General features: G+C 47.0%; 1 protein-coding gene across 1 annotated transcript; it reads left to right on the top strand.

Annotated features, from left to right (window-relative positions):
* Nucleotides 1-23,652: 23,652 nt before the first annotated feature.
* Nucleotides 23,653-48,238, top strand: RMP24 (ribonuclease MRP subunit p24). The gene is made up of 5 exons (XM_073676633.1): nt 23,653-23,865; nt 27,223-27,245; nt 28,229-28,428; nt 45,013-45,218; nt 46,385-48,238. The coding sequence occupies exons 1-5, from the start codon at nt 23,792-23,794 to the stop codon at nt 46,539-46,541; spliced, it is 660 nt and encodes a 219-aa protein (XP_073532734.1). The 5' UTR covers nt 23,653-23,791; the 3' UTR covers nt 46,542-48,238.
* Nucleotides 48,239-60,948: the final 12,710 nt, after the last annotated feature.

The raw sequence follows: 60,948 nt of genomic DNA on the forward strand, positions 1-60,948 counted from the left end.
GTTCGATGGGCCTGATGATCTTCTGCCTGGGGGTTGGCCTTCTGCCCCAGGTTGTGCCCGTTTAAATGACAGTACCTTGCCATATGTCCGGGTTGATTGCAGCGGCGGCAGATGGGTTGTCCATCCTCGTTGTATCTGTCGCTGGGTCTTACTCTGGGCGATGGGATCCTCCTCTGTCGGTGCCACGGGACGTCCTCCGGACTGGTGGCCAGCTTGATCCTCCTGGAGGAGAGACCTGTAAAGACTGCACAGTTCGGGTTAGCGCGGCTACGCTTTTAGTTAGCTCTTGGACCTGATGGTGCAGGTCTGTAGCCGGGTTGTTGTCCAAAGCCTGCGCACCAGCTCCTATAGGCTCTGCAGACAAGGGCGCCGCCTCCTGGTGATAGGTAATAGCAGGGCGCCGGTGGGTTACAGCGCTACCCGGTGCCGGTTCTCTGAGCACCCGGATGGCCCTGTCTTTGAACTTTGCAAAGTCTAAACCAGGGTTCTGCAAGGCCATTGCACGTAAGTGGGTTCGGTGGGCGTTGGACAGCAGACCCTCAATGAATTGCTCAGTTAACAGTTCATCTGTATTCCGCACACTGTCAGGGTCTGCCTGTTTAATGGCTCCCAGGGCCTCTTGCAAACTCAAAGCATAGTCTCTTATACTGTCTTGGGCCCACTGCTTGCACCCATAAAATCTCATTTTGATCTCGGCTGAGGTGCGGGTATCAAAAGTGTCATTCAGACGGGCCAAGATTTCCTTTACGGTCTCCTTGTCCCGGACTGACCAGGACTTTACTTCACGCTGGGCTGCGCCGGTTAGCTGGCCTATCAATATGCTCACTTTGTAGCCCTCCGTCAGGGGGTATACCTTAAATAGGCTGTACAGTCTCTCTTTAAAGTCGCTTAGGGTATGCGACTCCCCTGAGTATTGGGGCAGCCAGGCCGCTCCGGGGATGTAAGGCATTGCAAATGGCATTACTGCGGCAGCGGCCGCGCTGGTTGTAGAGGGTCCCTCCATGTCCGTCATCTTCCTCCCCCCTAGTTAAGTGTGGCCTACCTTCCGACGATCCTCTTCTGTAGGCCTCGGCTCCGCTGGTGCTGCTCCGGACGAGGACCTTGCGTCGCGTCCTGGTGACGTCAGCGTTGCTATCTCTCCCTTCCAGGACCTTGCGCAGCGTCGGTGCGTGGGGCAGAGCTTCGGGTCTCGCGCGCTTTCGGCGTCCACGCCCCTCTTCTTCCAGCGCGGCGTCCCGAAGATGGCGTGAAAACGACTGCGGATGCCGGGAAAACAGCTGCGGATGGCGGGAAACTTCTGAAGATGGCGGGAAATGGCTCCGGATGGCGGGAACCTTCACCACGGCAGGTATGACAGTCTTTTGAAGGTACGCAGTACCCGGTGGTTGCGGGCACGAAATCCTGCCGACTACGCCAAAGTTGACGCGCCCCCTGGACCTAGTGTGGACGCGTGTGGAATACCCGGAGCCGGGTCTCTGGGGGTTGTAGTCTCCGTGGCGGCGACCCGGTCCCGTGGCTCAGGGTGGTCAAACCAGTGGCAGTCTTTTAGGGGTTGTAGGTTAATTGTCCGACTACGCCACCCGTGGATTGCGGTCAGGGTGTACCGCCGCTGCGAGGCAGTCCGCTGAGGCTGGTGTGGTGTGCGCAGCAAAAGATGGGATAACTCCCCATGGGAAGAGTATGGCCTCAGGGCAGGGAATGTGGATGATGGGAGTGATGGTGCGCGGGCGTCCCAGTACTAATAGTGCTGTATGCGGTGAGAAAGCATGAACGACTCAGAGTCTTTGCAGTGCAGTTCAGGGTCTTTACTGATGATATTAAGGCAGACCCTCCAGGGAGTACTGGCTAGCATAAGGGGCCTGGTCAGTCTGCGAGCAAGCAGGAGTTCCCCTGGCCAGGTGGAGTTGTAGGCCTCCCCATCTATCTGCACTCTTCCTGGCTACCTTGCTGTAAGCGAGTGGAAGTAGCCTACGTCCCTGAGTATACCGTGTGGTGCTCACCCGTATGGCTGGTGACTTGGGGCCTTCTGATAGCCTCCGCTCCTCGATGGCGGTGCTGGTCCCTTACTTGTGACTGAGCCTCCGGGCTTCTATGGCCAGAGGACCTGGAATCCCCTGCCGGCTGGGTTCTGCTGCTGGGTGAATATACGTCCCCACAGCCTCGGACTCCGGTGTCCGGTACTTGGATTCTTCTGCCAGGGTGAGCTCTGCTCAGCTCCAGCCCCTGGTCTTCAGCTCCTGGTCCTACAGAGCTCCTAGCTGTAACTCTCCCTGTGTCTGGAACTGTCTCCAGGCTCTGACTCCACTAATCCCGCCCCAGACCCAGTTTATAAGGGCAGATTCCTCCCCTCCCATGTCTGGGCAGGAAGTGTTGCATGCTTAAGGGCTCCTGACCAGAGAAACCTCCCACTTGCTCTCAGACGTAATATTTCTATTACTGTGGCAACCAGACCCCTGGGGTGCCACAAACTTACCCGCAGAACATGGTAGATGAGATTCCCATGTATGTGTTTGTGGGCGATGAGGATGAGGCAACATCCCCTGAGGCCAATATCCCTGAGCTGGAGGTGTCCGAGGGAAACTTTGGAACTGCACAACTCAGGGATTTAACTCTGAAAGGGGCCTTTGAAAATGTTACTGCGTTAAATGGGGTGCCTCAGGAACCAGGGGCTGACACTTGATTCCCTCATTTTGCTTTGAATGGGGTGGCTGCCGGACATGTATGTGACCACAAAGTGCCAGGATTCGATGATGTAGGACCCGGAGAAGCAGGCTCCAGCACACATGGTGCTGAGAGGAATTTAATGGGCCCGGATTACAAGGCCGGGTTTTACAAGCAGCTGAAAGAGCTGGGGGAGGAACAGCTGCTCACTTACCTCCAGTCCAGGTCTTGGAAGGCTGATTTAAGACAGCTGCACCTGTCTCAGTCTGTCTGTGTGTGTTGGGCAAGGTGAGCAGACCTTGCATGTGCTGCTCAGACTCTGCTGGAGGCAGAGGAATGCACTTTGTTTAAACGGCTGAGGCCGTGCTGCATGGACTTGTTATTCTGAGCTTTGTTCTGTAATTCCTTTTTGTGCCAGGAAAAGGCTGTTACTTTTGTTTCCTCACTGGTGTATGGACACTAAATAAACCACCAGTTTGTTTGAACCCGCGGACTGCATCACTGTGTGAACCTGTGCCTACCTCCAACGCGGCTCAGTGAGTACAAATCCCTACAATGCCCAGAACTATTTTGGGCCAGGCTGGAATGACCTGAATTAGATGTGGGGCATCACTATCTGTGTGATCAGTGGTAGGGATGAGTGAACCCGAACGGTAAAGTTCGGGGTTCGTTCCGGACACCTAAACAGAAGTCTGTGTTACTGTTCGGATTCGCCAGCCAAATAAAGCTTGTTGAAAGGCTGCAGCCAATCAACAAGAGTTAGGGCTTTGGGCCCTCCCGGCCCCATCATAGCCATGCCAAGTATTGGCTTGGTTGTGATTGGCCAGTGAACAACATGATCTGGCCTGTATAAGGGCCGGATCACGTGTTGCGTTGTCTTTTTGACTTTAAAGCCTGGTGCCCTAACAGCCTGTTGTAGAGGGCCATAACAGCCTGATGCAGCGTGTCAAAAAACCATACTTGTTTAGCGTGCCCTAACAGCCTGGTGAAGCGTGCCCGTATTGGAGCCTGGTGCAGCGTGTTCATAATACAGCCTTGTGCAGCTTGCCCGTAATAAAGGCTGGTGCAGCGTGACCGTAATACAGCCTGGTGCAGCGTGCCCGTAATAAAGGCTGATGCAGAGTGTCCATAATACAGCCTGGTGCAGCGTGCCCATAATATAGGCTGGTGCAGTGTGCCTGTAATACAGTCTGGTGCAGTGTGCCTGTAATACAGTCTGGTGCAGCGTGCCTGTAATACAGCCTGGTACAGCGTGCTCGTAATACAGCTTGGTGCAGCGTGCCTGTAATGCAGCCTAGTGCAGTGTGCCCATAATGCAGTCTGATGTAGCATGCCCATAATACAGTCTGGTTAAGCATGCCTGTAATACAGCCTGGTGCAGCATGCCTGTAATACAGCCTGCTGCAGAGTGTCCTAATCCAGCCTCTTCTCTACTGGGATTTTTTTTAGGGGGAAAAACATGAGGAGAGCATCAAATAGGGGATGTGGTCGTGGTGCTGCTAGTGGTGGTGCAGCTGCTGCAGGGAGAGGACGTGGTCGATCTGTGCCTGTTACGTGTCCAAGTGCAACACCTTCCTCAGGTACACATAGGTGACAGGACATTCTCCGTCATTTCGTAGGCCCGAGTACTGCTGGTCAAATGATGAGGCCAGAACAGGCGATGTTAGATTGGATGGCTGAGAGAGACTCCAGTTACTTCGCATTGTCTTCCCATTGTCCCCTGCAAAAAGCGCAGAGTAGGCATCTGAGGATCATGCGCATCTTTCTTCCACCTCACCCCCTGGCAAATCAGCCAAGCAGTCTGAGCCCAAAGTCATGCAACAGTCTCTTCTGCTTTTTGAAGACTCCGCTGGCTGTGGTTCCTTAACCCATCCACCAGGTCCTGAAGTGGAAGAGACTGAGTGCACTGATGACCAACCACTTGTTAGGTTGGAAGATGAGTATGTGGGAGGGCTAGTGCACACGGTCAGTGACCCACCACAGCACATTTCAGAGGATGACGAAACACAGGTGCCAACTGCTGCGTTTTTCTGCAGCGTGCAGATTGGCAAAAAAGGCAGGGGTGAGGAGTGGGTGAAAGATGATGGGGGGGATGATGAGGTCCTAGAGCCCGCATGGAGCGAATGCCATTGTGGTGATGAGCGCAGTTCAGAGGAGGTGATCACACTGCCCCAGCACCACAGCAAAAGAGGGAGAAGGGTGCAAAAGCACAGCAGGCGTCCCCTAGCCAGCACGTCGGCTGCTGCTGCCCACCACGACGAGGAAATGAGCAGCCCAAATCCAACTCAAAGGAGCTCCCTGGTGTGGCATTTCTTCAGGCAATGTGCTGACAACAAGACACGGGTGGCTTGCATCTGGTGCTGTCAGAGCCTGAAGTGAGGCATAAATCTTCTGAAACTGAGCACCACTTGCATGACGAGGTCTGAATTCCAAGCACGAGGCGCAGTGGAGTACACATCTTAAAAATATGACAGATCTGAGCCTCCTCCTGCTCCCTCTTCTGCTGCTGTCTCGGCCTCTTCCTCCCACTCACGGTCAACAGGGTCAACTGCTTCCCTGCAAAGAAAGGATGTGACAGCACTACCACCGTCATCGAGCATCTCCACACTGTCCCATGGAAGTGTTCAGCTCTCTATCCTCCATACCCTCGAAAAAGAGGAAATACCCCCTGTGACAAAGTCACTGGCAGAATATCGGAGGCTGGTAGCTTCAGTGATGTGAAACGTGGAAGTCTTCTCCTGCATAGTAGGTTCAGAGAGGGTTAATCAGCCATTTAAAAGGGTAAATTTTATAGGTGAATGACCAGAGTGCGGGCGGGAGGTCATTCACCATATCTCCACCCCATAGTGTGGTTTGGGCGTTAAAAAGCCAGCCTTTTCACTCAGGTGTTGTTCAGTGTGGGAAAGCTAGCTCCTGAGAGAGAGGAGCTTTTGTTTTTGTACTCAACTGGATCGCGTGCTATTTCTAACCCTGAGTGGCCGGACCTCGGCAGAAGTAAGGACTGTTCTGTACCTTTTTACATTTTGTTTCCTGTTATGCCAGAAAGGTCATGTTTATGTTATGCACTTGGCCGTGGTTTATGCTGCTTCTTATAATAAACCACCAAGTCATTTAAAGAGACAGTGTCCTGTATCTACTTCCGAATGAGGCAAAGCGAGCTACTCTACCTCAGATGTTGATAGAATTGCAGGCAGCATTCCCAGCGAACATGTGTGACTGTTACAAGAGGTGCTGCATGTCCTGGGTGAAGTCTGCCATAAGCCAGCAAGTGACGACAGAACAAAATGGAAGATCTAATTAAGCATCTGGTGCAAGCACAGCAGGCATGGCACCAGCAGCAGCACAGGAAGCATCAGCAGCAACATCAGATGCTACAACAGGAGACCACTAAGCTGCTTATGCAGCAGCTCCAGCAGTAGCTGCAACAGGACCAGTGCCGTCAACAGCAGCAGCAGCAGAACGATTTGCACACTGAGGCGACTCGTGGCATGGCGACAGCCCCAGCTCTAAGGTCAGTGGACGACTTTTCTATCTGGAAGGCGGTAAGTGGAGCTCCGCAGAAAATGACCCCGGGTGATGAGGTAGAGGCCTTTCTGACAGTATTTGAGAGGGTCGCCGAGAGGGCGAAGCTTCCGCCAGAGTAATGGGCAGAGGTCCTGGTGCCATACTTGACAGGGGAGCCTTAGAAGGCTAACTATGACTTAGCCTTGCAAGACACCAAGGAATATGGAAAACTAAAAATTGAAATTCTGGCGCGCTTGGGGGTGACAATGACTGTCAGAAAAAAAGGGGGTTTGGTACCGTGTTAGCCAGTTGAAAAAAAAGATTGCTCTCAGTGGGAAAAACAAAATAATCTTGTAGTTATGATACCTTTTAATGGCTAACAAAAATAAAATAAATGATGTTATAAGGCAAGCTTTCGAGATAACTTAGGTCCCTTCCTCAGGCATGGTATAACAAGATTTATGAAGATACATAAATATATGCACATAAAAAAAAAAGAAAAAAAAAGGAAAAGAAAAGCAGATGCATGGTCTAATAAATTTACATTTAAATAAAGAAACAAACTAAGCTTAAAGAGTGAGTCCTAAATTGGATTACAGTAGATTAGTGGTGGTTTAAGTTGCCTTTTAATATGACAACTTTTATATTGTTGATGTTGTGTCCTGGACCACAGAAATGTTTGGTCACCGGCACGTTTTTTTTTTATCTGTAATCGTGTGGCAATGAGACCTCATCCTTGCTCTCAGTTTCTGTCCTGTTTCTCCCACATAGAGACCCCCAATAGGACATATAGTGCACAGGACATATAATGACTGTCAGATCGTAGTGGGTCCACCACTGGGTGTATTACCAGGACAAACTCCCTCGCTCCCAGATGTTTCACTTGTTGCACCTGGTCCAGAAATGGCTGCAGTCAGAGTCCTCTACCCCTGCGCAGATGGTAGAGCGAGTGGTTATGGACCGGTTTGTGCATTCCCTGCCAAGGCCAATACAGACTTGGGTTGCCCAGGGTGATCCACGGAACGCTGATGAACTGGTTGGTCTGGTCGAGAGGTATCAGGGGGCAGAGGGTTCCTTGGGAAAGCAGCCCACTCCATATTGGGGAACTCACCAGGGTGCGGAGGCCCAAACAGGGGTAGGGCATCCAAGGTCCAAAGTGGCGTGAGAGGTAATACCAAGGTCCCTGCGGGAGAGATTATATGTTGGAAGTATCACGGCCCAGGCCATATAGCTGCCCGCTGCCCCCTATCCTCCAAGCAAATGGAATGTAGCCTGGGACGCTGTTGTTCCTACTATTCCTACCCCGCCTGCAGTGTGGACTATCAGCCCAGTGAGGGGCCACAATCATGTCCCGTGACCATAAATGGAGTGTTGGTAGCAGGACCCTTGGATTCGGGTGTTTGGTGACTCTTATTAGGGCCACACTTCCCCACCAGTTGATCCCGGGGAAACCCGTGGGGGTAAGTTGTATTCACTGGGATGCCAAAGATTACCCTGTGGCCAGAGTGACCATACAAACTAACTGTGGGGTGAGTCCCATGAGGTCGGGGTGGTTAAAGACCTGCTACATCCAGTAATAATAGGGCGGACTTTAGCCTGTTCTGGGACTTATGGAAGAAAGCAGACTTACCATGTGACTCAGGAAGAAGTCGTGTCCACCATGATGAATTCCCTGTGTGTTCTTGCCGATGATGAGGACGAGACGGTGACCCAAGAGGCCGAGATTCCTGAATTGGGAATTTCGAGGGGGAATTTTGCCTTTGCTTTTCTTACCTTGAAGAATGCATTTGATAATGTCTCTGTAATAAATGGGGTTGCTCAAGAGCCGGGGACTGACTCCAGGTTCCCATATTTTACACTCAATGGGGAACTTCGGGTCACTAAGCCAAGAGGGGAAGTGATAGAGCAGTTGGTCGTGCTGGGTCCCTATAGGTGTGCGGTATTAGACGTGGCCCAGTTTCATATCTTGGGCGGGCATCTAGGGGTAGACAAAACTCGAGAGCGGGTCGTGCAGAGGTTCTACTGGCCTTGATGTCACCGCGAGATTGTGAATTACTGCCGGTCTGCCGCACATGTCAGCTAACAGCTCCCGTATCCCACTTCCGCAGCCCCCTAGTGACTGTAACGGGTCTGGGAGGCGGAACCTCTGAGCAACTATACAAGGGGGCGGTCCTTGTAAGGAAGCGGGTGGCTCCCGGGGAAGACGGGCAGGTAGTCACGGCAAGTGACAGGGACAGTCTCTGGGTAGAAGGGCAGGTAGTCACGGCAAGTGACAGGGACAGTCTCTGGGTAGAAGGGCAGGTAGCCACGGCAAGTGACAGGGACAGTCTCTGAGAAGAAGGACGGGTACTCACGGCAAGTGACAGGGACAGTCTCTGGGTAGAAGGACAGCAGGCAGGTGGCTGGTGAGCGCTCCCAGGTGAGCGGGCGAGAGTCTTTGGACAGGCAGGTGGTCACGGCAAGTGACGGCAGAGCCTCCAGGTAGGCTAGCAGGCAGGTAGCAGGTGAGCGCTCCCAGGTGAGCGAGCAAGAGTCTCTGGACGGGCAGGTGGTCACGGCAAGTGACGGCAGAGCCTCCAAGTAGGCTAGCAGACAGGTAGCAGGTGAGCGCTCCCAGGTGAGCAGGCAAGAGTCTCTGGACAGGCAGGTGGTCACGGCAAGTGACAGCAGAGCCTCCAGGTAGGCTAGCAGACAGGTAGCAGGTGAGCGCTCCCAGGTGAGCAGGCAAGAGTCTCTGGACAGGCAGGTGGTCACGGCAAGTGACGGCAGAGCCTCCAGGTAGGTTAGCAGGCAGGTAGCAGGTGAGCGCTCCCAGGTGAGCGGGCAAGAGTCTCTGGACGGGCAGGTGGTCACGGAAAGTGACAGTGGAGCCTCCAGGTAGGCTAGCAGGCAGGTAGCAGATGAGCACTCCCAGGTGAGCGGGCAGGCTGGTCCATAGACAGACTGACAGGTGTCGGAAGGCAGACCGTCGGACCGCAGGCTTGCAAGCAGGAAAATGGATATCAGGCAGGTATCAAGCAGGAATCTGGCAGGTGACTGGCAGGCAACTGGTAACGGGACCTGAGGGCTGAAGCAGAGTGAAGGCTTTGCAACAACATTGCTCGGGCACCTCCATTTTAGAGGAGGTGCCTTATATATGGTGAGGTCCTCCGGCCATTGGCCGGGGACTCCTTAGGACGGCGCGTGCGGCCCCTTTAAGAGAGGGGGTGCGCGCGCGCGCCCTAAGCACAGTGGCCGGGAAGCAGCGCGCGCTGCCAGCAGAGCGGGAGGAGGACGCCGGGCACGGAGTGGAGAGGTGAGGGGAACAGCGTCCCTGCCTAGCAGGAGGCAGGGACCCCGATGCTACAGTACCCCCCCCCTTTAGGCCCCCCCTTTTTTAGGCCAGACAGAAATTTATCAAGGATAAGAGGGGCATGGATGTTCTCCCGGGGCTCCCACGTTCTCTCCTCAGGACCAAACCCCTTCCAATCTACCAGAAAAAAAGTTTTTCCTCTTACCCTTTTGGTAGCCAGAATGTTCTCTACCTCAAACTCGTTTTCAGCGGAAACCGGAGCAGGAGGCGTACCTGTAGACTTGGAAAAAGAGTTAAGTACCACGGGTTTGAGGAGAGATACATGGAAGGAGTTAGGGATCCGCAAGTTGGCCGGGAGTTTCAATTTATAGGCCACTGGGTTGATTTGTTTGATAACTTCTAGTGGGCCGATGAACCGAGGCCCTAACTTGTAGGAAGGAATCTTGAGCCGGACATACTTGGACGAGAGCCAGACTTTATCTCCAGGATGGAATTGTGGAGGATCCAGGCGTTTTTTGTCAGCATGTTTTTTCATCCGCTCGGACGACTGAAGGAGTGCGGATCGGGTACTCTCCCAAATGGAGGAAAATTTGCTAACGAGAGATTCCGCAGCCGGATTGTCCACCGAGGTGAAGACGGGAAATGGGATCCGAGGATGCTGACCAAAGACTACAAAAACCGGGGATCTGGAGGAAGATTCGCTCTCGTGATTATTGTAAGAGAATTCGGCCCATGGCAGGAGATCCACCCAGTCTGAATGGTGGGCATTAACGAAGTGCCGGAGGTAACTGGTCAGGATCTGATTGATCCGCTCCACTTGACCATTGGACTGTGGGTGGTATGCGGAGGAGAAGTCCAGGGTGACGTCTAGCAGCTTACATGTGGCTCTCCAGAAGCGTGAGGTGAACTGAACCCCACGATCCGACACGATGTGGAGGGGCAGGCCATGGAGACGGAAGATGTGGCGGATAAAGTCTTTAGCCAGCTCGGGTGCAGACGAGAGGCCTGGCAGGGGAATGAAATGAGCCATTTTGGAAAAGCGGTCAGCGACCACCCAAATGACCGTACAACCGGCAGAGACAGGGAGATCTGTTATGAAGTCCATAGCTATATGCTGCCAGGGGGCAGCAGGTACTGGAAGAGGAAGGAGGCGACCGGCTGGCAGGTGTCTCGGAACCTTGTTGCGGGCGCAGGACACACAGGCAGAAACAAAGTCTATTACGTCCTTGTGCAGGGTAGGCCACCAGTAGTGCCGGGTGATAAGCTGGAGGGTCTTTTTCTGACCAGCATGGCCAGCAAGCTTAGACGAGTGACCCCAGTGTAGGATCTTCTCCCGATCAGGTACCGTTACGAACGTCTTACCGGGAGGGAGACGATTTAGACTCACGGGGGCCACCTGCATTACTATGGCGGGATCGATGATGTGTTTAGGTTCCTCCTCAAGATCAGACACCAGGAAGAATCGGGACAAGGCGTCAGCTTTGATGTTTTTGTCAGCCGGGCGAAAATGAAGAACAAAATCAAAGCGAGCAAAAAACAAGGACCACCGGGCTTGGCGCGGGTTAAGTCTCTGGGCACTCTGGAGGTAAGCCAAGTTCTTGTGGTCCGTGTAAATTATTACCGGGTGAAGAGCCCCCTCGAGCAGGTAACGCCACTCCTCCAATGCCAGCTTAATGGCCAATAATTCTCGGTCTCCTATAGAATAGTTGCGCTCGGTAGAGGAGAAGAGTTTGGAGAAGAAGCCGCAAGTTACCATTCTCCCGGAAGACGATTTTTGGGTAAGTACCGCTCCGGCTCCAGAGGAGGAGGCGTCAACTTCCAGGAAGAATTGCTTGTTGCCGTCCGGGCAATGCAGCACCGGGGCGGAAGAGAAAGCCTGTTTTAAGGAAAGAAAGGCTTCCTCAGCTTCGGACGGCCATTCTCTGGGATTAGTGCCCTTACGGGTGAGCGCAGAGATTGGGGCAGTCCGGGAAGAGAAGTGCGGTATGAAGAGGCGGTAGTAGTTGGCGAAGCCTAGGAACCGCTGAATAGCCTTCAACCCCTCTGGTCGAGGCCACTTCTCGATGGCAGACAGTTTCTCAGGATCCATTCGTAGGCCGGTCTGAGAAATTATGTAGCCCAAAAACGGAAGCGAGGTCTGCTCAAAGAGGCACTTCTCATATTTAGCGTAGAGGTGGTTCTGCCTGAGCCTGAGCAGAACCTGACGAACATCCCTCCGGTGTGTGGGGAGATCCGGAGAGAAGACCAAGATGTCGTCCAGGTACACCACTACGCAGGAGTAGAGAAGGTCCCGGAAGATGTCATTGACCAACTCTTGAAAGACGGCGGGAGCGTTACAGAGACCGAAGGGCATTACCAGGTATTCATAGTGGCCGTCCCGGGTGTTGAATGCCATCTTCCATTCATCCCCCTGACGGATACGGACCAGGTTATACGCCCCACGGAGGTCCAGCTTGGTGAAGATTCTAGCCCCCCTCAGATGGTCAAATAATTCCGGAATGAGCGGAAGGGGGTATTTATTCTTCACCGTGATCTGGTTAAGGCCTCTATAGTCTATACAGGGACGGAGTGAGCCATCCTTCTTTTTGACGAAGAAGAAGCCTGCTCCCGCCGGGGAAGTAGATTTCGGGATGAATCCCCGGGCCAGATTCTCCTCAATATATTCTGACATGGATCGGGTCTCAGCAGCGGACAAAGGGTAAATGCGCCCACGGGGAGGAGTAGCGCCGGGCATCAGGTCGATTGGGCAGTCGTATGGTCTATGAGGGGGTAATGTCTCTGGCCACCTTTTTATTAAAGACGTCCGCATACGACCAATAAGGAGCCGGAAGACCAGGTAGATTGGCTGGAGTAGGAGAAGGACGAACAGGATGGATGGGAACTAAACAAGTCTTATGGCAGTCCTGTCCCCAGCGAAGGACTTCTCCGGTCTGCTAATCAAGCACGGGTGCATGTTTCTGAAGCCAAGGTAGGCCTAGCAATAGGGCGTGAGAGAGTCCAGGCAGAACATGAAAGAAGATGCTCTCAGAGTGCAGCATTCCCACCTGCAGGGTTATGGATTCGGTGATGAGTTGGATGGGATGTGGTAAGAGGCCCCCATCCACGGCAGCGACAGATAAGGGTACAGCTAGAGGTTTGGTGGGAATGCGGTATTTCTCTACCAGAGACTGAGAAATGAGATTTCCGGCAGCTCCAGACTCAAGTTGGGCTAGTACAAAATAATGGTTCTCCCCGCAGATGATAGAGACCGACAGCAACAGAGATGGAGAGGGTTTACTCTTGTCTAGGACGACCTCTCTGAGCGATCCTAGACACAGGCGTTTCCCGACCACTCCGGGCAGGAACGGATCCGGTGCTCCTTACTGCCACAGTAGAAGCAGCTCCCCTCGGCACGGCGTAACTCTTGACAGGTTTTGACCATCTTGGTCTGGTCGACCTGCATAGGCTCGGGTGAGTGCGCCTGGGGAGTAGCGGGAGAAGGGGCAGGTTTCTGAAAGGTAGGGGCTAGACGTGGAAACTTCCTCTCACGGGTTACCTCTTTGGCGCGTTCCTGGAACCGGATGTCAATCTGGGTGGCAAGAGTTATTAAGTCGTCGAGAGTGGTAGGTATGTCCCGACCGGCGAGTTCATCTTTAATACGGCCGGACAGACCCTCCCAAAAGACAGACACCAGGGCGTCATTATCCCAGGCCAGCTCCGAAGCAAGGGTACGGAACCGTATGGCATATTGGCCCACGGTGAGATTTCCTTGATGGAGGCGTAGCAGAGATGATGCGGATGAGGTCTTCCGTCCGGGTTCGTCGAAGACTTTCCGGAAAGCCGTGAGAAAGGCTGGCAGGTTGGACACCAGGGGGTCTCCTCTCTCCCATAGAGGATTTAGCCAAGCCAGTGCCTCCCCCGTGAGATGGGACATGATGAAGGCTACTCTGGCCCGGTCGGAGATAAACTGGTAGGACAGGAGTTCAAAGTGCAGGGTGCACTGGTTTATGAAGCCCCGAGCTTGAGCGGGGTCGCCTCCGAAGCGAGGAGGTGCAGAAAGCCGGGGTCCGGAGCAGGATGCCATGGTATTGGTGGGCAGCGGCGCTGCCGGGCTGCGAGTCATGACACTAGCGGTGGTTGCTGGTGGAGCAGTCAGAGTGTCCAGGCGAGAGTTGACATTCCGCAGATGACTCAGGATGGACTCCTGTTGGGACCTCTGACGGGACAGTTCATGACATAGGACTGAGAGCGAGGGAGCTTGGGTGCCACTGGGTTCCATGGCCCGAGCAAACTGTAACGGGTCTGGGAGGCGGAACCTCTGAGCAACTATACAAGGGGGCGGTCCTTGTAAGGAAGCGGGTGGCTCCCGGGGAAGACGGGCAGGTAGTCACGGCAAGTGACAGGGACAGTCTCTGGGTAGAAGGGCAGGTAGTCACGGCAAGTGACAGGGACAGTCTCTGGGTAGAAGGGCAGGTAGTCACGGCAAGTGACAGGGACAGTCTCTGAGTAGAAGGACGGGTACTCACGGCAAGTGACAGGGACAGTCTCTGGGTAGAAGGACAGCAGGCAGGTGGCTGGTGAGCGCTTCCAGGTGAGCGGGCGAGAGTCTTTGGACAGGCAGGTGGTCACGGCAAGTGACGTCAGAGCCTCCAGGTAGGCTAGCAGGCAGGTAGCAGGTGAGCGCTCCCAGGTGAGCGAGCAAGAGTCTCTGGACGGGCAGGTGGTCACGGCAAGTGACGGCAGAGCCTCCAGGTAGGCTAGCAGACAGGTAGCAGGTGAGCGCTCCCAGGTGAGCAGGCAAGAGTCTCTGGACAGGCAGGTGGTCACGGCAAGTGACAGCAGAGCCTCCAGGTAGGCTAGCAGACAGGTAGCAGGTGAGCGCTCCCAGGTGAGCAGGCAAGAGTCTCTGGACAGGCAGGTGGTCACGGCAAGTGACGGCAGAGCCTCCAGGTAGGCTAGCAGGCAGGTAGCAGGTGAGCGCTCCCAGGTGAGCGGGCAAGAGTCTCTGGACGGGCAGGTGGTCACGGCAAGTGACAGCGGAGCCTCCAGGTTGGCTAGCAGGCAGGTAGCAGATGAGCGCTCCCAGGTGAGCGGGCAGGCTGGTCCATAGACAGACTGACAGGTGTCGGAAGGCAGACCGTCGGACCGCAGGCTTGCAAGCAGGAAAACGGATATCAGGCAGGTATCAAGCAGGAATCTGGCAGGTGACTGGCAGGCAACTGGTAACGGGACCTGAGGGCTGAAGCAGAGTGAAGGCTTTGCAACAACATTGCTCGGGCACCTCCATTTTGGAGGAGGTGCCTTATATATGGTGAGGTCCTCCGGCCATTGGCCGGGGACTCCTTAGGACGGCGCGCGCGGCCCCTTTAAGAGAGGGGGAGCGCGCGCGCGCCCTAAGCACAGTGGCCGGGAAGCAGCGCGCGCTGCCAGCAGAGTGGGAGGAGGACGCCGGGCACGGAGTGGAGAGGTGAGGGGAACAGTGACGTTGCCTATTATAGAGGTCCCATTTGACCGGATTGCCATGGACCTTGTCTGGCCCCTGGTCAAGTCCGCCAGGGGGCACCAGTGCATCCTGGTAATGTTGGACTATGCAACACGGTATCCGGAGGCGGTACCATTGAGAAACTCCTCCTCCAGGAGTATCGCCAGAGAGCTTGTGCGTTTTTTCTCCCGGATGGGCCTGCCAAATGAGATCCTGATTGACCAGGGAACTCCTTTTATGTCTAAGGTGATGAGAGAGTTGTGTAAGACTCTTCAGATTACAGAACTCCAGACGTCTGTATACCATCTGCAGACGAACGGCCTGGTGGAGAGATTCAACAAGACCTTGAAGTCGATGCTGAAGAAGGTCATGGAGAAGGATGGGCGAGACTGGGATTGCCTATTGCCATACCTGCTGTTCTCCATTAAGGAAGTTCCCCAGAGCTCTACGGGATTTTCACTGCTTGAGCAGCTATACGGACGGCACCATCGGGGACTTCTGGACATAGCGAAGGAGACCTGGGAAGCAGAGATTACACTCCACCAGAACACCATCGAGCATGTGGCCCAAATGCAGAACGGGATCGCGAGGGTGATGCCAATTGTGAAGGAGAGCCTCCTACAGGCACAAGAAGCCCAGGCGAGGGTCTACAATCGGGCTGCAAGGCTGAGGCAATTCAGCCCTGGAGACAAGATATTAGTATTAGTACCCACGGTCGAAAGTAAATTTCTGGCCAAGTGGCAAGGGCCGTAAGAGGTGGACGAGAAGTTGAGTGAAGTCAATTATAAAATATACCATCCAGGAAGAAGAAAGCTGCACCAAATCTACCACATCACCTTGCTTAAGCCGTGACGAGACAGGGACCGGTGGAAGCTACATGTCTGGGGGCCAATCTTGAAGCCAGGGTCGAGGATGTCACAGTGGCAGAGACACTATCACCGGCTCAAAAACAGCAGTCCCGAGAACTGCTGCAGAGAAACTGAGACCTGTTCTCAGAGTTGCCCAGATGCACGCAGGTTGTGGAGCATGAGATCTTGATGGAACCGCATGTACGGGTGAACCAGAGGCCATATCGAATCCCCGAAGCCCGCCACGAGGTGATCTCCAAGGAGGTGCGGAGAATGTTGAGCCTGGGCGTCATCGAGGAATCAAAGAGTGGCTGGTCCAGCCCCATTGTTCTTGCACTGAAGCTGGACGGAGAATGGCGCTTCTGTAACAATTACAGAAAACTAAATGAAGTGTCTAAGTTTGACGCCTATCCGATGCCCCGGGTCGATAATCTTAATGAAAGGCTGGGACCTGCCAGGTACATCACTACCCTGGACCTAATAAAGGGGTACGGGCAAATTCTGTTGTCCCCAGGTGCCAAGGAGAAGATAGCCTTCTCTACACCCGACGGGTCTTTTCAGTACACCAGGATGCCATTCGGTCTGCAGTGAACCCCGGCTACCCTAGCCTCGCACAAGAAGTATGCCGCCGCTTACCTGGACGACATAGTGATCTTCAGCCCAGATTGGGGAAGTCACCTGCAGAAGGTCCAGGCGGTACTGGGGGCACTGAGAAAGGCCAGTGTTTATCCTAAACCCCAAAAAATGCGCCATAGGAAAAGAAGAGACAAAATACTTGGGCTACGTCGTTGGAAGGGGCAAAAAAAAGCCGCAAGTGACCCCAAGGTGGAAGCAATCCAGAATTGCCCGCAACCGGCCTCCAAGAAACAGGTTCAGGCGTTTCTGGGAATCGTGGGATACTATCGGCGATTTATCCCGAATTTTGCCATGATAGCAGCACCCCTGAATGACCTGCTTAAAGGTATGATGACGGTGATGGCCAAGTGGTCTTCTGAGGCAGAGGTGGCCTTCCAGAATTGAAGCTCGCCCTGTGTAAGCAGCTGGTATTGATAGCGTCTGACTTCAATAAAGAGTTTGTGATCCAGACGGACGCCTAAGAGGTCAGCATTATCCCAAGAAGTAAATGGGGAGGAACATCCCATTCTTTATCTAAGTTGAAAACTCTCAGCCAGCGAAAAGAACTATGCTATTGTGGAAAAAGAGTGCCTGGCCATCAAGTGGGTAATTGACACCCTGAGATACTACTTATTAGGCCGGAAGTTCAGGCTAGTGTCAGATCATGCTCCCCTGAGATGGATGAGGTAAAGGATGGGGAAAAATGCCCGGTTGACTAGGTAGTTTCTGGCACTCCATGACTTTAGTTTTTCGGTGGCGCACAGGCCCTGAAAACTACATGGTAACGCAGATGCTCTGTCCAGACTTCCATGTTTAGCAAGTAAAGTTGCCAAAACCCCCGGTTTTGGGCAGAGGGGGGGATATGTGGCAAAGTCACCGGCAGAATACTGGAGGGGAGATATGTTTCACTGAGGATGGTAGCTTCAGTGATGTGAAACATGGAAGTCATCTCATGCATAGTAGGTTCAGAGAGGGTTAATCGGCCATTTAAAAGGGCATGTTTTATAGGTGAATGACCAGAGGGCGGGTGGGAGGTCATTCACCATATCTCCACCCCTGGGTGAGGTTTGGGCTTTAAATAGCCAGTCTTTTCACTCAGGTGTTGTTCGGTGTGGGGAAGCTAGCTTATGAGAGAGAGGAGCTTGTGTTTGTGTGCTCAACTGGATCGCGTGCTATTTCTAACCCTGAGTGGCTGGACCTCGGCCGAAGTAAGGACTGTTCAGTACCTTTTTACATTTTGCTTTCTGTTATGCCAGAAAGGGCATGTTTCTGTTATGCACTTGTCCGTGGTTTATGCTGCTTCTTACAATAAACCACCAAGTCATTTAAAGAGACAGTGTCCTGTATCTACTTCTGAATGTAGCAGAGCGAGCTACTCTACCACACCCCCTACCCATCCACAAGTCATAGTCCTAAATTACAGCATTTCGAAACTGAGTTTTAAAAAACTGATAGTGATGGCTGTCCTGAAGTACGTTTTTCCAGCCACCACTACTTTTCCAGATGGGCCATCCCTGCTCTGCACACACATTACGGACCAAATCAGGTGTGTACTGCGCAACGCCATCAGTGGCAAGGTCCACATGACCACTCATACGTGGACCAGTAAGCATAGCCAGAGACGTTACATCTCCCTAACTTCCCACTGGGTAAATGTAGTGGCGGCTGGAACAAAGGCAATAGGAGTCCTAGCACTAGTCCTACCACCGAGGATTGCTGGACGTTTCTCTGTCCATGTTGCCTTCTTTTCCTACTCTGCTTCCTCCACCACCTTCTCATCAGGTCACAGAAAGACCTGCACCAACTTGAGCACAGCCAGAGGGAAACTATAGCAGGCTGTTCTGAAACTCATCAGTTTGGGGGACAAATCCCACAACGCGGGGTGAGATGAATGATTGGTGCCGGTGAACCTCAGGCCCGGCCTGGTGGTGTGCGATAACGGGCAAAATCTTGTAGCAGCTCTGGGCCTAGCCGGTTTGATGCACATTCCTTGCTTTGCGCATGTGTTTAATTTGGTGGTGCAGAGCTTCCTGAAAAATTACCCACATATGCCAGAGCTGCTGCTGAAAGTGCGGGCCGTGTGTCCGTGCTTTTGGTGTTCTCATCCTTTTGCTGCTCGCCTGTCTGCGCTGCAGCTTCACTTCTACCTTCCCGCTCACCGCCTCATATGCGACGTACCAACAAGGTGGAACTCCACCTTGCTTATGCTGGAGAGACTGTGCGAGCAGTAGCAGGCAATACTGGAGTTTGAGCTGCAGCACACATGGGAGAGTTGCTCGGCAGAACACCACTTCACCACCAATGAGTGGGACTCCATGTGGAACGTGTGTCGTATTGCGATGTTTTCAATACTCCACCAACATGGCCAGCATTGATGATGACATCATGAGCATTACTATACCACTTATATGCCTGCTGGAAAAAACAATTCAGGCCATGATGAATGCGGTGGCGGCACAAAAGGAAGTGGAGAAGGACGAACAGGTACCATTCACACTGTTATTACGCCTATCATCCACACATGGCTTGGAGGGTGGGTTCCTGTACCAACAGCGGCCAGGTACACAACTGTCCAGCCATGGGACAGTTTTGGAGGATGAGGAACCGAGTTCACAGCAGGGTGGCACTCAAAGCAGCTCACGGGCATCACTGGAGGACAGCTTGTCGTTGCCTCTAGGCAGCCTGGCACACATGAGCAAAAATATGCTGCTGTGCCTGTGCAACGACCGCCGAGTTCCCCATATTGTTATCACTGCTGATTACTGGATGGCCACCCTGACGTATCCCTGCTACAAGGGCAATGTACCATCCTTACTACAATCACTGGAGCGGGATTGCAAAATATGTTAATACAAGCGTACGCTGGTAGACGCACTACTGACGGTGTTCCCACCTGCCAGCGGGGGCTCAGTGGAAGGACAAGGCAGAGGAGGAGGAGGAAGTTGCCAACGCAACTGGGGCACCACCACCACCTCGGAAGGCAGAGTTAGCATGGTCTGCAAATTGGAGACATGGCCTGAGCTTGCCCTTTATGCCTTGGAGGTGCTGGCCTGCCCTGTGCAAGTGTAAGGACGGAACGTGTGTTTAGCCTGGCAGGTGGTGTGATCACAGACACGTGCAATCATCTGTTCACATCCAACGTGGGGAAGCTAACATTCATTAAAATGAACCAGGCGTGGATCCCAGAGGACTTGTCCGTACCTTTGGCTGACTAGACAACTATAGCAGCCGCACTCAGCCATTATTATACTCTATTTGCCATTAGTTCAATTTTGGAGCCTTACCAAATTAAAACAAAAACAAAAAAAAGTGCTGGCTATTTCCTCCTCCTTGTCCACCTACACTGCCACGACCACCTCCTCTTCTAGTTGGACCTCCACTTCCTGGTTCTAGATTATTTTTTTATCCTGTGTTGCTTTAAATCATTTCCCTGAAAGAAAAACAAAAAAAAAACACAAAAACAGGGTTGGATACCTCCTCCCCTGCCTCTTCCATCTAGACTGCCACATCTACCTCCACCTCCTGGTTCAAGATTATTATTATATATTTTTGTGATTCTCTTATTTTTAAATCATTTTCTTATCCACATTTGTTTGCAGGTCAGTTGTCCTGCTGTTACCCCCATTTTTCTTCCTTTTGCAGCCCCCTACTAGCCCTATTTTATAGAACAAAAGTTCGGGCCCCCATTGGCTGTGAGCTGGTCTTATGCTGAGAAGGGCCCAATAACCATGGAGCTTCCCAGCCTATTAATATCAGCTCACAGTTTTCTGCTTTGCCTTTGCTGGTTATTAAAAATGATGGGATCCTAAATAAAAGCCAGGATCAGAATCGTGCTGCAGCCAGGATCAGAGTCGCGCTGCAGCCAGGATCACAGTCGCGCTGCAGCCAGGATCACAGTCGCGCAGCAGCCAGGATCACAGTCGCGCTGCAGCCAGGATCACAATCGCGGCAGCCAGGATCACAGTCGCGCGGCAGCCAGGATCACAGTCGCGCGGCAGCCAGGATCACAGTCGCGCGGCAGCCAAGATCACAGTCGTGCCGCAGCCAGGATCACAGTCGCGCCGCAGCCAGGATCACAGTCGCGCGGCAGCCAGGATCACAGTCGCGCGGCAGCCAGCATCAGAGTTGCGCGGCAGCCAGCATCAGAGTCGCGCGGCAGCCAGCATCAAAGTCGAGCGGCAGCCAGCATCAGAGTCGCGCGGCAGCCAGCATCAGAGTCGCGCTGCAGCCAGGAATCAGAGTCGCGCTGCAGCCAGGAATCAGAGTCGCGCAGCAGCCAGGATCAGAGTCGCGCAGCAGCCAGAATCAGAGTCATGCTGTCCGAGGTTTCAGCAACATGGATCAAATGACAGGATCCCTTTAAAATAAGAAACACAAGTGCAGTAATGACTTGGGCCCTATGTGTTCCTGTGCAATAATAAAATAAAAGCCAGGATCAGAATCGTGCTGCAGCCAGGATCAGAGTCGCGCTGCGGCCAGGATCACAGTCGCGCTGCAGCCAGGATCACAGTCGCGCAGCAGCCAGGATCACAGTCGCGCTGCAGCCAGGATCACAGTCGCGGCAGCCAGGATCACAGTCGCGCGGCAGCCAGGATCACAGTCGCGCTGCAGCCAGGATCACAGTCGCGGCAGCCAGGATCACAGTCGCGCGGCAGCCAGGATCACAGTCGCGCCGCAGCCAGGATCACAGTCGCGCCGCAGCCAGGATCACAGTCGCGCCAGCCAGGATCACAGTCGCGCGGCAGCCAGGATCACAGTTGCGCGGCAGCCAGCATCAGAGTCGCGCAGCAGCCAGCATCAGAGTCGAGCGGCAGCCAGCATCAGAGTCACGCGGCAGCCAGCATCAGAGTCGCGCTGCAGCCAGGAATCAGAGTCGCGCAGCAGCCAGGATCAGAGTCGCGCAGCATCCAGAATCAGAGTCATGCTGTCCGAGGTTTCAGCAACATGGATCAAATGACAGGATCCCTTTAAAATAAGAAACACAAATGCAGTAATGACTTGGGCCCTATGTGTTCCTGTGCAATAATAAAATAAAAGCCAGGATCAGAATCGTGCTGCAGCCAGGATCAGAGTCGCGCTGCAGCCAGGATCACAGTCGCGCTGCAGCCAGGATCACAGTCGCGCGGCAGCCAGGATCACAGTCGCGCCGCAACCAGGATCACAGGCGCGGCAGCCAGGATCACAGTGGCGCGGCAGCCAGGATCACAGTTGCGCGGCAGCCAGCATCAGAGTCGCGCGGCAGCCAGCATCAGAGTCGCGCGGCAGCCAGCATCAGAGTCGCGCGGCAGCCAGCATCAGAGTCGAGCGGCAGCCAGCATCAGAGTCGCGCGGCAGCCAGCATCAGAGTCGCGCTGCAGCCAGAATCAGAGTCGCGCAGCAGCCAGAATCAGAGTCATGCTGTCCGAGGTTTCAGCAACATGGATCAAATGACAGGATCCCTTTAAAATAAGAAACACAAATGCAGTAATGACTTGGGCCCTATGTGTTCCTGTGCAATAATCAATTCTCCTGCTGTTGATAGTCCGTAACCATGGAGACACCGTAGCTGTGGACACAAAACGGCAGGGTTCTTTCTAAGGCTATGTGCCCACGATGCAGAAATGCTCAGGATTTGTTCCTAAGCGTTTCTGCATCTCCCAGGCAGAAAAAAACGCACGCGGATTGTACATGCGTTTTCCTGCCAGGGACATGCGGATGTGAAGCGTTCTTCACTTGCATTTCCGCATGCGGGTTGACAAGCGCTTTCCAAGCGATTTTAGCATCACTTGGAAAGTGCTTGTCAACTTGGTCACACTATATAAATCCATGCAAACAGCATGGATTTATATAGTGTGACCGAGAGAATGTCAAAAAATAAACATATACTTTCCCTCCGATGGCCCGCGCTGTCTTGCTTCGCTCGGTCCCGGCTGCCGGCAGCGGTAGAGTGAAGGACCTGCTGATGTCAGCGTCACGTGACCCGTCACATGACTCTGACGTCAGCGCAGGTCCTTCAGTCCATCGCGAACTGCTGCCAAGCAAGGAGGAGTGCAGCGCGAGCCGCCAGAAGGTAAGTATATATTTATTTTATTCTTTTTTTACAGCTTTTTTAATGGTACCTGGGTGTGGATGAGACTCTCCTATCCTTTACACCCGGGTACCATACGCAAATTAGAACGCACCAATTACGCAAGTACAGATGCAGTCTTGCGGAATTGGCGCGTTCTAATGCAAGTCAATGGAGGCGAAGACGCAGCACTTCTGCAAAATAATTGGTAGTGCTGCGTTTTTTTCCGCAATGATAATCCGCAGCGGAAATTTCCACAGCATGTGCACAGCACATACGGATTATCATTGGGGAACATAGCAGGCCTTCTACCATGCGTTTTTTAAGCGTTTCTGCAGCGGAATTGCCGCTGCAGAAACTCTTAAAAAATGCATCGTGGGCTCACAGCCTAAGGCTGTGTGCCCACGTAGCGTTTTTCAAGCGTTTTTGATGCGGAATTTCCGCAGCGGAAACGCTTGTAAAACGCTTGGTAACCCGCACCCCATGGTCCCCAAGGGGATTCCGCATGTTCTATGCACATGCTGCGGATTTTTCCGCAGCGTTTATGCTGCGTTCAAAAATCCGCAGCATGTCAATTAATTTTGCGTTTCCGCAAGCAGAATTGCCTTTGTCCAATGCATAAAAAACGCAAGGCAATTCCGCATGTGGAAAACGCGTGATAAACGTGCGAAAAATGCGCGATAAACGCGTGCAGAATTCCGCATGCGTTTTTCCGGGAGAGGACTTGCAGAAATGAAGCAGAAATTTTCTGCTTCATTTATGCAACGTGGGCACATAGCCTTAGGGTATGTGCCCACGTAGCGTTTTACAAGCATATATGCTGTGGAATTTCCACAGCGTAAACACTTGTGAAACGCTAGGTAATCCGCACCCCATGGTCCCCAAGGGGAATCCGCAATTTCAATGCCCATGCTGCGGATTTTTCCGCAGCGTTTTTGATGCGCTCAAAAATCCGCAGCATGTCCATTAATTTTGCATTTACGCATGCGGAATTGCCTTGTCAATGCAATAAAAAACGCAAGGCCCAAACGCATCATAAACGTGCGAAAAATGCGTGTCAAATTCCGCATGCGTTTTTTTCTGGGAGAGGACATGCGGAAATGAAGCAGAAATGTTCTGCTTCATTTCTGCAACGTGGGCACATAGCCTGATGCTGAGCTAGAATGCTGCTCTGACACCTCCCAGTAATAGTCTGCATCAGACGGGCAGCTACACATAGTTTCCAGCTGCATGAACGCGCGACGACTCCTAGCCGCGCATGCGCGCCGGCCCCTCCTGCGGCAGGAACTCGCGTCTGTCATGTGATAGACACTGGAGAGTCGCACGAGCTCCTGGACACAAGCCGCTACTCCGGGGTGACGGGCATGAGGAACAAGTTCCTTAGAGAAGCGGCCGCTGCCGTGAAGGACACGTGCCCCGGGCTGTCCCGGCACCTCATGTGAGTGGCGGCCATATCATGTTTTCTCCCCCCACTTCTCAGTGGCTGTCTCACTTTTCCACGTGTGGGTTCGGTCACCTCTAGCCGTGTCCTGAGCAGCAGGACGACCTGGAGAGTTCCTAGCGTGACCACAGGGGGGCAGTAATGGTGTGCGGTCAGACAGGGGCTCTGGTCCCGGCTCTGCGGTGCGGACTCTCCGTATACTTCTGTGTGGCCATTGTCGCCGCGTGTTACTGATGGTTTCTTTATGGCTTTTCCAGGTCGGGGAATGTCATTCTGTGACAATTCCACAAAGCTATAAATGTGTATAAACTGTATAGATGTGTTTTTTTTTCCTTTAGTTTAATGCAGGAAGAAGGGGGTCGATTCGAATTTTTCTGTATAAATGCTGAGGGTATAAATGGTTACCGACTGTGGCTTTTAGAACTAGAATTTGGCTATTTAATATAGCCTGTATGTAGCTGAGCCCTCTCCCCACCCCCACAATCCTGTACATGGCATCACACTAAGCGTTTAACCCCTTCACGCCGCAGCCCTTCTCAGTTTTTGTTTTGCTCCCCTTCTTCCCAGAGCCATAACTTTTTTTATTTGTCCATCAATCTGGCCGTGTAAGGGCTTGTCTTTTGCGGGACGAGTTGTACTTTTGAACGACACCATTGGTTTTACCCTGTCATGTACTGGAAAACGGGGAAAAAAATTCCAAGTGCAGTGAAATTGCAAAAAAAGCTATTTCACAATACTTGTGGTGTGTTTTTTTTTTTTTTATTTTCACCACGTTCACTCCAAGGTAAAACCGACCTGCCTTTATGATTCCTCAGGTCATTACAAGCTCGTAGATACAAAACATATATAGGTTCTTTTTCTTAAGTGGTGAAAAAAAAATCCAAAGTGTTTTATTTTTTTAAAAAGTCACAATTTTCCGAGACCCGTAGCATCGCTATTTTTTTCGGGTTCTGGGATGGATTATTTTTTTGCGTACTGAGCTGACTTTTTTATTGATACCATTTTGTGGTAGATACGATGTTTTGCGATTGCCCTTTATTGCAATGTTGCGGCGACCACAAAAAGCGTAATTCTGTTTTTTTTTTTTTTTTTTTTTTTTCCTCGTTACGCCATTTACCAATCGGATTCTTTTTAGAAATTAATAGATCGGGCGATTCTGAACACAGCGATACCAAATGTTTTATATATATATATATATATATATATATATTTTCCATTTGAGACTATAAGCTGTGATTATCAGATCGCCTGTGTGTAGCAGAAATGCTCACTGACTATGAGAGCCAACCGTAGGGCGTCACTCATAGCATCCCAGCAATGGCGACTGCAGGGGTCTCCTGTAGACCCTGTGTTGTCATGGCAACCCGCCGTCATGTGACAGAGGGGCCGATGGGTAGAACTAGTGACATCCTTCCACCACGGCCATGTTAAATGCCGCTGTCAGAGATTGACAGCGGCATTTAACATGTTATCAGGCGCCGGTGGATTGCGATTCCACTCGCGGCTGTTAGGGGCACATGACAGATGATCAGATCAGCTGTCATGTCCCCAGAAAGGTGCAGGTTCATTGCCGGAGCTCGTGCCAAAGCGGGAGACATGCCATGCTCCATACTTTTTTACGTAAATGTATATATTTTTGGCTAAAAATGATTTTCGCAATTGGGTATCATTAAAAATTGAGCAAACTTTGACTTCAGTTTTTGTTCCACTGTCTATTGCTGGCTGCAGAAGATCCAGTGGGAAAGCTTGTAGTTTTTTTTTAATCTTTTTCTGAGCTTCTCTCAGCTCGTGTAAGACCAGACACCACATCAAAGTTGTATTTAGAAAAGCAAAAAGCCTGTAACAGCCAAACGGCGCAACGTTTTTAAGAAAAATGAATTGTGAAAATAATTATTAGCTCCAAATACATTTATTTAATAAAAATATAAATCCCCAGAGGTGGCCAACCCTCTTAAAAAGAGCATACTTGTGAATGTTGGTGTTGGCAAAATAGTGACCTCTAAGTGCCCCTCCCCGAGCTCTGCCTGCCAGATCTAGGCAGGACTGTGGCTTGTGGAAATCCTGCCCTCTTTGTACTGGGACTTCCACATGTTTGATGGAATAGTTTCCAAATAACCAGGACAGACCTTCCACGATTGTCTGGTTTCCTGGTGGTGTCCATGGTGTTACCAGAGGGGTTAGCAGCACGGTTTGTTCTGGTGCAGATGTGGGGTCTGCGATGGAGTGTTTTTCTACAACTTGTGAGTAGTGTCGGTGCTGTGCCCCAGATCCCGAAAAAATAGAGATGCTACGGGTCTTGGAAAATTGTGACTTTTAAAAAAACAAAACAAACTGGATTTTTTTTTTCGCCACTTAGGCTGTGTGCCCACGTAGCGTTTTTCAAGCGTATATGCTGCGGAATTTCCGCAGCGTAAACGCTTGAAAAACGCATGTATATCCGCACCCCATGGTCCCCAATGGCATTCCGCAATGTCAATGCCCATGCTGCGGATTTTTCCGCAGCGTATATGCTGCGGTCAAAAATCCGCAGCATGTTCATTAATTTTGCGGAAGCGCAGTGGAATCAATGTGCGGATGGTACCCAAGTCTGGATGAGAGGAGACTCTCATCCAGACCTGGGTACCAAAGAACCTGTAAAAAAAAGAATAAAATAAAGTTTATACTTATCTTCTGATGTTTTCCCTCCGTCGCGCTGTTGTCTGAAGGACCTGCCACATCATTGAGTCATGTGACCCACCACATGACTCAATGACGTCACCGCAGGTCCTGCACACAACAGCGTGAGCCACTCAAGACTCCGGACGGGGCAGAGAATGCATCAGAAGGTGAGTATAAACTTTATTTTTTTATTTTTTACCATTCTGAACAAGTTGTCAAGCACTTTTCCAAGTGATGCTTGGAGAAGTGCTTGATAACCCGCATGCGGAAATGCATGCAAAGACGCCTCACAAACGCTTCTACCTGGCGGGAAAACCGCATGTAATATCCGCATGCGATTTTCCCGCCAGGGAGAAGCGTAAAAAATATGCTTCAGGTCCGCAACGTGGGCACATAGCCTTAAAAAATGTAATGTTTGTGCAGGGAGCTGTCCCCACAGAGGCCTGTGAGTGGCCACCGATAGCGCCGCTCACAGGCAGAAACAGCAGAGGGAGGTAATTAGAAAGAAGCTTGTATGTATCATTAAAACACACTGGCATTTTTTTAAAAGTACTGGACAACCCTTTATCTATTATTATTATTAATAATAATAATATTGCGAAGATGCTGTATGTAAGCTATATGCAGCATATGTAAGTCTTGCACACATTTCCACATAAATTATCTGGATTTTCATTATTATTTTTTTTTTTGTAGGTCACTTCATCGCTTGCCTGAAAGTAAGTATATCATGGGTGAAATGTATTCATTCTCTCAGCCCCTGTATAATGGGCATCTCATTTATCAGTAAGTCTGACACAAATTAAGGACAGGCATTTCCCGTCTTTCTAGAGTAAAGTTAGATTGGGGCTTCATATCCCTTACATCTATCACTGACGTTTATTTCTAGTGTCTTTCTATCCATCACGTCCGTCCTGCCTTCTAATGTGCCATGGAGCTGACTGGTATCTATAGAGGTTATTAAATATAGGCTCCCAGGCAACATTGGCCATATTCCCCTTTTGTATGGACCTTTTAGAGTTTAGTTGCACTCCAGAAAAACCACAATGTCTAAAAAATTTTATTTTTTTTTTTTGTAATTCCAGCTCTGAAGTAGAATTTTTGTAATTGTTTGTATTTTAGTACTATGCCTCGTTCAGACTTTTTTTTTTTTTTTTTTTTTCTTTTGCCATCGTGTGTGTGTATGAGACTGAAAGCACATTGGCCGATTTTATTTAATTAGGCTAATTCAGATGAGCGTAATTGTGTAAAAACAAAAAACAAAACACAGCATGCACTGGTAGCTTCCATTTTTCCAATGAGACGTGCACAGAAAACAAACACTGACTGCCATACATAAACCATCCTTATAGCAACCATTTTTAATGGATCCATTGCAAAGATTATTTATTTTGCTTACTTGTATAACACCAACATATACCACAGCGCTTTACAGACACAATCACGGTCCCCTTTGGGGCTCTCAATATATATTCCTTATCAGTATATCTTTGGCATGCCAGAGAAATCTGGAGTACCTGTAAGATTACATAACAGACTTTTAGGCCTTTTATTTCTATAATTGTGATTGTAAAATGACAGATGTCATACAGAATTGATAACGGGCATGTGAATGGAAAATTGCCCAGATCTTCATCTGCTTGCCAGAACCTGACTTTATAGTTCCTGTGTAATATTATGTAGTAATATTTCGGTTTTACAGAGAAAAAGAGGAAAGAGAAAGGAATTTGTCCGTTTTGTTTCCAAATCCGTTTGCCGGATAATCACAAGGTTCGTCTGAAGCCCAAAATGAAGATAACACCACAGATTGAAAACCTGCTAAAGAAAGAAGCCAAATGCCACAGACTTAATTTGAAGCAAGCAAAGCTCCTTAGGAAGTACAAACTCTCTAGGAGTTGTCTGGTAAGAAATCGGATCAAGTTCTAACTCCCCAAACTGCTTGTGTTATCAGCAGCACGACTGGTAAAGGTGAAAGGAACTCTTTCAGCACAGGATGACTGTTCAAAGTCCTGCCGCTTGGTGCTTCGCGGCAGGGCCAAATATTTATATACACCTTCCCACCTGCTTGTTTTCCTTCCATCTCCAACTCCTCTTCTTTAATTGACAGCTCTCGCTTCATAGAGCCATAGAAGGGTGGAGATAGATGGAAACCAAGCAGTTGAGAAGGTGTATATAAATGTTTGGCCCCACCATGATGCACTGAGCACCTGTACTTGGTGTGAACAGTCATTCTGTGCTGACTGTTCCTTTAATAAGGGAGTAGATTGTCTCAAATTCTGCATAGTGAGTTGCAGTGATGCTACTCGCCTTGATGAGAGCAGTTTCCTCCCTTTCGCCTGCGAGAATTGATGGAAATGTTCTTTGTGTGCTCGGCTACGGTTTGGTTTGAAGAATATTGGCGTGTAATCAGAACTCTGTTGTCCTTGGCCCTGGACACATTACCACACAAGGATGTCTTACAGTCAGGGCTGTGGAGTCGGTAAGCCAAACCCCCGACTCCTCAATTTCCATGACACCGACTCCGACTCCCTCATACATGGCTCATATTTAATTGATAAATTTACTGTAGCACAGATTAATCTCAGCTAAAAGTCTAGACCCTTAGATCAGGAATAGGACAGACATTTACAGGACATTTCATAACTTTCCCAAATTCTTATGAAAAAATATTCCCCACAAACTGCATTGAACTACTGTACCCTATTTATTATATATTTTAGGAGTTGGAGTCGGTCCATTTTATTCCGACTTTACAGCCCTGCTTACAGTGATGGTCACATTAACCCCCCCTCAGTAATATATAAGTGGTGTCTGTAAAGCATAGTCTGGTTTAGTGCTAGATCCAGTAGTTGCTGCAGCAAGAGGTAATGGTGGTTCTGTAGTCTTTTCTCTTGTTTTTGATGACATCAGCTCCTTTGATCTAGCATTCGGTGTGGGTCCCAGCACCCAGGCCTGGTGTCATTTTTTTTCTTCTTTTGAGGCATCCAGTCATCAGGATTTACCCCAATAATGGTGTAGGAGTGCTGAATCAGCACTAATAATGTTTCGAATAGTCTACTTATTAACTGTTGCTGCAGTTCTTGAAAAAATGACGTTTAATCCCAGCGTGCGCCATACTGGAACACTGCCACTCATCCCAGCAGTTTGCTGTTCTCCCGTTCATAGAGGCATGTTTGACACAATGGATAAGATGAGTGACAGCAGTCTACGACTTGGTATGGTGCCCCTGCATCAACACTAACTTATAAGGGGATGATTAGGTAGGTGTTACAGCACTCCTAATACATTATTGCAGTAAATCCTGATGCCTGCTTCCCTTTAGCAGTTGTCCATGACTTTTATATCCATCTATTCTTATAATAGGTCATCAGTATTGGAAGTCCGGCACCCCCATACATCACTTATTACCTATGATGGTATCTAGATGTAGAGTGTATGGAACAGAAGCCACTGCTGCGCTTCGCAGATCATCTCCTGTTGAAAAGTGAAAAGCTTTCTGGTTCTGTACATTGTAGAAGTATCAAAAAACTGACCGTCACTTTCAAAACAGTAAACTGGTGTGTACAGGTGCTTACTGAGAGTAGCCATCTTCATATATAACTAACAAATAAAGCAGCACTCTGTAGCACTATAGTATGCAAACATGAAATATATGAAATTTGAATTGCATTACTGCTTTAGAAAATAGGAAAAATTGAGAATACCTAGCTCATAAATTGGCCAATTCATGTACACTCGGCAGTCACAGTAAGGCGACTGTTGTTGCTATCTAGTGTTAATCCTCTGTTAGACTGAAGCGGTTTTAATTATAGCAGGATCCTACCTACCCATATACACATAGGTGTCAGTCTAAGATTCACACTAGACAGGTTCTCAGCAACGAGAGTCTCCTTACCGTGGCTTCCGGGTACATATGAATTGGCCAATTTATGCGCTAAGATTCCTCATTTATTTCTATTCTCTAGATCAGTAATGCTATTCAAATTTCATATATTTCAGTTTGCATACTATAATGCTACAGAGTGCTTGTGTACATTGTACAGTTGTGGCTAACAGTTTCGAAACTGACACAAAGTTTTGTTTCCATGTTTGCTGCTTCAGTTTTTTTTAGATCTTTTACTCTGGTTACTGAAGTACAATTATAAGCATTTCATAAGTTTTTTACACTTTTATTGACAAAAATATCAGGGCTATAATTACAGTGTTAATGTAGAAAACAGCAGCACTACTGGACCAAGGTGCATGAGTAGGGTCCAGTGCTGTAATAGTATTGAGAAAATCTTGGCACTCAAAGTCGTATGATTTTATGAAAATTTAATGGCTGTCCACAGCAAATAAAATAAACTTTAAGGTCAACACGACCTTCATCAGTGTACAATGTCTCATCCAAGATGGATCTAGAGCACCTGGTGGAATAGAAGTGGCTGGAAAAGCAGAGTCCACCGCTAGTTTCCAGCCACCAGCGCACACTGAAACTAGCGGTGGACTCTGCGTTTCCAGCCATTTCTATCCCACCAGGTGCTCTAGATCCATCTTGGATGAGACATTGTGTCCTCCCTCTCCTTCTCTCACATCACTCCCAGCAATCGGTACACTTATGAAGGTCATGTTGACCGAAACGTTTATTTTATTTGCTGTGGACTGCCATTAAATTTTAATAAAATCATACGACTGAGTACCGAGATTTTCTCAATATAATTAGTGTTGACCCTTTTTTTTTCCCGAAGATTCTTGCAATTGGTTCTGGCATGCTTGATATTATCTACTGGGACTGATGACAACCTATTCTTGCTTAGTCAGTACTTTGAGTTTATAACAAGGCCTGTGTGTTTTGTTTATTGTATTTTGAGGATGACTACAGGTTCTCAGTGGGTTTGAGATCTGGGGAGTTTCCTGGCCATGGACCCAAAATGTAAATGCTTAGTTCACCGAGCCACATAGTTATCATTTTTTGCCTTGTGACGTGGTGCTCCAGCATTTTAGAAAAAGCATTGTTCATCAAACTGCTGCTAAATCATTGCTTTTGAGGGATGTTTCAATACCATTCTTAATTCATGGCAGTGTTCATAGTTAAAATTGTGAGTGAGCCCACACATGAATGATCTCAGCACGCTTTACTGCTGGCATGACACAGGACTTATGGTAGCACCCACCTTTTCTTCTCCAGACAATCATTCTTCCAGATGTCCCAAACAGTATGAAGAGGTCTACATCAGAGTAAATAACTTTACCTCAATCCTCTGCAGTCCATCAGCACGGGCTCTGGCGATGAGCCCGCGACTTTCCGGGGAAATGACAGCTGATCTGTACAGCTGTCATGTGCCCCTAACAGCCGCGAGTGGAATCACAATCCACCCGCAGCTATTATCATGTTAAATGCCGCTGTCTATCTCTGAGAGCGACATCAAACATGGCCGTGGCAGAATGACGCCATAAGTCCCACCCATCGGCGCCCGTGTCAAATGACCGCGGGTCGCTGATGGGTTGGCATGAAAACCCGGAGTCTGCAGGAGACCCCTGCGGTTGTCATTGCCAGGATGCTATGAGTACCACCCAGCGGTCAGCGCTCATAGTAACACAGATTGAATTAAGACCTAGGTCCATCAAGTTCAACCTTTCTCCCCCAATTGTACTCCCTACAAGTGAGCGATTCTGCTACACACAAGCAGTCTGATGGCTATTGAAGCAAGTAAAAAGAAAAAAAAAAGTTTTAAAAAATATATAAGTTCAAATCACCCTCCTTTCGCCCCGTTCAAAATAAATTAAACAAGAAAAAAAATTAGTATCGCAGCGTTCAAAATCGCCCGATCTATCAATATATAAATAAATCCGATCAGTAAACGGTGTAATGAGAAAAATATCAAAACGCCAGAATTATTTTTGCAATAAAATGCAATAACGGGTGATCAAATCATCGTATCTACCCCAAAATGGTATCAATAAAAAAACGTCAGCTCGGCGCGCAAAAAGTAAACCTTCGCTGGGCCCCAGATCCCTAAAAATGGAGATGCTGCGGGTGGATTTTTTTTTTTCTTCTCCACCACATAAATAAAAAAGAACCCATACGTGTTTGGTGTCTACAAACTCATAATGACCTGGAGAATCATAATGGCAGGTCAGTTTTAGCATTTAGTGAACATGGTAAAAAAAAACAAAACAAAACTGTGGAATTGCACTTTTTTGCAATTTCACCGCACCTGGAATTTTTTGCCATTTTCCAGTACACAATATGGTAAAACCAATGGTGTTGTTTAAAAGTACAACTTATCCTGCAGAAAATGAGCCCTCACATGGCCATAGTGACCGAAAAATAAAGTTATGGCTCTGGGAAGAAGGGGAGCAAAAAACGAAAACACAAAAACTTAAAATGACCCGGGGGTTAAGGGGTTAATCAATGAGATTTCCAGCATGGTGTCACAAGGTAAAAGTGGTAACAAGATGACTTGGTGAACAAAACTTTGACATTTTGGGTCCATAGCCAGGATCTCAGGAACTCCCCAGATCTCAATCCCATTGGGAACCTGTGGTCAATCCTCAAAAGTGGATATACAAAGACATATTTTGATAAAGTCCAAGCACTAAATAGTTATGAATTGGTTGCCATGAATCATTATTTGGCCCAGAATTGCAGAAGTGTTTTAGAATTAGGTTATGGTCGCACAAAGTGTTTTGGGAGCGTTTTTTTTCTGCAGAAAAGCTGCCTTTTACACTACCGGTAAAACCGATCATATTTAAAAAATCTAATGCATTGCACACTTTTTTTTTTTCTGACTAAATTTGAGAACTGCAGTGTCTTTCAGCGTTTTTGCAGCATGTTTTTTTCACCCATCGAAAGCAAAGAGTGCAAAAAAAAAAGCCACACTGCAAACATGTTTTGCAGTGATTTTTTTTTTTCTTTTTGCTGCATCTTTGAATACAACTTTCTTTATTAAAGTGAATGTGTCACTCCCCTGGGCGGTATCAGACCTCTACTATGGGCCATACAGGTGATAGAAAAGTAAATCTATATTTACCTGTATGACCCATAGCAGAGGTTTGATTGCGGAGAAATCTGGTTTTATAAAGTCTGTTTTCCAGAGGCTTGGCGTCCGTGGGATGCCAAGCAAACCCCTCCTATCTGCTTACTATTCCCCTAAATTGCCGCCTCTGTGCTAAATTACCATATTCCCCCCCCCTCCCCTGCACGTCACAGGGCCCTGTGACATGCCCTGCTCTGCCTCCCCTTCTGCGCATGTGCAAAGCACCGCTCCCATGGAGCGCGCTCTGTTTCCCTCCTGCCCCATTTGGCTGCGTACTGCAAGTGGAGCGGAAGTCTCAGTGATTCACCGTCGCTTGCGCAATGCAAGGCTGTGGCGCAGTACGCAGCTGAATGGGGCCGGAGGGAAACAAAGCGCGCTCCATGGGAGTGGCGCTTTGCACATACGCGGTAGTGGAGGCAGAGCAGGGCATGTCACAGGGCCCTGTGACGTGCAGGGGAGGGGGAATATGGTAATTTATCACAGAGGCTGCGATTTAGGGGAATAGTAAGCATATAGGAGGGGTTTGCTTGGCGTCCCAGGGACGCCAAGCCTCTGGAAAACAGTTTTTATAAAACCAGATTTCTCTGCAATCAAACCTCTGCTATGGGCCATACAGGTAAGTATAGATTTACTTTTCTATCACCTGTATGGCCATAGTAGAGGTCTGATATCGCCCAGGGGGTGACAGATTACCTTTAACCCCTTCAGGACCCAGCCTATTTTGACCCTAAAGACCTTGGCATTTTTGTCAATTCTGACCAGTGTCCCTTTACGAAGTAAAAACTCTGGAACACTTCAACGGATCCTAGCGATTCTGAGATTGTTTTTTCGTGACATATTGGGCTTCATGTTAGTATTAAATTTAGGTCGATAATATTTGCGTTTATTTGTGAAAAAATCAAAAATATGGGAAAAATTTTGAAAATTTTGCAATTTTCAAATTTTGAATTTTTATTCTGCTAAACTAGAGAGTGATGTGACACAAAATAGTTAATAAATAACATTTGCCATATGTCTACTTTACATCAGCACAATTTCATCAGCAAATTTTCTTTTTTCCAGCAAAATTTGCAAAGCCATTTTTTTTAGTGACCACATCACATTTGAAGTCCCTTTGAGGGGTGTACATGACAGAAAACACCCAAAAGTGACACCATTCCAAAAACTGCACCCCTCAAGCTACTCAAAACTACATTCAAGAAGATTATTAACCCTTCAGGTGCATCACAGGAACTAATGCCACATGGAAGAAAAAAATGAACATTTTTATTTTTCTAACAAAAATTTTCTTTTAGCCTAAATTTTTTAATTTTCACATGGGTAACAGGATAAAATGCATCCTAAAATTTGTTGGTCAATTTCTCCTGAGTACACTGATACCTCATATGTGGTCATAAACCACTGTTTGGGCACACGGCAGGGCTCAGAAGGGAAGGAGCGCCATTTTACTTTTTGAATGGAAAATTAGCTCCAAAAGTCAAATTGCGCTCCTTCTCTTCTGAGCCCTGCCATGCGCCCAAACAGTGGTTTATGACCACATATGAGGTATCAGTGTACTCAGGAGAAATTGACCAACACATTTTAGGATGCATTTTATCCTGTTACCCATGTGAAAATTAAAAAATTTAGGCTAAAAGAAAATTTTTGTGAAAAAAAAAAAGTACTTTTTTGTTTTCACAGATCATTTTGTGAAGCACCTGGGGGTTCCAAGTGCTCACTATGCATCTAGATAGGTGCCTTGGGGGGTCTAGTTTCCAAAATGGGGTCACTTGTGGGGGAGCTCCACTTTTTAGGCACATTAGGGGCTCTCCAAACGCAACATGGTGTCCGCTAACAATTTGAGCCGATTTTCCATTCAATTTGTTTGCGGACACCATGTCCCGTTTGGAGAGCCGCTGTGTGCCCAAACATTGGAGCTCACCTACAAGTGACCCCATTTTGGAAACTATACCCCCCAAGGCACCTATCTAGATGCATAGCGAGCACTTGGAACCCCCAGATCCTTCACAAATTAATCCGTAAAAATCAAAAAAGTGTTTTTTTTTCCACTTTTTCATTTTTATGAATCAATTTGTGAAGCACCTGGGGGTTCCAAGTGCTCACTATGCATCTAGATAGGTGCCTTGGGGGGTCTAGTTTCCAACATGGGGTCACTTGTGGGGGAGCTCCAATGTTTGGGCACACAGCGGCTCTCCAAAAGCAACATGGTGTCCGCTAACAAATTGTCGACTCAAATTGTTAGAAGACACCATGTTGCGTTTGGAGAGCCGCTGTGTGCCCAAACATTGGAGCTCCCCCACAAGTGACCCCATTTTGGAAACTAGACCCCCCAAGGCACCTATCTAGATGCATAGTGAGCACTTGGGACCCCCAGGTCCTTAGGAAATTAATCCGTAAAAATAAAAAAGTGTTTTTTTTTCATTTTTATCAATCAATTTGTGAAGCACCTGGGGGTTCCAAGTGCTCACTATGCATCTATATAGGTGCCTTGGGGGGTCTAGTTTCCAAAATGGGGTCACTTGTTGGTGAGCTCCAATGTTTGGGCACACAGGGACTCTCCAAACGCAAAGGGTTCCAATTTGTTAGTGGACACCATTGTGTAGTGCATGTCAGGTTGGTGTGCGGTGTGGTATATTGTAGTGCATACACCACACACACAACACACACACACACCCAATCTCATACACTACAACACACACACACCAACCTGACATAGCCTCCTCAGCTGAGTACGCCCTAGACTGGGATGAGCGGGACGGGCGGGACATTTTGTGTGCTTTGTGCGTGTGTAAAAAAAAAAAAAAAAAAAAAAAAAAAAACTTTATTATAGTGTGAGTGTACGTGTGTGTGCTTGGTGTAACCTTCTGCAGTCACGTAGGGGGCGGTCAGACGTATGGGGCGGTCAGACGTAGGAGGGGGCTGAGGAGATGGAGGAGCCAGAAGCAGCAGCAAGGGGGGTGATCACTGGGGCAGGAGCCGGCAGCAGCAAGGGGGGTAGGAGGCCGGCAGCATCGGGGGGTGATTACTGGGGCAGAAAGGGGAGCAGGAGCTGGCAGGAGCAGGGGGCTGATTACTGGGTTTTCGGGGGGGGGTGATCACTGGGAACAGGGGGGGTGAACACTGGGGGAGGGGGTGATTATTGGGAGGTGGGGGGTGATATCACTGGGACTGGGGGATGGTGGGTTTGATCACAGGAGCAGGGCATTTACACTGAGCCTGCTGCTGCTGTGATCACAGTCCACCGGCTGTCAGAAGGAGAGCAGCAGCCGGTGGATGAAGACGTGGGAGAGGGAGCGGAGGTCGGGGTGCAGGTATGAAAGTGGAGGGGGGGTGGAGAGGGGGGCGGGGGGTGGAGAGGGGGGCGGGGGGAGTGGCGGCAATACTTACCGCTGATCAGCGGTGGCGGCGGCAGACGCGATCCACAGGGTCCGCAGCAGGGGGTCCGCAGCAGGGGGTCCACAGCAGACGATCTAGGGTTGGGAAGGTGCTGGGAGGTTTCAGCCATCCCTCCATATCTGATTGGGGCTAGTATCCATGTGACGCTAGCCCCCCAATCAGATCTGGGGGGAGGGGGGGAACAGAGGTGACACTCCCCCCAGCCAATGGCTGATGCTGTAAGCATCAGGCAATGCCCAGATTTAAATATTACACCAATTTTCATTGGTGAAATATTTAATTCATACCGATTGGCAGTTTTACTAAAAGTGAAAATGAAACAGCCAATCGGAGGGGTCCCAGGCACGGGGGGGTTAATCCACCCCCCAGGGGGTCGACTTCAGGATGTCCAGTTGCAGTAGCAACTGTGACACCTGAGCGACCCCGCTCGCAGGCGCTGCAGGGGCTCTTTCCCTCCATGTCACAGACGCTGTGACATGGGTCGGGAACGAACTGTTTTCCATGTCACAAACGGTGTGACACGGGTCGGGAAGGGGTTAAACATGTATTGTAGACAAATCAAACATATAATCAGCACCGCAAAATGCCACAAAACCTGCGTTATGAATGCAGCATTTTTACTGCCAAGAGAGGAGGTTTTGGCTGCAGAAAAAAGCTGCAAAAAAGCCTCCCCCACCACTGCAAGCTGCAATGGGGTATAAGGGGAGGGGGGCAAATCCAGTCATGGCAGCATGGTGATGACACAGTAAGGTGGAAGGGCTATCCTGTCTAGCTGGGATTGTAGGGAACATGGGGAGCCAAGTAGCCTGTGCTGTAAGGTGGCTTCATAAATCTCATGTTCATTGTATTCTGCCAGACTGGCATAAAACTTTTTGAGTTCTGTAGATAATTGACTTTACCGCTTACACTTGTTAGCATTTACGCACACAACCTCCTTATGTAACTTATAAATCGATAGATTATACCAGCAGTACTTTCTTGCTGGATCAATTTTCATTAAACTGACTGACAGATAATGTGATTGTTGTGTGCTCATGGGTAGAGATTGCAAATTTCAAGGGCACATTTGGCTTAAGGGAAGTCGTGATATATATATATATTTTTTCTGCAATTTAAAATAATGACTTAACAGACTAAAAGTAGTTGGTCGTTCTATCACATTGCCTCTTTGCATGTAGCCATGTATCTGTGATAAGATAGAGCCAGGTCAGTGAGGTGATGACTGTCACATAAACTGGTATAAGGAATGTAATTGTATATATGTATACACAGATCAGCAATGACATTATAACCAATGACTGAACTGAATTCATCTGATTACCGTGTCATCTGTAAAATGTGATAAGGGAGCCGTGAATTAATGAAATTCATATGTTGGAAGCCGGAAAAATTTGCAAGAGGAGCTGAGCGACTTTGACCCAATTGTGATGGGTAAACCACTGGGTCAGAGCATCTGTAGAACAGCCTGTATGTACACGGTTAGAGATCTGTCAGCCATGCGCTGATTTATGCTGCCCCTGGTTTCGGCAACATGAGTCTGATGACAGCCTTCTTTTAGGGGTATGTGCACAAGTATTTGCAGCATTTCTGCACCAAAAATGTGAAATGCATGCATTTTTTGTTTTCTCCCCATGCATTAGTGTGTGAAAAAATGCTGAAAAATTGACATGCTGCAGATTTGAAACTGCATAAAATCTACAAAGAAAAAATAAGCAGCATTTGCATGAGAATTCATAAATCTTTCACTTTGCAGGGACAGTAAGACAGCGTTTTTTTGGCAGAAAAACTGGCAAAAACGCAACGTGTGAACAAGCCCTAAATCTTGTGAAAACTAGCACTTCTGGTACCACAGAAGAGCCATTGTATCACAAATTGCAGCCCCTCCCCCACTCCTTTCCCCCTCTTGCATCATGACTGACCCAAGAAGTGAAAAAAGGTCTGGACTGAAATAGTTTTTATTAGGTTTTACCTGGACAAAGAAAACATGAAGGAGAGTAATAGTATTGCATTACCAGTACGCTTCAACGGATCCCACTGATACTGAGATTTTTTTGTGACATATTGTACTTTATGATGGTGGTAAAATTTCTTTGATATGACTTCCCGTACGTTTATTTGTGAAAGATTGAAAATTTTGCAATTTTCAAACTTTGAATTTTTATGCCCTTAACTATTTTGTGTGACATGACTGATTTTAATAAATAACTTTTCCCACATGTCTACTTTACATCAGCACAATTTTGGATATATAATTTTTAATTTTTTTTTTTGTTAGGAAGTTATAAGGGTTAAAAGTTGACCAGCGATTTCTCATTTTTACAACAAAATTTACAAAACCATTTTTTTTAGGGACCACATCACATTTGAAGTGACTTTGAGGGGTCTATATGACAGAAAATACCCCAAAGTGACACCATTCTAAAAACTGCACCCCTCAAGGTGCTCAAAACCACATTCAAGAAGTTTATTAATCCTTCATGTGCTTCACAGAAATTAATGGAATGTGGAAGGAAAAAGTAAAATTAACTTTTTTTTTTTACAAAAAATTACTTTAGACCAATTTTTTTTTTTTTACTTTCACAAGGGTAATAGGACCCCAAAATTTGTTGTGCAATTTTCCCTGAGTGTGCAGATACCCAATATGTTGAGGAAAACTGTTTGGGCGCACGGCAGGGCTTGGAAGGGAAGGAGCACTATTTGACTTTTTGAATGTAAAATTTGCTGCCATAATTAGCGGCCGCCATGTTGCGTTTGGAGAGCAGTTGATGTGGCTAAACAGTGGAAACCTCCCCAGAAGTATGGTTCGCAGACTTTGTATACAGAGCCCTTACGTGCTAGAAAAGCAGAATCCCCCTCAAGTGATCCCATTTTGGATATGATACCCCTTTGTGAATTTATCTACTGGTGTAGTGACTATTTTGACTCTATGGGTGTTTTCTTGAAACAAGCAGCAGTGGATGTTGCTGGGTGAAAATTGCAAACTGCCAGTGTGGTGACCCGCACCCATAAATCAGGCGGGCTCTCATCGCTACAGAAATACCAAACATGTGGACGCTAAATGTGGTTTAGGCACACAGTGAAACTCAGAAGGGAGGGGGGCATTTGGATTTTGCAGAGCAGAATTGGCAGCATTTCTTTTGGAGGGTGAGGTGCCATATTGCATTTCCAGACCCTTTGTGTTACGAGTAACTTGGAAGCCCCCTATATTTCCGTTAACAGATGACAGACCTGAGTGGGGACTTGTGTTTTTTTTTTTTTTTTTTTTTTTTTTTGTGAATGGCGTTGAAGCTTTTATTGGGAAAATTTTACTTAACGTTTGGGATCGCATTTATCCTGTGCTCTACGCTGAGAACTTCTATTGGGGTTTCCATCTAAATCTCCGAGTGACGTGATTCAGATGAAACCCCCGAGGGATCTATTCACTATAATGAGGCAGCAGCGTTAGGGTAAGTGCCCACGATGCAGATTTGATGCGGAGCATTTTTGCCTCTCCCTGGCAGAAAAAACGCATGCAGATTTACATTTTTTTTTTTTCTGGCAGGGAGAAGCGTTTTTACATGCGTTTTTGAGCATCACTTGGAAAAGTGCTTGACAAGTTGGTCACACAATATAAATGCATGCAGCTGGCATGGATTTAAATTGTGTGACCAACTTACATGCTTTAAATGCTGCATCTATAGTAAAAAAAGCAAGAAAAAAAAAAAAAGCTAAAAATAAAAAAAAAAACTGTATGCACACCTCTCCGGCAGCCCCCGTTCTCCTCCCGGCAGCGGCGATCCTCCCTCCTCGGCATCCCGCGGTGTACTGGCAGGACCTGCGGTGACGTCATTTAATCAGCTGATGGTCACGTGACCGGGGAGGTGAGTATACAGGTTTTTTTTATTTTTAACTTTAATTTTTTTCACCGTGTGGTAGCCGGGATGAAGAGGAGTTTTAGTCTCCTCTTCATCCTGGGTACCACACGCACCACAATTATGCCGTGAATTCGCGGCCATTGAATTTAATTGAAACGCAGCAAATCCATACATACCTGCGGGTTTGCTGCATTTCAATGTTCCTCAATGGCCGCTAATTTGCGGCGTAATCGCGGTAGAAATGGTCATGCTGCGTTTTGCAACGCAATGCGAATTCGGCTTGCTAATTAGCGCATCATGTGCACAGCACATCTGAATTCACATTGCTTTGCATGGCAGACGGTTTTACAGGCGTTTTCGCGGCCGTAAGAATGCCGCAAAAACGCTACAAGAACGCTACGTGGGCACATAGCCTTACTCTGGACTCCGTCTGGCCTCTGTTCAGCTCTGTCCATCTTTTCAGAAGAGCATAAAACTGACCGACGGCACTTTTATGCACACTTAAAAAGACAGATACTGCCAGATCACAGGCCAGACTGTGTCTACAGTGCCTTATTATAGGGAATCTTCTTCCTGGGTTTCCGTCTGAATAACGTTGCATTTACACATGAGTAAAAAGACTGACACTGGCTGATCACAGATCCTATGGCGTCCACGGTGCCTCCATCTACCATATTACAGGGAATCTTCCACTGGGGGTTCTGTCTGAATCACATATTTCAGAGATTTACGTGGAAACCCCGGTGTAAGCACTCAGCGTAGAGCGCAGGATACATGTGCGCCGATCTTTACTGCGATCTTTGGGATGCAGAATGGACAAATCAACAGCATGTGAAGAATTGATTTTATTTTTTTACGCAATTCCTCGTTTGACTTTATTCTTCAGGTCGGTGCTATTACAGCGATACCAGATTTATGTTTTTATGTTTGGCAGCTATCACACACTAAAATACGCTTTTTATTGTAAAAACAAGTTTTTGCTTCGCCATATTTTGATAGCTATAATTTTTCCATATTTTGGCTGACACTCATGTGAGGGCTTGTTTTTTGCGGGACGAGTAGACCTTTTTGGTACCATTTTCGGGCGAATTACGTCCTTTGATCACTTTCTACTCCGATTTTTGGGAGGCAAAATTAACAAAAACCAACAATTCAGAATTTTTTGGGGGGATTTTTTTATGCTGTTTGGTGTGTAGTAAAATTGATAAGGCAGCTTTATTCTTCGGGTCAGTACGATTAATAATAATTTTTGCATCGCTTTATTCTGAGAGCTGTAACTATTCCCTCCCCCCTTCCCCTGCTGACTGAGCTATATGGCGGCCTGTTTTTTGGGGTACAAGATTACTTTTTGAGTTGTACCATTTTTTTTATTTACATTCGTCTTTTTGATCTTGTTTTATAAAACTTTTTGTTCGGCGGTATGATGAAGCATAGTTTTTTGCCTTGTTTATTTTTTTTTTACAGTTATGGTTAATTTTTAATCTAGATTCATTATTAAATGTCTGTGGCCTCTGCTTAAGACTTACTGTACATTGTGGAATGTCTGACTAAGATACTGGTTTCCTATGAATTCCCTGATAAGAAGGTTTTACGTTGGGCCAAGGGAAGTGTGTTATTGCTGATAGTCTATTTCGGTTTCCTGTCCAGTTGTATGTAACAATTGTAGTTCTGTATTGTCTAGCTAATAAATGTGGTGAGTCTTTGTTGCCACACCAGAAGACTCTACCTGCTGACAATGCTTGTCGCATGTATTTTGTCTCTCTCCCTTCATCAATGAAGTATTTTAATTTGAATCTCACTGGCAATGTGAAGACCCTTTGCTGTCTATTCCAAAGTTCTCCTTAAACCAAAGAGGGTCTCCATAACACAGTGTAAACTGAAGGGGTAACTAGTGAGACAGTTTTATAGGTCAGGTTGTTCCTTACGCGGCGATGCCAAATGTGTATTTTTTTTTCTTTACACAGATAAAAGTATTGGATTTTTTATTTTTTTTATTTAGTAATCTCCTTTTTCTAACAACTTTTTTTTTTTTTTACATTGTCCCACTATGGGACATCAACTTTCCCTGCCCTGGTTGCTGATCTAATACTTTGCAATGCTTCTGCAGAGCATTGGATCAGCATCTGACAGGCAGGGAAGGGGGTCTCTGCTCTCTGAGCAGGTGCTGACAGGCCACATTCCTGAAGGACCCCTCGGGCATCTTGGGGCAGGGGGGTCACCATGAAGACAATCAGCATAACGCGATTGCACCGTTGTGCTGATGGAAGCACAGAGGGAGTCCAATCCCTCTGCGATGTCCCGCGATGTCACTCTTACTATTGATAGCGGCATTGCAGGGGTTAAACGCCCGCGATTGGTTCTAGCACTGATCATGGGCGTTGCTGAGGGGTGTCAGTTCTCACATAGAGCACACAGTTTTTCGTTACCATTGTGCATCAAGACCGCTTTCAAACTCGTTTTGCTAGAATCTATAAATAGCCTCAATTCATCGGGTACATGCATGTGCTTCTCACTAAATTAGAATTTCATCAAAAAGTTCATTTATTTCAGTTCTATACAAAAAGTGAAACTCCTATATAGTCATTACAAACAGAGTGATCTATTTCAAGTGTTTATTTCTGTTTATGTTGATGATTATGGCTTACAGCCAATGAAAACACAAGTCATTATCTCAGTAAATTAGAATAATTTAACAAAAATCACCTGTAAAGGCTTCCTGAGCATTTAAAAAGGTCCATTAGTCTGTTTCAGTAGGCTCCACAATGATGGGGAAGACTGCTGACTTGACAGATGTCCAGAAGGCAGTCATTGACACTAAGTAAATGCAAAGTAAATTTTGCATTTCATTTGGAAATCAAGGTCCCATAGTCTGGAGGAAGAGTGGAGAGGCCACAATCCAAGCTTCTTGAGGTCTAGTGTGAAGTTTCCACAATCAGTGATGGTTTGGGGAGCCATGTCATCTGCTGGTGTAGGTCCACTCTGTTTTATCAAGACCAAAGTCAGCGCTGCCATCTACCAGGAGATTTTAGAGCACTTCATGCTTCCCTCTGCCGACAAGCTTTTTGGAGATGGAAATTTCATTCTCCAGCAGGACTTGGCACCTGTCCACACTGCCAAAATTACCAATACCTGGTCTAAAAACAGCAGTATCACTGTGCTTGATTGGCCAGCAAACTCACCTGACCTTAACCCCATAGAGAATCTTGTGAAGAGGAAGATGAGAGACCAGACCCAACAATGCAGGCAAGCTGAAGGCTGCTATCAAAGAAACCTGGGCTTCCATAACACCTCTGCAGTGCCACAGGCTGATGGCCTCCATGCCACGCTGCATTGATGCAGTAATTGATGCAAAAGGAGCCCCGAACAAGTATTGAGTGCATTTACTGAACATACATTTCAGTAGGCCAACATTTCGGATTTTAAAAACATTTTTCAAGCTGTTATAAAGTATTCTAATTTACTGAGATAATGACTTTTGTGTATTCATTGGCTGTAAGCCATAATCATCTACATTAACAGAAATAAACACTTGAAATAGATCACTCTATTTTTAATGACTCTATATAATATGAGTTTCACTTTATGTATTGAAGAACTGAAATTAACTTTTTGATATTCTAATTTAGTGAGAAGCACTTATACTTACACTGACATCAGCCGATAGACCTGTGTGAGCGTGTCCGGCCATGTCCTCCGTTGGAATATTTCCAATATGTAATGCATTAATGTTAATTGAATAATAGGCTTTGCATATATATATATGTATTAATCTAGACGTGTCATGCAAACTCCAAGTTCATATTGGGAATCGGCGCGTTCAATTTAGATCACGTGCTTTCCTCTCACTAGCAGAATCATTGTTGCGTGGTGATTTTAGGACATGATTGATTGACTAATTGATACTGGAGCAGACGTCCGTACCGTAGGCGATCCCACTGTGGACGTCACAGGCTCCACATCAATAGTGCTATATAAATCAGTGGTTTTCAGAAAAACCAGACTAGTCTACAGACTGGACTATACCGGGCTTTCTTTCTATGTGAAATGGCAGCTTTTGCCACGGTACTGTCATTTATTAAGTTAACGTAACTATTTAATAATTTTCCTTTTTTGCGTTTAATAGTTGTTATATTGTTAAGTGGGAATGGTGATTTTATTTGTAAGTAGTAGGACAGTATTTGCTTCTCCTGTTAACTTCATACTTCTGATTGTTTTAGGTAGTTACATGTAATACTTGCCAAATGATTTCCAGGTATCCTGGTGAAAGCAGAATCGTTATTGCAAACAGTCCAGGTACCCCCAAGATCATTAGGAATTTTGCATCTCCTGATTTAAGAAAGCCTGGATCTAATCGAAAAGTCAACCTATCTTACAGTGAAGAGAAGCTCGGCTCTAAAACCCGAAGCCCTGTACTAACACCCAGGTATAACATATTTTCTAAATGTGTGCTTGTGTTTTTTGTTTTGTTTTGTTTTTTTACATTTTTCACATTGTAGCTGGCGAAATTCATTATAATCTCTGTAAAATTACTTTAAAGTATCTTGACCATTTTAAATCTATGTAGGGTGTTGCATTGTCAGCACATCGGTTTTATGCTCTATTCACACATGAAGTTTCTGGTGCTTTGTAGTTTGTCTAACACAGGAGTGTGAACAAATGAGAAGTATGAGTCTTTCCTTCATACTTATCACTTCCTTTTTTGGATTCAGACCTGACTTAAACATAAAGAAACTGCATCATAAACGGCAGATATGATTCATCCTTACACCTGTTGGTTCCAAAAAATGTGCTGGCAACGTCAGACACCTACTGTAGGTGTATAAGGACTCCGGACCATCACAATGCCCCTGCTTAGAAAGGGACAATTTGGCGCAAAACATTAGTGTATGTACACATATGATTAATTACAAAAATTAAAGGGTAACTATTTTTTTAAGTAACTTATCAGAATAAGCTGTCATACCTATTGTTGTTCCTCATGGATGCAAAATCTCTGGCCATTAGATGTCTTGCATCATGCATTTCCACATGGTTTTTCCATCAGCACGCTTTATCTTCTTAATTTGCAATTGGCTCTGAGCTAGTGGCAGGAGACTAGCTGCTATATCTCCCATACACAGACAGAAGCAGCACCAGCATGGAAGTATGGAGGAAATTAAACAGCAATATTAAATCCAGCTTTGGGGTGCATAAATCAATAGTACTTTGTAATATATGTGAAGTCTGCTAAAAATACAGTTCTCACTTAAGTTGTAACCATTAATTGTAAAGTGCTGTGGAATATGTTGCCGCTATATAAATAAAAATTATTGTTAACCCCCTATATTCAGGTACTTGTCTAAGGAAAAACATACCTACCCACACACATAAAGACACTTTACATCACTGAAGTGCCACTGATACTCAGCATTGTTGCATGGTTCCCTGCTTCCTCTTCTGACTAGCTAGTGAATGACTGCTACAGCCATCATCAGTAGAGGCAGAAAGTGTAAAGGAAAAGGAGTAACTAGCTGTTTGATAATATGTAATGCTTGATTTGTGTTGTAGAATTTGATAAATGCTTAATAAATTTACCCCCAAATTTTGCAGGTTGTGCGCCTCTGCCACATCTTCACCAGCCCCAAGAGCAAAGTCCGCAAAGAAGGGCAAATTCCATTTTTCAAGGTTAAAAATGCTGCTTGGTCAAGAGGAAAAAGAACAAAATAAAAAGCAAAATTTGCAGAATTTCCTAACTTCTCTTTCATGATGGATGTAAGAACTTTATTCTTATGGTCTCGGGTCTCCTTAATCGCACTGAAAAATATGAATACTGCTAAAACTAAACTTTGTAGATTGTCTATGGAGGGTATTTATTACCTCTATCAAACTTTTAGGCCGGTTTCACATATCTGTGAAACAAAGACCGCTTTTGTATCTTAAGACCCAGTCTGCCAGAGCTTTCGTCCTGAGCTCACTGCTTCATAAATGCCTATGAACTAGTTGTCTCAGTTCTGGATACACATCAGTCGACGTGGGTCTCAAGATGCTAGAATCATCTACGTTTCACGGATGTGTGAAACTGGCCTTAGAAAGTTTCCAGGTTTAGGGTTTAAGGCTGCAGTCACTCTGCGTGACTGCAGGCTTGTGAATCCTCACAATGTGCACACTGTACGGTGTCCGGATTCTCCAGTAGCGTGTGGCCGCAACTATGCAATTTGCGTACATGAGGTCATGTGTTGACTTGACGTGTAAGTCCTTTCAATACAAGTGGATTGAGCTAGCCCAGCCACGTCTAGTCAGAATGTGGCTGGATGTAAGCAAATGGTATACTTGTGGCCACATCACCTCTCGGCATCAGAGAATCCTGACAGCTCGCAGGCTGCATGCTGTGAGGATTCACAAGTCTGCAATCACAGAGTAACTGCAGTCTTGAACCCCAAGCCTGTACAATCACTTTAAATAATGAAAACTTAGACTAGCCCGTCTTGGGCTAGGATCATACGACAGTATTTTCTCTCATGAAAAAGAGAATTGGGCCGATAATGATAATGGCATTGATCAGAGTTTGATCACTGCATGAACTGATTTTCTCCGATGGTGCGGGTTGGGGGATTGCTCCATTCTGTCTGTCCGTGAAAATCGGACTGCACTGAGATGTCATCCAAGTGCAGTCTGATTTCCCCTCTTCCCCGGACTCATTGACTTGCATGGCCGAGTGCCCATTGGTCCGAGTGCAATTAAATGTTTTGTCGGATAGCACTCCGACCAAAAATACGGTAGTGTGCACAAGCCTTTAAAGTGCATCAGATTCATCAGTGGTTCATGTGAATTGATAACTTTACACCACTTCTTTGTTGGCCTTACTTTGTGCCAAATGATTTTGCTGTAATTCCTGCCACACCGTGTTGCATGTAGAGCCATGACCCCTTCCTGCCAAATCATGCACCTCTCCAGTAGAGGCATGCCCAGGGCTGCAGAGTCGGAAGGTTCCAACTCCTTCTTTTTCCCTACACTCTGCCTTAAACTCCTTCATAAATGATCAATAATTACCATCACTGTCACTTTTTTTTTTAATTAGAACAAATTTTTTTCTTAATATTCCAAAACTTGTCTAAATTCCTTTGTTACTAAATTATCCAGTATTTATAATGGATACTGTGTATAATGTGTATATATTATAAAAATATGAGATTATATCTAATCTCGTGTGTATGTATAGTATTTTTAGCAATTCCAATCTCATCCAAACAAAACTAGCCCTGATCATGCCTCCTTGGTGGACAAGATGTATAATAAATATTGTGCAAATCAAGAGTTTTTCATGACTTGTAAATCTCCGTCATTGTTTTTCAGAAATATACAACTATAAAGTTATTTTTATTTTTTTTGAAATGTTCCATGTTGGATGCATTGTTGGTGTCTGTTTTTCTAACTGTAGAGGCATAATAAAGGAAAAACAAAGTACATTTTGAGATTGTATACTATTGTTTTATTTTAGATAGAAGTTTTTAGGCCTGATATTTTACCTGTGTTTTATATGCAGAAATATGTAGTTTTACTGAAACTATAACTTACATACCATATTTTTGGACTGTAAGACGCACCTAGGTTTCAGAGGAGGAAAATTGAAAGAAAAAATGAAGCACAAAATGTGGTCATGATGCACTGTTATGGGGAAGGGGGTCTGCTGCTGACACTGTTATAGGGGTAATGTTCCCGAATTCTGGTAATATCCTCCATCCTAGTATATATGGCCCCTCCTTCCTGGTATGCATGGCACCCCCTGATCCCTTATTCTGGTATGCATGGCACCCCCTGAGCCCTCATCCTGGTATGCATGGCACCCCCCCATACCACGCTGCACATAAAAAAAAAAAAAACACTTCTACTCGCCTTTCTTCCCTGTGTTCCAGCGCTGTGTCCTGCTCTGCTGCCAGCACTGATCTCGCAGTGTGAGCTGCGCATGGCGTCAACGCCATGCACCCTCACACACTGAGATGCTGTGCCGGAAGAGTCACTGTTCCCAATGCCGGGACTGTGTGCGTGGGGAGCAGTGACCATTCATTCTCCCCAATAGCGCGCACACTGTACCGCAATGCGGCTCCTGCTGTGGCTGGCGGTCTGTGTGCCCGCTATTAAAGTGCATGAATATTCATTTTCTTTAGTAGCGGGCGGTGCGTAAGCTGTAGCAGGCGGCTGCTGCCTCCTGTGCCCGCTCCTCCGCCACTGCCGCGCTCCCACACCCTCCACCACCCACAGCCACCATATATAGTCCATATACATTCGGACTATAAAACGCACCCCCCACTTTTCCTGTGCATCTTATAGTCTGAAAAACACGGTAGTTATCTAGGTTGAAAGAAGACATTGGTCCATCAAGTTCATCCTTTCTCTGCCCTTTTTATACCACCTAAAATCTTGATTTTCCCCTTCTCCCATGACAGCACCACCTGAGAGAGGGTATCCGCCCACCAAGGACAGGAACCTACTGAATAAAAAGGCGGTACCTCTCCTCCGCATCAGTTTTTTTGGTTCCTGTCCCTGATGGGAGCCTCACCAGGTGGTACCTCACGTACCTGGATTATGGACGGTACGGCCTGGAGGCCGTGGAAGCAGCAGATGGTCCCTGTTCCCAGCCCGTCTGGCTGCTGCCCGCGTCTGCGTGTGGGGAGGAGGTGCTGTGTTTTTTTTTTTGGATTCCTCCCCGCGTGCGCCGGGGCCTGCGGCCGGGTCTGCGCCTCGCAAAGATGAACTGAGCGCGCCGGCCGGCAGGTCTTCCGGGCTGCGCACGTGGGGGTCGCGTCGTACCCTGTGACGGAGCGCGCCGGAAGTCCGGGCTGCGCACGCGCGGGGTGCAGACGCGCCCTATCACGGAGTGCGCCGGAAAACGGGTCTGCGCATGCGCGGGTGGGAAGCTGTCATCCCGCTGCAAGCGCGCCGGGTGCCGCTGGGCTGCGCACGTGCAGAGGCAGGTGGATCTGCGGGTAGCGCGCCAGCTGGCTAAAATTAAAAAAAAAAAAAAAAAAAAAAGAGATTTGAGATGAGCACGCTGCTGGAAGGGGAGGAGCCTAAAGGAGGTGGAGCCCTACTGCTTTTAAGGATGGGGAGCAATCAGGATGGCGGTGTCTGCATCCCCGCCATGATGGATAAGGAACCGCAGTCACCTGGGCAGCAGCTGTCACCGCCACAGGAAGTACAGCAGCAGCCACAGCCATCAAAGCAGCGCAAGCAGCTCAAACAAATGGAACGGGAATCTTCCCATCGACAAAGTCACAGCAGTGAGGGGCGTACGAGTTCCGGCAAGACTGGTCAGAAAAGACTTCGTCAGTCCACCTCCGCCAGATGGGAGCCCTCATGTGAACGGCAACCACCGCCTCCGGTACCCTAGTCTGAACGGCAGTGTGGTGAGTGATCTTCGTGAAAGTCTCACCTTGAATAATGTGCTCTTCTCTCTCTCTCTTTTCCTCCTTCTTCTCCTTTTATTTCTTGGGGCAGGAGGCGAAGAAGTGTAGTGCTAAAAGTAAAAACAGGGAGTGTGCTTTATGCAAAATCGGTCTTCCCACCTCCTATGCCAAAAACCTATGCTCGGACTGTATTCAGAAAACCATTGCAGAGGAGTCCCCCAGGTTTTCTTTAGAATTAAAGGATCTAATCCAGACAGAGGTCAGAGAGTCTGTAAGAGGCTTAACCTCACTCAAAAAGAAGAAGCGAAAACTAGTTTCTTCAGAATCAGAGGAATCAGTGGAGTCCCGTTTTACGAGAGAACTGCCTTCCTCCTCTAATCACTCCTCATCGTCATCGAGTCTTCGGATGATGATGGGGGGGGGGCAGACCTTGTTTTTCGGTTGATAATACTGAGAGACTAGTTAAAGCCGTCAGAGGGACTATGGGTATTACCGATACCAAAGTGCCCAGAACAGTCCAGGATGTTATGTTCGGGGGCTTAGACCAAAGGAGGAGACGCTCATTCCCGGTCAATGACAGGATTAAATCTCTGATAGAAAGGGAATGGAAGAAACCGGAGAGGAAGGGTCAGCTGCCGTCATCCTCCAAGCGGAGGTACCCCTTTGAGGATGAGGATGCGGCTAAATGGGACAAAACCCCTAAAATTGACGTGGCCATTTCAAAATCTTCAAAAAAATCCACTCTGCCCTTTGAGGATTTAGGAGCCTTAAAAGACCCGCTGGATAAAAAAGCGGAGTCCTTCCTTAAGCAAACCTGGGAGTCGTCAGCAGGGGCCCTTAAACCCGGCAGTAGCAGCGACCTGCACTGCTAGATCTATGATGATCTGGCTTCAACAATTGGAAGACCAGATCAGGGGGAATGTGTCTATCAGACCTTCCTCTTGTGCAGGGAGCGGCTGCATTCCTGGCAGATGCATCGGCAGATTCAGTTAGGCTGGCTGCCCGGTCTGCAAACCTCTCTAATGCAGCCCGTAGGGCGCTATGGCTCAAGAGCTGGCCAGGAGATGTGCAGTCAAAGTCTAAACTGTGCTCAATCCCTTGTGAGGGGGACTTCTTGTTCGGCAAAGGTCTAGATGACATCCTAGATAAAGCCGCAGACAAAAAACATGGATTTCCCACGGTGTCTGGTTCCCGATTTAACAGTTCCTTTCGGAAGAGAAAATACAGCCGCAGTAAAGCTCCCAGAGACCAAGGTAGCTGGAAAGACCGAAAGCCGTATAGCAGAGGCTTCATGTTTGGGGGTCCCTCCTCCGAGAATAAGAAAGCCCCTAAGTGACAGTTCCCCCCAGGTGGGAGGAAGATTGTCCCACTTCCTGCCTGCCTGGAAGGAAATTTCATCCAATTCTTGGATCTTAGGGATAATCGGGAGGGGGCTCACATTAGAGTTCAAAAGCAGGCCCAAGAACACTGTCAAAATATCAGCCCCCAGAGGTTTAGCGGAACAGATAGCCTTACAGCAGGAAGTTCTCTCTCTGCTCATGAAAGGAGTTCTGGTGGAAACACCTGCACCCGAGCAAGGAAGAGGATTCTATTCGACTCTCTTCCTAATAAAGAAGCCGGACGGCTCCTTAAGGACCATTGCGAACTTAAAGAGACTGAACGACCATTTAATCTACAGGCCTTTCAAGATGGAAACAATAAAATCGGCCATAAAGATGTTATTTCCGGACTGTTTTATGTGCGTCCTCGATCTGAAGGACGCCTACTACCACGTCCCGATTTTGCCAGATCATCAACAGTTTCTAAGAGTAGCTGTACAATTCGGCAGGCACGTAAGGCATTTTCAGTTCGCAGCTCTTCCCTTTGGCATTTCCATGGCGCCGAGAGTCTTCACAAAAATCATTCTGGAGGTCACAGCGCACTTGAGGGAAAGAGATATTTTGGTCATCCCTTATCTGGACGACTTCTTAGTAGTGGGCAGATCAAGTCAACTCTGTGCTCTAGTCCTGGCGGACGTCATGGCCAGTCTAAGACGCCTAGGTTGGCTGTTAAATCTGGAGAAGTCAAGGCTGGAACCAAAGAGGGTTCAGTCTTTCCTGGGTCTCATTCTGGACTCAGAAAACCAAACCTGTCTTCTGCCAGAGGAAAATAAACTGAAGATCAGATCCCTAACATCTCAGGTTGTCAGCAATCCGACCATGACCCTGAGGAGTGCAATGTCTCTGTTGGGTACAATGACGTCATGCATCCCGGCGGTTCAGTGGGCCCAGCACCATTCCAGATGTCTTCAACAGGAGATTCTGGCAGCGGACAGGCGGCTCAAAGGTCGCCTGAATGGGAAAATATCTCTTCCAGATGTTGTGATCAACTCCCTGGACTGGTGGACATCTCCGGTCAACCTATCTTTGGGGGTTCCTTGGACCTTCCAGGTGTCGGATACAATTACAACAGACGCAAGTGCGGAAGGTTGGGGAGCTCACCTAAGGGATCGTTCTGTACAAGGCCTCTGGTCGGACAGCGAGACAAGTCTCTCTTCCAACATGAAAGAGCTGTTGGCAGCCAGAAACGCGCTAAAAGAATTCAGTTCTGTTCTTCAGGGTCCTCACGTCAGGATAATGTCAGACAACAGATCAACAGTCGCCTACATCAATCATCAGGGGGGTACCAGGTCTCTCCCTCTGATGTTAATAGCGGATCAGATCTTCAGGTTTGCCGAGAGTCGGCTGGTTATGCTCTCGGCACTGCATATAAAAGGGGAAGAGAACATAAAGGCCGATTTCTTGAGTCGTCACATCTTGAAACAAGGAGAGTGGGAGTTGAATCCAGCCGTTTTTCAGCAGATTGTGGATCGGTGGGGACAGCCCCAGATAGATCTGTTTGCAAACAGACACAATCGGAAGACCGAAACCTTTTGCTCCCTGAATCCAAAAGAGGGGGCGTTTGCGGTGGACGCGCTGCAGATTCAGTGGGATTTCACTCTAGCTTATGCCTTTCCCCCTTTAGTACTGATCCCTACTATCCTGAGGAAGATCAGAGAGGAACGGGCGAGGGTTATATTGATCGCCCCGTTCTGGCCCAAGAGACCATGGTTCACTTGGATGAAGAGAATGTCCCAAGCAGATCCATGGGTTCTTCCGGACATCCCGGATCTCCTCAGGCAGGGCCCAGTCTGTCATCCCCAAAGAGCGGGCCTGCATTTGACGGCTTGGATTTTGAGAGGTCGCTATTGACGCAAAGGGGGTTTTCTCCGGATCTTGTTACTACCCTTCTAGCAAGTAGAAAGCCGATAACAACTAGAATCTATGGTAGAACCTGGGCTAAGTTCTTGTCTACCTCGGGTCAGTCTGCCAAAGGGAGGATTCCTATTGAGGCCATACTAGAATTCCTCCAGAAGGGGTTAAACATGGGACTAGCCACCAGTACTCTTAAGGTACAGGTATCGGCTCTGGGGGCACTGTATAATTATGACTTGGCAGCAAATAGATGGATCATTAGATTTATTAAAGCCTGTCATAGATCCAGACCTATTCCTGTTCCAAGAATGCCTCCTTGGGACCTTAATTTAGTTCTGGAAGCATTAACCAAACCTCCCTTCGAGCCCTTAGAGAAGGTTTCAGAAAAAATCTTAACTTTAAAGACTGCGCTATTGGTGGCCCTGACATCAGCTCGTAGAGTCAGTGACTTACACGCACTATCCGTTAACCATCCATTCACTCAAGTATGTATGGATAGAGTAATCTTAAGACCAGACCCGGCCTATCTTCCAAAGGTAGCCTCCAAGTTCCATAGGACGCAAGTAATCACTCTCCCTTCCTTCTATCCTAATCCTAGGGATTCTGAGGAACATAAGCTTCACACCTTAGATGTTAAGAGGGTGTTAGTCCAGTATTTGGAAGTGACAAAAGCCTGGAGAAAGAGTGACGCTTTATTTATATCCTTTCAGGGGGCTAGGAAAGGACTTAAGGTTACAAGGGGGACCATAGCTAGATGGGTCAGGGATACTATTACCTTAGCCTACTCTTCTAGCAATCTGCCGGTTCCTGAGAACCTGAAGGCCCATTCCACCAGAGCGGTAGCTGCTTCCTGGGCTGAGAAGGCGGATGTGCCCATCGACATTATATGTAAGGCGGCAACTTGGTCATCCCCTGCTACATTTTACAAACATTACCGTCTTGACCTTTCCTCTTCTACTGATCTGTCCTTTGGTAGAAGGGTGTTGCAAGCGGTGATCCCTCCCTCTGGTATTTGATCTCTATAAATCTCTCAGGTGGTGCTGTCATGGGAGAAGGGGAAAAGATCCTAGTTACTTACCGGTAACGGGATTTTACAGAGCCCATGACAGCACCCTATTAATTCCCTCCCCTTTATCACTGTGGTGTGCACTTTTTTTAAGGTGTTTAGTACATATGTTGAGGTGGTGGTTATGTATTAACCTGTCTTCGGAGGCCCTCTCATGCTCTGAAACAAAAACTGATGCGGAGGAGAGGTACCGCCTTTTTATTCAGTAGGTTCCTGTCCTTGGTGGGCGGATACCCTCTCTCAGGTGGTGCTGTCATGGGCTCTGTAAAATCCCGTTACCGGTAAGTAACTAGGATCTTTCTTTTGCATCTGCTGCTTGACATGGAGTACTACTGCTTGGCTTACTTGTAACCAGTATATCCTAGTTACTTTCCTATTCTGTAATCCCTCATGTATTTCCATTTAATGTATATGCAGCAATACAATTACTCGGGCCTAGATGTAAGTTATTTACTATATTTTTTCATAATGTATTTACTCAAATGTAAGTATTGATTTTTTTTTCTTACAGAAGATCTATTTCATATGTATTGAAGTTAAATCTGTCTATCGGTCTGTGCACATTGGCGCATTTTTTTCTGCACAGATTTATCAGAAAACTTAAAGGATTTCCTAGTGCCATCAAAGTAAATAAGATTCCTGAAGTCTCATGCACACATTGCTTATTTTTACTTTACAGATTTGCAGAGGTATGAATGTGCAGCATGTTAATTCTTTCAGAGTTTTTGCTGCACATTTCATGCATACTAATAAGTGGGGGAAAATCTGCAACAAAAAATGCAGCATTTTTTTGCCAAGAGATGCAGATATTTCTGCTACAAATACTTAGAGTATGTTCACACTAAGAGTTCCTTAACAGTTTTTTTTTTCTTCACAAAAAAAAACCTCATACCATCAGTTTGAGCCAAAGCTAGATATGGATTTAAAAGTAATAGAAACTATAAGGGAAGCACTTTTCTCCTGCTGGACCAACTTCTGACTTCAAAAATTGTATCAAAAACCGCAGTAGGCTTTCTTCAGAAATAGCCATGTGGAACCATCCCAAGGCTTCATTCACACACTGATTGTAGATGTACATGTGCTGTCCATTTTATAAACCGAGCACATTGATCCATACTCAGTTTCTCTGCTCCGTGAGACTTGGAGCATGTCCTATTCTACTATTTTGCAGATGAGACTTAGCCGTTTAAAGTCTATGAGAATTTATTAGACAACGATGGAAAAAAAAAGACGTCTCTTTATTTCAGAGTTCCCCCATATGTGTTTCAATTGTTTTTGACAGATCCATTAAAACACATTGGATTAATAAAATTCCAGATTGAATAAAAACTAATGAAAAAAAGTGGGCAAAATGGAGGCAATATAAATGGCATATGAGAGAAAAACAAGTCTATTATATCAATGGAAAACGACTGCGTGTGTGAATGTAGCCAAAAGTCTGCAATGAGGATGATGTTGCAGCTGCTTTCTCTGGGTGTTTTTCACCACTTGTTAGGAGTGGGGAAAGGAAGAAGTGGGAAAACACCTGATTGACTCATAATGCTAAACACAACAATAGCATTGCATATTTTGTGACTCTTCAGAATAAGCTGTCGTGTCAAGAAATAACTGTTTTGAGGTAGTGTACAACTTGCATCCTGCGTTTTTACCAGTTTTTCCCTCTGCGGGCTCTATTTTTAATTTTCAGTTGTCTGAGCTAGTGGATGGAGACTAGCTGCTGTGATGTGTCTTAGGCATGTGAGAAACGGGCCAATTATGCTAATGTCACTGACCGTTTGATCCAAGTGTCACCTTTAGTGTGATCCGATTCTCTTGCATGAAAGAATCATATCACAGATGGCGAACTTTTTCCATTCTGTGTCTGTGGTAATCCAGCTGCACTTGGATGACATTGAGAACACCAACAAATGGGTAATATTGAGGGCTGTAGATGCACTCATCCACAACTAAATTTCTTACAGCAGATGAAAGACACATTATGCTTCCCTCTGAAATTGAAAGGTGTTCAGCAGTGCAATTGGCTCAGAAGCAGCAGCAACAGGTGGGACCCAGCTATACACACATCTACTGTTGGGATAAAGATGGCCAAAAGTCGTCATGGAAGAACTGTGGCCAAAAGCCATTCTTTTGACATTAAACAAGGCCAAGTAACTCAACTATGCACAAAAACATGGGAACTGGGTGTAAAAAATAGGATCCGTTGTTCTGGACTGATAGGTCACATTTTGACCCATCTGGCTGTAACAGAAGGCGGTTTGTTCATTGAAGGGCTGGAAAGCCGTACAATAATGAGTGTGCGGACAACAGTGAAACATGGAGGCTCCTTGCAAGGTTTGGGGCTGCATTTCAGCAAAAGGAGTTGTGGATATGAGCAAGGATAATGGTGTCCTCAGTGTTTAGCAATACAGGCAGATACTTATCCATCATGATCTACATATCAGAAAGGCAACTGATTGGCTCCAAAATTATTCTGCAGGACAATGAGTCCAAACATGCAGCCAATGTCATTAAGAACTATCTTCATTGTAAAAAACAAGCCTTAGCTGTAGAAGTGATATGAACCCCACATAGCCCTTATCTCAATATCTTTGAGTCTGTCTGGAATTACATGACAAGCCCGAAGGATTTGCGCAAGCCTACATCTACGAGGGGCGATCCAAAAATAATGATCGGTTATTTCTATTGCACACAGAAATTAAAATAAAATGTTTTCTTCTCTCTTAGGTACCCACTAGTCCAGGAAAAAAAAATCACTTAAATAGGCCACGATTCCCGGGAGCTACATTCATTTGAATAGGAACTGCCGAGGAGTGAACATCAAAATGGAAAAAAACGAACTCAGAGCTGTCATCAAATACCTCTGCTTGAAAAAAATGACTACCAAAGACATACACAGCGACTTGGTGGAAACATTGGGGGACTCTTCTCTTCCATATTCCACAGTTGCACGCTGGGCCAAGAAATTTAAGCTGGGAAGAACATCGACGGAAGATGAACATCGTGAAGGACGCCCATCCACGTCCCTCAATGAAGAAAACGTGAAAAAAGTTGAAGTTGTATTGGCCGATCGAAGAGTGACTCTCAGGCATGTAGCTGAGGTCACAGGGATCTCATATGGCAGTATTCAAAGAATCCTTGCAAAAGAATTGCATATGAGAAAGGTCTCGGCGCGTTGGGTGCCAAAAATGTTAACCGACGAGCAAAAGAAGAAACGAGTTGACATTTCAATAGCAAATCTCGAAAAGTTCCAAGCAGACAAGGAGAATTTTTTGTCACATTTTTTGACCATGGACAAGACCTGGATCCACCACTTTGATCCCGAAACGAAACAACAATCGATGACATGGAAACGAGCCAACGAACAGACGCCGAAGAAATTCAAAGTGTCAAGCTCAGCAGGGAAGGTTATGGCGTCCGTTTTTTGGGACGCTGAAGGAATTATTATGGTGGACTATTTGGAGAAGGGAGCCACTATTACGGGCTCCTACTACGCAGAACAAATAAGATTGCGGGAGGCTATCAAGGAGAAAAGGCGCGGCAAACTGCAGGCTGGAGTGCTGTTTCACCAAGATAACGCGCCGGCTCACAAAGCTGCAGTTGCCATGGCTACCATTCAAGAAGCGGGCTTTGAACTGGTGGAACACCCCCCCCCCCTATTCGCCAGATCTAGCCCCCAGTGACTTCTTTCTCTTTCCTCGGCTCAATGAACACCCCCGGGGCAAGAAATTTGACGATAATAGCGACGTGATAATAGCGACGTGATAACCGCTGTTGGGGATTTTTTTGAGGGTCAAGATCAAGAATTTTTTTCGAAGGGAATTCTAAGTTTAGAAAAGAGATGGACTAAATGTATAGACTTGTTAGGAGACTATGTAGAAAAATAAAATTTTTTTTGACTATATTCATTGTGTTTAGTATTGATTATCATTACTTTTGGATCGCCCCTCGTACAGAAGAGCTGTGGTTCTCCAAAATGTTTGAGTTCCTTCCCTCTCCATTTATACTTTTTTTTTCCACACCTTAAACCTATTGCACAGTACTGTATGTCTTATGTAGTTATCTCTTATAGCTATGGGTCACAGCTTAGCTTAAGCTGAAATGATATTGAAAATACAATTTTCTCAAATCAGTCAAAGCTTTCCCAAAGAACAAACACTTACGTGCATGAAAAGAAAACACGGAGTAAAGATGCAGGATGCTTTTATTTTACAGCTCACAGTTTCTGATCATACACAGACTAGGAAACATACTGATCAACATCTTTACAACTTTTAATAATTACCAATTTAATTATGAAAATGGGGTGAAAGATAGTACATGGTTGCTCAAACTCATGGACATTTTTTTTTCTTTTTTACAATTCTCCAGGAAACATTAATCCACTTATTAGAGATGAGCGGTGTGTGTATAGCCCAACACTCATCAGGATGTGATATGCTATCAGATTTCACAATATAACAGTATTGCATATATTATTATATCTGTTAGAATTGATGAGGCTGGTGTACTTATTTGTCAGAATGGCAGCATAATCTATCCGAATTTTAAAGTGAGCATTTTATTAGCCCAGTTAAATTGTGAGAGATCCTATGGTTGCAAGTATATTCAATAATTTCTCACCCAGTCTGGTTGACAGCTGCAGACTGTATTGAGTAGTGTGAGATTAAGGGGTGGTGATATGCGGAGGAGTCGGTCCGTCAAGCTACTTGGGTGGCAGTTGAGTTTAAATTTTTAAAAAAATCTAATCCCACGATTGCTTAGTTTGGCTGGACGGCCAGGTCTAGGAAGACTTCTGGTGGTCCCAAACTGATTCCATTTAAGGATTATGGAGGTCACTGTGCTCTTAGGAACCTTGAGTAATGCAGAAATTCCTTTGTAACCTTGGCCAGATCTGTGCCTTGCCACAATTCTGTCTCTGAGCTCCTTGGGCAGTTCCTTTTGAGCTCATGATTCTCATTTGGTCTGACATGCACTGTGAGCTGTGAGGTCTTATATAGACAGGTGTGTGCCTTTCCAAATCAAGTCCTATCAGTTTAACTAAACATAGCTGGACTCCAAGGAAGGAGTAGAACCACCTCAAGGAGGATCACAAGGAAATGGACAGCATGTGACTGAAATATGAGTGTACCTTTTAGTCCTGCCATTTTTTTGTTCTCTAATACATAGTGTATGCCCAGCAATCTGAAAATGTGCCAAGTGTATCACAGCGGCTCGCCTAGTACGAGAACTTTTGCATCTTATTAGAGGCCTCTAAACCAAGTCTCCTCCTTCTCACCAACCTTTTAAGCTAAGCATTAAGTATCTGAAACACAAACCTGATGTCAGGCATGTACGCCATTTTTTGGGTGAGAATTGAGCCAGAATTCGGGTGCGTTTAGTTTAGTCAAGCTACATAAAGTAAAGCTAATACGCTGTCAGAAAGTGACATACTATTTAAATCAAGTTATTATTTTAGACATATTTTGTAAAATGTTGGAGATTTTTTTTGTTAATTTTCCAGATTACAACCTACAAAAACAGTTCCTCGAATCGTGGCATTTTCATACTGTCAATTCCCATCCTGATATCCCCGGCAAGAGAGGATTTGGGCATGTGCGCCGATGGGTTATAGATTATAATGGTGTCGACAGCGTGAACGTGTGCTCTGTCTTGCATCATTTTTGGGCGTGTACGCCTACTGGAGATTGACACTCGGACACAGTCTACTACTACGTCTGTGTGTCTGCCTCTAGTAGGCATATACAGTGACATGTAAAAGTTTGGGCACCCCTGGTCAAAATTACTGTTACTTTTAAAGCAAGCAAGTTGGCCTAAAGTTAAATGACACATTTCCTTAGTATTTTTGTCAAAAAAAAGTGTGTATATATATATTATTATATTGTAAAAATTACAAAAAGGAAAGTGGGTCGATGCAAAAACTTGGGCACCCTGCATGGGTTACCCTGCATGGTTAGTATCTAGTAGCACCCCCTTTTTTGAAAGTATCACTGCTTGTAAACGCTTTTTGTTGCCAGACAAAGTCTTTCAATTCTTGTTTGAGGGATTTTCATCCATCCTTCCTTGGAAAATTCTTCCAGTTCTTTGCGATTCCTTGGTAGTCTTGCATTCACTACTACACTGCTCAAAAAAATAAAGGGAACACTTAAACAACAGAACATAACTCCAAGTCAATAACACTTCTATGAAATCTACCTGTCCAGTTATGAAGCAACACTGATTGTGAATCAATTTCTCCTGTTGTGCAAATGGAACAGACAACTGGTAGAAATGATCGGCAATTAGCAAGGTACCCCCTATAAAGGAGTGGTACTGCAGGTGGGGACCACAGACCATTTCTCTGTTTTCATCCTTTTTGGCTGTTGTTTTGGTCACTTTTTCATTTTGCCATTGCTCTCACCCCTAGAGGTAAAGTAGCATGAGGCAGTGTCTACAGTACAACCCACAAAAGTTGCTCAGGTAGTGCAGTTCATC

The sequence above is a fragment of the Phyllobates terribilis genome, unplaced genomic scaffold, assembly GCF_046119375.1.
Source record: "Phyllobates terribilis strain yellow unplaced genomic scaffold, ASM4611937v1 Scaffold_4__5_contigs__length_816908805, whole genome shotgun sequence".
Classification (NCBI taxonomy): Eukaryota; Metazoa; Chordata; class Amphibia; order Anura; family Dendrobatidae; genus Phyllobates; species Phyllobates terribilis.

What these genes read in the sequence shown, in the direction of transcription:
- RMP24 (XM_073676633.1), top strand. Translation starts at nt 23,792, where the DNA reads ATGAGGAACAAGTTCCTTAGAGAAGCGGCCGCTGCCGTGAAGGACACG. An exon ending in GGGCTGTCCCGGCACCTCAT is followed by an intron (nt 23,866 to 27,222) that starts GTGAGTGGCGGC and finishes TTTTTTTTGTAG; the next exon opens with GTCACTTCATCGCTTGCCTG. An exon ending in AACTCTCTAGGAGTTGTCTG is followed by an intron (nt 28,429 to 45,012) that starts GTAAGAAATCGG and finishes TGATTGTTTTAG; the next exon opens with GTAGTTACATGTAATACTTG.